Source organism: Myxocyprinus asiaticus, chromosome 14, assembly GCF_019703515.2.
Source record: "Myxocyprinus asiaticus isolate MX2 ecotype Aquarium Trade chromosome 14, UBuf_Myxa_2, whole genome shotgun sequence".
Taxonomy (NCBI): domain Eukaryota; kingdom Metazoa; phylum Chordata; class Actinopteri; order Cypriniformes; family Catostomidae; genus Myxocyprinus; species Myxocyprinus asiaticus.
In genome coordinates this window covers 676500-738277 of record NC_059357.1, presented here as the reverse complement: position 1 = coordinate 738277, position 61778 = coordinate 676500, and the positions used below count along the sequence as shown (strand labels likewise).

The 61778-nt window shown below is 39.5% G+C and overlaps 3 protein-coding genes and 1 non-coding gene across 8 annotated transcripts in view; 3 read left to right on the top strand and 1 right to left on the bottom strand.

The window, feature by feature from the left end:
• Window positions 1–1119: 1119 nt before the first annotated feature.
• Window positions 1120–29111, top strand: LOC127451272 (MICAL-like protein 1). Its single transcript, XM_051715832.1, has 14 exons — window positions 1120–1701; window positions 2085–2133; window positions 13067–13208; window positions 16111–16178; window positions 16274–16392; window positions 16549–16841; window positions 23201–23964; window positions 24911–25027; window positions 25771–25900; window positions 25984–26074; window positions 27879–27952; window positions 28196–28310; window positions 28384–28430; window positions 28548–29111. Exons 1-14 carry the CDS (start codon window positions 1535–1537, stop codon window positions 28643–28645), a joined length of 2274 nt encoding a protein of 757 aa, XP_051571792.1. The 5' UTR covers window positions 1120–1534; the 3' UTR covers window positions 28646–29111.
• Window positions 29112–29151: 40 nt separating this feature from the next.
• On the top strand, window positions 29152–29305 carry LOC127452385 (U12 minor spliceosomal RNA). The gene has a single exon (XR_007899253.1). It is a non-coding gene; the product is annotated as a U12 minor spliceosomal RNA (small nuclear RNA).
• Window positions 29306–30931: 1626 nt separating this feature from the next.
• Window positions 30932–36480, bottom strand: LOC127451281 (nuclear factor 7, ovary-like). Of its 2 annotated transcripts, none has more exons than XM_051715846.1 (6): window positions 35493–36480; window positions 35278–35373; window positions 34947–35180; window positions 34845–34864; window positions 34621–34775; window positions 30932–32398 (listed from the first exon to the last, which is right to left on the bottom strand). In XM_051715846.1, the coding sequence occupies exons 1-6, from the start codon at window positions 35868–35870 to the stop codon at window positions 31890–31892; spliced, it is 1392 nt and encodes a 463-aa protein (XP_051571806.1). In that variant the 5' UTR covers window positions 35871–36480; the 3' UTR covers window positions 30932–31889. The 2 variants fall into 2 exon arrangements, with proteins under 2 accessions (XP_051571806.1, XP_051571807.1); XM_051715847.1 differs by having other exon boundaries at window positions 30933–32398; window positions 34657–34775.
• A 6501-nt stretch (window positions 36481–42981) lies between these two features.
• Window positions 42982–61778, top strand: part of LOC127451274 (protein FAM234B-like) — a 24546-nt gene continuing 5749 nt past the window's right edge. The window contains exons 1-4 of one of the 4 annotated variants that reach the window (XM_051715834.1): window positions 42982–43092; window positions 45568–45984; window positions 46054–46170; window positions 49922–50116. In XM_051715834.1, coding sequence (XP_051571794.1) covers window positions 43056–43092; window positions 45568–45984; window positions 46054–46170; window positions 49922–50116 — 766 coding nt within the window. In that variant the 5' untranslated portion in view covers window positions 42982–43055. Of the gene's footprint in view, window positions 43093–45071; window positions 45441–45567; window positions 45985–46053; window positions 46171–49921; window positions 50117–61778 lie in introns of those variants that run through there. The other 3 variants (XR_007899078.1, XM_051715835.1, XM_051715836.1) reach the window with 3 other exon arrangements.

Below are 61778 nucleotides of genomic sequence, written 5' to 3'. Positions count from 1 at the left end.
AACTAATATATTCTTCCGGTTTAATCCAGGTTTCAGTCAAACAGAGTGCATCCAAACTATGATCTGTAATAATGTCATTTACAATCAGTGCTTTGGTGAAAGAGATCTAATGTGTAGTAGCCCTACCTTTATATGATGTTTATCTTCAATTGTTTTTTTTTGTTTTGTTTTTTTTTTAAAGTTTTTTTTTTAAAGTTTTCCCTTAATCAAATTTTTCTAAATGATTTAATGAGGGTTTTGTGTTTGGTAGTTCAGGGAACAGACACAGTCTCTATGTGATATCTAGGTGATACAGTCTCTGTGTGTTGTAGTTTAAGAAAGAATTAAGCATGCCAAACTCTCGTGTGTCTTTACATACAGTTTCTTTCTGGAAATAAAGCATGATGTCAAATCCAACATCCTCTTTTTCATTAAAAATACCGTGGCTCTCTTTTCTACACCAGTTTTGCTTTGATAAGAATATCCGATATTAGTTCTGGAACATCTGAATAATATACAGTACAGTAAAACATACAGTCTGACATCATCATACAGGCTACATTCACAAAAGAAAGAATCACCAGTCCAGCAGGTGGCGTGTGTGTGTGTGTGTGTGCGTGTGTGCGTGTCTGTGTGTGTGTGTATGTGTGTGTATGTGTGGTGAGTGAGTGGTTATGTGTGTGTGTGTGTGTGTTGAGTGTGTCTGTGTGTGTATGTATGTCTGTGTGTGTTTTTGTGTATGTGTGGTGTGTGAGTGTGTTTGTGTGTATGTATGTCTGTGTGTGTGTGCGTGTGGTGAGTGTTTATGTGTGAGTGTTTATGTGTGTGTGTGTGTGTGTGTGTGTGTGTGTGTTGAGTGAGTGTTTATGTGTGAGTGAGTGTTTATGTGTGTGTATGTGTGGTGAGTGTGTCTGTGTGTGTATGTATGTCTGTGTGTGTTTTTGTGTATGTGTGGTGTGTGAGTGTGTTTGTGTGTATGTATGTATGTCTGTGTGTGTGTGTGTGGTGAGTGAGTGAGTGAGTGTTATGTGTGTGTGTGAATGTGTGTGATGAGTGTGTGTGTGTGTGTGTGTGTGTGTGTGTGTGTGTCTCTCTCTCTCTCTCTCTCTCTCTGTGTGTGTGTGTGTTTCGCGCATGCGTACAGCTGCTCTCTTATGTTTATCGCTTAACCGCAAACTAACGGGAAATTCACCTTTCTAACTCCAAATCGTGAAGTGTTACCTTATATAGATATAGATATGTATATATTTGTGTTTGTGGATTATTTTATGTTTACTTTTACTGGTGTTTATCAGAAGTCTAATCGAATCAGGTGTGGTTTTGAATCAGTGATGTGGACTGTTTTTGGATCAGTGTTTTTCTGAAGAGTTTGTCCGGTTCTTCTGTTCGGACGGGCCCATGATCGCGTTGCTTTGAACATATTACTGACTGAACATTGAACGCAGAAACATGGAGGTCTGAGCTTGTTTTGGGTCCTAATGTTATACCTTTACGTCTGGATCTCTGAAATATGATGTTCATCTCGTTACAAGTTTCCAGTGTTTTATGAGGATTAATGTGTTCTGGAGGTGTTTTGATCATGAGGTCAGTGAAGAGTCTTCTGGACTGGTGTGCTGATGTTTGTGAAGATTATACTGATGTTCACATCACTGATCTGAGTTCTTCATTCACTGATGGACTCGCCTTCTGTGCGATTATACACAAACACAGACCTGATCTCATGTAAGAACAATATTATATTATTCTCATACTAAACACAGTTTTCATCACTACTTATGTGTGTTTATCAACAATGTTAGGATCAATGGATATGGAGAGAAGTACTATGGTATTATTATAGTTTTATTGCACATGTAGCATGGTAATATCGCATTCTTTGACATACTGGAGCTTCATATCAATACCATGAAATATGAATATGGTAATCATTGAAATGATACATCGATACACCGCCACTGTACCGCGGTATCGCCTCAGTTATAGCTGCTGTATCGTAATGAACAACAGCTGGTTCTTACTTTCACTTTCAGTTTATCACAGTGTTTTCTGCATGTATCTACTGTTCTCTCAGATCTCATGTGTTTGTGTCTCTTTCTTCATTACAGAGATTTTCACTCACTGTCCAAACACAATGTCTACGAGAACATCCGTCTGGTGAGTGTTTGAGTTCAGTCAATAACAGATGTTTCACCATCAGACTGTTTCATTTAGTTTTATCTGTATCTCCTGATGATCTTTATGCATGAACATCAAATAAACTCTCAAATGAGCTTTTATTTACAGTGTCCCTATAGAAGACAGGGAGGGAATTTAGTTTCTGAAACCGTTTTGTGTTCCGTCACAATATCTATATGCATCCCATACAATAATTTACCACGATTTTACCATAATCACAGGTGGACTGAACCGCAAAACGGAGCTGCGATATGCAGAAGGGGACAGCAAAACACATTGTCACAACACACCCAACCTAGTCGAAAACTTCACATCAACAGAACTTGTAACAGGTTTGGGGCCTGTGTAGCTCAGTGAGTAAAGACGCTGACTATCACACCTGGAGTCGTGAGTTCGAATCCAGGGTGTGCTGAGTGACTCCAGCCAGGTCTCCTAAGCAACCAAATTGGCCCGGTTGCTAGGGAGGGTGGAGTCACATGGGGTAACCTCCTCGTGGTCGCTATAATGTGGTTCGCTCTCGGTGGGGCGCGTGGCGAGTTGTGCGTGGATGCCGCAGTGGATGGCATGAAGCCTCCACACGTGCTATGTCTCCGCGGTAATGCACTCAACAAGCCACGTGATAAGATGCACAGATTGACAGTCTCAGACACGGAGGCAACTGAGATTCGTCCTCCGCCACCCAGATTGAGGCGAGTCACTACGTCACCACGAGGACTTAGAGCGCATTGGGAATTGGGCATTCCAAATTGGGGAGAAAATAAAACTTGTAACAGGTAGTATTTGGTACTGCCTCTTTAAGAGCAGCACGCTCTTTACTGTTTCCTTTTACGTTGAGTGCTCAGTCTACGTAGTGATCGCAAGCTGTGCACACCGCATGTCTGCGGGGCACAGGAGCTTTTCACATTTCTGTTGCTCTTTTTGAGTTATTTTGTTAAGTAACGCTGTTGACAGTGGAGTGTTTGCTAACTGCAAAAAAATGCCACATGTGGAATGCCAGCCATGTTGTGAGTCTCTGATTAACTGTGATGCAAATAACTGGGCGAGCTATCCCCATTAAAAAGTGTGTTACAAGTGGTGCCTGAACATTTTATCTCTGGCTTTGGATGTATGGGCATATCTGCACGGATGTACAGTGTGTATGAGGCAGCCGGTGTCGGCAACGCTGCTAGCCTCGTGTTGGCAATGTACAATGCTACCCGCTGCTGATTTGCATGTTTGTGAGCCTGGCTACACAGCACAAGCGGACATTTTGTGCTTCAGACACAAGCGATTCATCCAGAAACATGAGAATATTAATTCGGACACCAGAGATTCAGCCAGACACGTGAGATTCATCCAGACACGTGAGAAGTTTCATTCAGATACCAGAGATTCATCCAGGCACGTGAGATTCATCCAGACACGTGAGATGATTCATTCGGACACCAGCGATTCAGCCAGACACGTGAGATTCATCCAGACACATGAGAAGATTCATTCAAACACCAGCAATTCATCCAGACACGTGAGAAGATTCATTCAGACACCAGAGATTCATCCAGGCACGTGAGATTCATCCAGACGCGTGAGAAAATTCATTCAGATACCAGAGATTCATCCAGGCACGTGAGATTCATCCAGACACATGAGATGATTCATTCGGACACCAGCGATTCAGCCAGACACGTGAGATTCATCCAGACTGAAACTGAAATTAAGCCGTTGCTTCATCATTTGAACTGTTTAATGCATTTAATTGCCGCAGAAGTACATATTGAACTGATCTAAAAAAATTTTTTTACGTTTGTAAAAAAAGAAAAGAAAAAAAGCTGTTTCTCTGTTTCTATATTAATACCAAAAAACAACCAAGTACGGGAAACTTTCTGCTTTAAATGTTCGGCATCTGGGTTCACATCTCGAAACTGTCCAAACTGCAGCTTTATCCCACAAGTCAGTGCATTCCCTGCCATTGTAAAGCAAAACTCTCAAGTATCAAATGATGCGTAAAATCCCAGTCAAAATGGCGAGACCTCAACAAATGCCAGCAGGGGCAAGCGGGGCAAAAAACATTTCTGCAGAAGGGAAACTTCAGGGGAGGAAGGACGTTTCACAGAGGCAATTCTCCATACAGAAGATAAATATGCCTCAGCCTTCTCTTGTGCCCACACCTGAGCCACCTGTCCTTGGTCATGTGGAGGATCCAACATCTCCATCATTCTGGAACACACCATTCATCATCAAAGTCAACCTCAGTAGCAAAGCTGTAGACGTAGCACTTGATACATGTGCTTCCCTCTCAGCAGTCTGAACAAATATGATTTTTGAAGTCCTGGAACACTTAGAAAAAGTTAAACATTGGTCATTACCCCCAATTCAACTTGCCAACAGTGCAGCTTGCAGTCCAGCTGGCATTATCTGGCTGAATATTGGATTTCAAGGAAAGTGCTTCTACCACCGATTTGTCATTATTCCTGGTATTTCTTCACCGCTCATCTTGGGGATATATTTTTTTGTTAAGAGCATCAGTTAGCATTCCTAATCCATCCAGGACTGTAACTCTCGGTGAAACAACCCCCTTCCAGGTGAGTTAGTGAGTGAGTGGATGGAGGAGCCAAAGGTTGGAAGCTTAATGTTTCTGGATGTCTAGCCATCTGCTTTGTCTGAGAAAGTCCAGGAGGCATGCCTGAAAAAGGAGAAAAAAGCACAATTACTAGACCTTGTTGAGGACTTTGGAAGCTTGTTCGATGGTCACCTGGGCCACACCTCATCAGCAGAGCATGCGATCAATACTGGCAATGCTCAGCCTATCAATCTCCCACCCTACCGTACTTCCCCTGCCAAAAGATGCTGGAGGAGAACATTATTGAACCATCTTCAGGACCATGGGCTGCCCCAGTCGTGATTGTTAAAAAGCCTGATGGTGAACCCAGGTTTTGTGTCGACTACAAGGGTATCAACTCATACTGAATGTTTTGTACCCTCTACCTCGAGTTGACGTATCCTTGGGCTTCTTAGCTCGTGGAAAATTTCCTTATCACTCTGGATCTAGCTTGAGGGTACTGGCAAATGTCCGTTGGGGAGAATTCAAGACTAAAAACAGCTTTCATATCACATTGTGGCCTCTTTCAGTTCAAAGTTGTTCCTTTTGTGCTCAGCAATACCCTTGTTACATTTCAAAGGGTCATGAACACTGTCATTACTTGGATGACATTGTCATTGCCTCGCCGACATTTGAACAGCACCTGGAAGACCTTCAGGAAGTCCTGTCAAAACTGGAGTCAGCGGGTCTATCTCTGAAGCAGAGCAAATGTCAGTTCTGTTTAAGTGAGCTCATATTCCTTGGCTATCGTTTCACACCAGAGGGTATATCACCAGACCCAGCGAAAGTGAAAGCAGTGACTGAGTTCAAAACACCAAAAGATTTGAAACAAGTCAGAGAATTTCTTGGCTGGGCTATTACAGGCTATTACCGACATTTCATAAAAAATTATTCCCGCAAAGCAGAACCAATTTTCGCTCTCACCAGGAAAGAGATTCCGTTCAGCTGGGATGAGAGTCGTCAAGCTTCCATGGAATATCTTGAAAGAGTGCCTTACGTCTGCACCAATCTTGAGCTTCCCAGACTTCAGCTGCCCATTCTTTATTTACACAGATGCCTGTGACTTAGGTCTTGGGGCTGCCTTAATGCAAAAAGATGGGCTGAGATGTTGTTGTAGCTTTTGTAAGCAGAGCTTTACACAAGGCTGAGAAACCTTACCTGAGATAGAATGCTTAGGAGTGATTTGGGCTCTGGAGTATTTCAGACCTTACATAGAAGGCCTTAATGTGACAGTGACAGACAGACCACAGCAGCCTGAGATGGCTGATGAAACACCCAAACCCCTCAGGATGACTAGCAAGATGGCCTTTGTGCCTGCAGGACTTTGATTTCAGTATCATCCACAAGCCAGGTGTTCAAAACAAAGTCCCAGATGTTCTGTCACGCAGCCCACTTCCAAATGACAACCACATCCTACATCCTACCAGACTATGCCATCATAGGAGGGATGGATCTCTGTCACCTCTCCTCAGTTATGCTAACAGACCTAGCACAGTTGAGACAATTGCAGAGCAATGACCCAGTGGTCAGTGATCTTCTCTGTGACCTTGAGATTAATGATAAGAGAGATGAAAAAGAAGTCATTCAATACGGTCTGCTTTATTTCAAAAACTCTAATATGACTTGTGGCCTGCATCCAATGAAGCAGCTCAAACATTATGCCCCGATAGCCATTCGAGGTACTCTGCTGAAATACTACCATGACCACCCTATGGCTGGCCATCTCAGAGTCACAGAAATGTTGACCAGGCTAAAGCTCAGGTTCTTTTGGCCAAAAATGGTAGCAGATGTCAAAAGATACGTAGTTTCCTGCTCCGTGTGTCAGTTGACAAAGCCGAGCCAAAGAAAACCAGCAGGTCTGATGGTCCCAATCAAACCACGGAAACCTTGGGAATATACAGGAGTGGATTTTGTAGGCCCTCTGCCTCATACACAGAATGGAAAAGAGTACATACTCGTCTTTGTCGACTATTTCTCTAAATGAATCGAAGTAAATGCAGTAAAGACAGTGACAGCACAGGTCGCAGCAAGTAAATTCCTCAGCAAAATCTTTGCCCGCCACGGTGCACCAACTTACCTGTAAGCAACCTCTTCGAACATGTGGTGGCTGCCCTTGGTACGGTGCACTGGCTGACGACGGCATATCACCTACATACAAACGTCATGGAGAGAGTGAACCATACCTTGAAAACTGCCATCCACGCATACATTGGAAACAAACACACTTCATGGGACAGATACATACCCCAGATCTGTTTTGCTCTTCGTACTGCACCTCACGAGAGCACAGGCCTATCTCTGTTGATTATGTTATATGGATGTGAATTAGAGACCCCACATGATATAATCACACTACAAAGTGTTGATGGAATGGATGATCCCAATGTGCCTTACCCAGAGAGCTTGAGAGCTTCCTTGCAAGATGCTCATGATCATGCCAGAGCAGCTCTGGACACCACCCATAGAAAACACTACAACGATCTGAAGCGGCATACAGTTTCTTATGCTATGGATATCTTGGTCTGGGTGAAAACTCACCCCAAATCAAATGCCCTAGCAAACTTCACTGCCAAGCTGGCTCCAGTATACTCAGGACCATACCGTGTCACAAAGAAACTGTCTGATATTAATTACAGACTCTCCAAAGTAGATTAGTTAAGATGCTGGTGTGTTTCATGTAGTAAATCTACAGCCATTTCACTCATGGGATACAGCCTTGTCCAAGAAAATTTTCCATGAAGATGACGATGAGCCACTATCACTGAATGGATATGTCAGTTTTTAGACCGACACAGAAGAATCTGTCCATGCTGACCCTAGGGTTAGTGAAGACCTCTCACATGAACTCTCAAATGAGCACTCAAATGAAAACTTACCTGAACACTTACCTGAACACTTACCTGAACATTCACTTGAAATTTCACCTGACGTTACTGATGTTGTTGCAAACTCCTGTGACATGATACTTGACACTGATACTCATGAACCAGTCTCTACTAACTCTGTCTAGGGTACTGACCATTACACACTAAGACCAAGATGGGTCCCTCGAATTACTTCTGACTGGGCGGTCAATAGTAGGACTAACCCCTACCATATGCAGAAGATTGACTTGAAATAAAGACAACTGACACAGTAATGTTGGTGTTAATTGTTGATGTTTATTAACAAATGTTCAAGAGTTAATTTGTTAAAAAAAAAGAAAAAATGGTATTCCATATTTGCATCATACAGTCGTGTTTTGTTTTGTTAAACTATTGTTTACTGTTTGTGCAATATTTATTCCTCTACCCTAGTAGCTTTTCAACTGTAACATGTACAGTTGAAGTCATAAGTTTACATACACTTAGGTTGAAATCAATAAAACTCATTTTTTTTATCCACTCCTCATATTTAATATTAGCAAACTATAGTTTTGGCAAGTCGTTTAGGACATCTACTTTGTGCATGACATGAGTATCTTTTCCAACAGTTGTTTACAGACAGATTGTTTCACTTTTAATTGACTATATCACAATTCCAGTGGGTCAGAAGTTTACATACACTAAGTTAACTGTGCCTTTAAGCAGCTTGGAATATTTCCAGAAAATGATGTTAAGCCTTTAGGCAATTAGCCAATTAGCTTCTGATAGGAGGTGTACTGAATTGGAGGTGTACCTGTGGATGTATTTTAAGGCCTACCTTCAAACTCAATTCCTCTTCACTTGGGAAAATCAAAAGAACCTTAGAACAAAATTGTGGACATCCACAATCTGGTTCATCCTTGGGAGCAACGTCCAAATGCCTGAAGGTACCACAAACAATAGTACGCAAGTATAAACACCATGGGACCACGTAGCCATCATACCGCTCAGGAAGGAGACGCATTCTGTCTCCTAGAGATGAACGTATTTTGGTGCGAAAAGTGCAAGTCAATCCTAGAACAAGAGCAAAGGACCTTGTGAAAATGCTGGAGGAAACAGGTAGACAAGTATCTATATCCACAGTAAAATGAGACCTATATCAACATAACCTGAAAGGCTGCTCAGCAAGGAAGAAGCCATTGCTCCAAAACTGCCATAAAAAGCCAGACTACAGTTTGCAAGTGCACATGGGGACAAAGATCTTACTTTTTGGAGAAATGTCTTCTGGTCTGATGAAAAACAATTGAACAGTTTGGCCATAATGACCATCGTTATGTTTGGAGGAAAAAGGGTGAGGCTTGCGAGCTGAAGAACACCATCCCAACCGTGAAGCATGGGGGAGACAGCATCATGTTGTGGGGGTGCTTTGCTGCAGGAGGGACTGGTGCACTTCACAAAATAGATGGCATCATGAGGAAGGAAAATGATGTGGATATATTGAAGCAACATCTCAAGACATCAGCCAGGAAGTTAAAGCTCAGTCCAAATGGACAGTGACCCCAAGCATACCTCCAAAGTTGTGGCAAAATGGCTTAAGGACAACAAAGTCAAGGTATTGGAGTGGCCATCACAAAGCCCTGACCTCAATCTGATGGGCAGAACTGAAAAAGCATGTGCAAGCAAGGAGGCCTACAAACCTGACTCAGTTACACCAGTTCTGTCTGGAGGAGTGGGCCAAAATTCCAGCAACTTATTGTGAGAAGCTTGTGGAAGGCTACCCAAAACATTTGACCCAAGTTAAACAATTTAAAGGCAATGCTACCAGATACTAACAAAGTGTATATAAACTTCTGACCCACTGGGAATGTGATGAAAGGAATAAAAGCTGAAATAAATCATTCTCTCTACTATTATTCTGACATTTCACATTCTTAAATAAAGTAGTGATCCTAAGACAGGGAATGTTTTCTACAATTAAATGTGAGGAATTGTGAAAAACTGAGTTTAAATGTATTTGGCTAAAGTGTATGTAAACTTCTGACTTCAACTGTGTGAAAGGTTGTTATGTGTAGGCCTGTTCCTTGGTTGTGTATGGCTGAGGTCAGCCTTTATTTAGCAGGGGGATATCTGTATCAGGTAGGATCTGGTACTGCCTCTTTAAGAGTAGCACACTCTTGACTGTTTCCTTTTCTGTTGAGCACTCAGTCTATGTAGTGATCGCAAGCTGTGCACACCGCGTATCTGCGGGGCACAGGAACTTTTCACATTTCTGTTTCTGTTTGTTATTTTGTTAAGTAATGCTGTTGACTAAATGCAAATAAATGCCACCTGTGGAATGCCAGCCACTTTGTGAGTCTGACTAACTCTGCTGCAAATACTTTGGCGAACCATCCCTATTAAAAAGCATGTTACAAACTGAATTTCTGTGAATTTCCATATTTCTGAACTGCAAATAAACTGACACTACAGTTTGCTATACAGTGAGATGATGTAGAGAATATATTGACTGCTGAAGGTTCAGGACCAGCGCTGATAAAACAAATAATGTAAGTTTAATCTCAGGTTGGAGAAACTTGTGAACTGGACCATTTCTGTGTTAAAAGTCCTGCTGGACCACCATTGAGCCCTTTAATGAAGCAGTAAAAGTGTTTCAGGGAAACTGTGTTTTGTTAGTTTTAGGTTTTTTCAGTTTTAAGGTGCTTTATTGGTGGTTGTGTTTCTGTAGTGTTTTATAGTGAGGATGTGGTTCTGTAGTTTTTTTATAGCGTAGTTGTGTTTCTTCAGTGTTTTATAGTGAGGTTTTGTTTCTGTAACATTTTTTGTAGCGAGGTTGTTTCTGTAGTGTTTTTATAGCGTAGTTGTGTTTCATTAGTGTTTTTATAGCAAGGTTGTGTTTCTGTAGTGTTTTTTAGTGAGGTTTTGTTTCTGTAGTGTTTTTTGTAGCGAGGTTATTTCTGTAGTGTTTTTGTAGCTAGTTGTATTTCTGTAGTGTTTTATAGTGAAGTTGTGTTTCTGTAGTGTTTTTGTAGCTAGTTGTATTTCTGTAGTGTTTTATAGCATGGTTGTGTTTCTGTGTTGTTTTTAAAGTGAGGTTGTGTTTCTGTAGTGTTTTTAAAGCGAGGTTGCGTTTCTGTAGTGTTTTTAAAGCGAGGTTGTGTTTCTGTAGTGTTTTTAAAGTGAGCGTGTGTTTCTATAGTGTTTGAGGTTGTATTTCTGTGTTGTTTTTAAAACGAGGTTGTGTTTCTGTATTGTTTTTAAAACGAGGTTGTGTTTCTGTATTGTTTTTAAAGCGAGGTTATGTTTCTGTATTGTTTTTAAAGCGAGGTTGTGTATTGTTTTTAAAATGAGGTTGTGCTTCTGTATTGTTTGTAAAGTGAGGTTGTGTTTCTGTATTGTTTTTAAAGTGAGGTTGTGCTTCTGTATTATTTTTATAGTGAGGCTGTTCTTCTGTATTGTTTTTAAAGTGAGGTTGTGTATTGTTTTTAAAATGAGGTTGTGCTTCTGTATTGTTTGTAAAGTGAGGTTGTGTTTCTGTATTGTTTTTAAAGTGAGGTTGTGCTTCTGTATTATTTTTATAGTGAGGCTGTTCTTCTGTATTGTTTTTAAAGTGAGGTTGTGTATTGTTTTTAAAATGAGGTTGTGCTTCTGTATTGTTTGTAAAGTGAGGTTGTGTTTCTGTATTGTTTTTAAAGTGAGGTTGTGCTTCTGTATTATTTTTATAGTGAGGCTGTTCTTCTGTATTGTTTTTAAAGTGAGGTTGTGTATTGTTTTTAAAATGAGGTTGTGCTTCTGTATTGTTTGTAAAGTGAGGTTGTGTTTCTGTATTGTTTTTAAAGTGAGGTTGTGCTTCTGTATTATTTTTATAGTGAGGCTGTTCTTCTGTATTGTTTTTAAAGTGAGGTTGTGTATTGTTTTTAAAATGAGGTTGTGCTTCTGTATTGTTTGTAAAGTGAGGTTGTGTTTCTGTATTGTTTTTAAAGTGAGGTTGTGCTTCTGTATTATTTTTATAGTGAGGCTGTTCTTCTGTATTGTTTTTAAAGTGAGGTTGTGTTTCTGTAGTGTTTTTATAGTGAGGTTGTGTTTCTGTAGTGTTTTTATGGTGAGGTTGTGTTTCATAGTGTTTGAGGTTGTGTTTATGTTGTGTTTTATATTGAGGTTGTGTTTCTGTGTTGTTTTTAAAGCAAGGTCGTGTTTCTGTAGCGTTTTTATGGTGAGGTTGTGTTTCATAGTGTTTGAGATTGTGTTTATGTTGTGTTTTATACCGAGGTTGTGTTTCTATATTGTTTTTAAAGCAAGGTCGTGTTTCTGTATTGTTTTTATAGCGAGGTTGTGTTTCTGTATTGTTTTTATGGTGAGGTTGTGTTTAATAGTGTTTGAGGTTGTGTTTCTGTATTGTTTTTAAAGTGAGGCTGTGCTTCTGTATTGTTTTTAAAGTGAGGCTGTGCTTCTGTATTGTTTTTAAAGTGGGGTTGTGTTTCTGTATTGTTTTTAAATCAAGGTTGTGTTTCTTTAGTGTTTTTATAGCGAGGTTCTGTTTCTATAGTGTTTTTATAACGAGTTTGTGTTTTAATAGAGTTTTTATAGCGAGTTTGTGTTTTAATAGAGTTTTTATAGTGAGGTTGTGTTTCTAGTGTTTGAGGTTGTTTCTATAGTATTTTTATAGCAAGGGTGTGTTTCTGTATTGTTTTGAAAGTGAGGTTGTGTTTCTGTAGTATTTTTATAGCAAGGTTGTGTTTCTGTAGTTTTTTTTATAGTGAGTTTGTGTTTCTGTAGTGTTTTTATAGTGAGGTTGTGTTTCTAGAGCAGGGGTTGGCAACCTTTTTGACATGGAGTGCCATTTTTTATTTTCCTTGTCAATGGCTGTGCTGATATTTATCGACCAAATATTGACCAAATTAAAACCATCGGCATATCGTTTTTAAGCATGAAAACGCTGATATAAATAGCTGATGGTTCATTTAGAAATAATTATCAACACACTTTGTAAAAACTCTTTGATTTCAAATGCACAATCCAGAAATAATGATAGCAACAGAATGTAGCTGGGTTGGCACTCCTAAGAACATGTAATATTCCATTTATAATCATTCTCATTCTCACATTGAGGAAAAACCGTCATTACAGACATGACTGTTGTGAGAGTGGCGCTTACCTATAGGCTACGTGATGAGTTAAAACCATCCAAATGCTTTGAAACTGGCAGCAAACTTTGACTTCTGAGACATTGGTATGGTATTCATGAAGGCTGCACAATTGATTGAGTTAAGATTGAAATTGCAATATGGTCTTGCACGATTATGAAAGCTTGAAAGGCTCTGTTTAAAAATAGACTTGCATGCAGGTATGGGGTGTTTGTCCCATCTAGAGTAATCTGCCAGACAGAGTTGACCACAAACCTCACGTAATAATACTATCAAACATTACATCAAATTGCGACATGTCTATTTTGATAAATTTGCTCTTAACTCTCTCTCTCTCTCTTTCTTTTAAGGCGTTTGATGTGGCCGAGTGTAAGTTGGGAATTCCAGCTCTGTTGGATCCGGAGGAGCTGATGTGTGTGGAGGAACCGGATCTTCTGTCCATCATCACTTACATCTCACAACTCTTCTGTGTCTTCAGTAGAAACTCTCACGGTATACAAACACCAGAGAAAGAGAACTGTTGAACATCTAAACGTTAATTACAAACTAAAAACTGAGTGCAAAAACTTGTGCAAAACCTTATACTGAATGAAAACTAAAACTCTCGATAAAATAATTAAAATAACGCAATTATAAAATGGTTTTAAATTATACAAAATTAAAGGAATATTCCGGGTTCAATACAAGTTAAGCTCAATCGACAGCATTTGTGTCATAATATTTATTACCACATAAATTAATTTCAAGCACAAATGTGTGTTCCAGTGAGACACTTACAATGGAAGTCAATGGGGTCAATCTGTAAACATTAAAATACTCACTGTTTCAAAAGTATAGACTCAAGACATGAACAATATGTGTGTTAACATGATTTTACTGTATTAAAATCACTAACTAACCACATCTGTGGAAAGTTATAGACAGTTTTTACAAATTTGTTGCCATAACGATATAATGCCATAAACCATGTAATTCTGGTAATAGATTTAACTTTACATAGAAAACGTTATTAAGTAAGGGATAATGTACAGTCAGCTGGTTGTTATCACAAAATAAACCCCAGCAGGTTCATCAGGACACAGACTTAAAGCGGAGGATGTTTATTTTGCAGTAACAACCGGCTGACTGCTCATTATCAAGCTTATTACATGGCTACTATCCAAATAAATAAATAAACATGAAACATTTGCATTGAAATTGTGTAATTATGTGAGAAGAAATAAATCGCTGAACAGTTGAATTCCATCTCTGGTTTGCGTCAGAGTTCTGATGGTGTTTATTTTGCGAAATCTGATTGCTCATTATCCAGCTTATTACAAGACTAGTTACCAAATAAATAAATAAATAGACATGAAACATTGATTTGAGTTTAAATTATTTTATTACCTTACTTGTAGAGATTGTAAAAGATGACTCGCAAAACCCAGATGAGCGGTTGTTATTCTGAAATATCAGACCGCTAGTCAGCGCCATTGACCAATCAGAATCAAGTATTTCAGAGAGCCTTTTAATAAGTGATTTTATCACACTAAAATCATGTTAAAACTAGTGATGCACCGATACCACTTTTTTTATCAGAAATCTCAGTATCGGCCGATACCGATCCCGATCGATACCAGTGTTGTTTTTGCATAATCAGTTTAGAATATCTTTACATTATTATGTGGAACTAATTGTGAGTACTCTTTAATATGTAAAGAAACACAAACCTCTAATGACACATTATTTCAGTATAAATGTATAGCTTATTAAAGACTTTATTGTTAAATATTCTACTGGATAGTGTAATTCCAGTCTAAGTGTTAAGTGTGCAAATTGTTTTTTTATTTTTTATTTTTGTATCTGGATTTTAAAGGATTCAGATCTCTTTTTTTATTCAGTTTAGCTGTAAGATATCAGTTCACTTTTCATTCAGTTATTTTTTGGAACCCATTCAACTTAAATATTGTTATAATTTGGGGGCCTGTGTATCTCAGCGAGTATTGACGCTGACTATCACCTCTGGAGTCGTGAGTTTGAATCCAGGTCGTGCTGAGTGACTCCAGCCAGGTCTCCTAAGCAACCAAAGTGGCCCGGTTGCTAGGGAGGGTAGAGTCACATGGGGTAACCTCCTCGTGGTTGTGATTAGTGGTTCTCGCTCTCAATGGGGCGTGTGGTAAGTTGTGCGTGGATCGTGGAGAGTAGCATGAGTCTCCACATGCTGTGAGTCTCCGCGGTGTCATGCACAACGAGTCACGTGATAAGATGCGCGGATTGACGGTCTCAGAAGCGGAGGCAACTGAGAATTGTCCTCCACCACCCGGATTGAGGTGAGTAACTGCACCACCACGAGGACCTACTAAGTAGTGGGGATTGGGCATTCCAAATTGGGAGAAAAAGGGGATCAAAAAAATACATATTGTTATAATTTGTAAACAAATAATAATAATAATAAATTATTGTTATATTTACTATTATTATTGACTTTTAGAATTTAAATACAACAGTGATATTTCTCAATCATGCACCTTTACCTTTAAAACCCTCTGGCTTTTATTTTGACATCCTGAACTCTCCAGGAAGTCCTGTATGTGTCTGTTTGTGGGCAAGTTCACAGTAGTTTAATTCGCTTCTTATTCAAATTCTGGTCAAATGCTCCTCCGGTGCCGTTCTAAATGCATATTATAAGTGAACCGAACTATTGAGCATCTACATCTGAGATGTTGTTCGTGAGTTGCGCTCAAATATTGCACATTTATGTGTGTGTGTCAACAGAGCAGCCCCATTCACTAACGCACTGTGTGTGCATTTTATATATTTACTTATTAAACACAGCCTTTTGTGATTCACAGAGCTATCGCACATCTTCAAGTGTCTTTGAATAAAATGCACGAGTCATTTGAACTACTTAAATGGTGTTTTTATGGTTCTTTTATGTCATTTTTGGAGCTTGACAGTAACGAACATGACTAACACACAGTATCAGATTTGGATCGGGCTCGTCGGACCGATACCCGATCCGTCTAAAAGCTTCAGTATCGGAGCCAGATATTGGATCGGTGCATCCCTAATTAAAATGCATATTGTTTACATCTTGTGTCTATACTTTTGAAACAGTGAGTATTTTAATGTTTACAGATTGACCCCATTGACTTCCATTGTAAGTGTCTCACTGGAACACACATTTGTGCTTTTATTAAAGAAAAGGAGGGACAAGTCGAAATTTATTTTTGTGGTGATCAACATTATGACACAAATGCTGTCGATTGAGCTTAACTTGTATTGAACCCGGAATATTCCTTTAATTCAGTGAATTCACTCAGATTATTATTCATGAAGTTATTGAGGTTTATAAGTGTCGTGAGCTGGAACATGAATGTGTTTTTATTGATTGATAATCTGTGGATCTGATCAGACAGTAAGAAGATTCCTGTGAACTCTGAACCCAACCGAACCAGAACACGAGAGCACAGACTCACACAGGTGACAAACATATTGCATTTTTATTTCATTTAAAAGTTCTTAATAAAAAAGAACAAAATAACACAAACTCTAACTGTCTCCTGTCATTGTGTCAGTCATCAGGTGATGTGATCAGATCAGCAGGTAAAAGCATCTGTGTCGTCTGTAACAAACATGTTCATCTCATTCAGAGAGTTCTGGTGAACAACCGACTGTATCATCGCACCTGCTTCAGGTGACATTATATTATATCATTTTATATTTTATTATATTATTTTATAGTATGCTATATTATGTTATATTATATGTATTATATTATTTTAGATTTTATTATATTGTGTTAAATTATATTTTATTATGTTATTTTATTATATTTTATAATATATTTCAGATGTAGTCGGTGTCGTCGCTCTCTTCTACCGAGCTCATACACTGAAGGTTCGACAGGTTCACTGCAGTGCAGTTATCAGTGTTTACCTGCATCTGAACACCACCTGCACACTGACACACTTGTAAATATTGACTCAAAGAGAGATAAGACTGAATCAGATGGAGACGGGACGAGAGGAAGCGGTCTCACCTTATTAGAGACTGATATACAGAAACCCAAACCTGAACCCAGACAGAGGGCGGGGCCTCAGAAACCTCCACGCCCCGCCCCCAGATCAAAGGACCGCCTCCCAGGTTAGAAACACATCTGACAGTTTTGTCCACTTAAAGTACACTAACTTTAAAAATAAACTTTATTAGGGGTGAATTTGTTTGGTGTGATGGACATTACGGCACAACTGTGGGACAGTCGTAATTTTTGACAAATTGATAGAAATTATTTTCTCACAATAAGTAATTGAAATGGTTTCTGTTTATTTCACTCTATGTTTAGATGATCATAGTTTTAAACATGTAATATTGTGTATTTTTAAAATGTATTTTCATAGTTTAATATTGAAAGTCTGGGTCTGGGACAAGACTAAAACAGTCAAATCTATACATAAAAGACATTTTAAAAGTTCCAAAAATAAATGATGATGGCCTGGCAAAAAGTTTCCAAATCAGATTAAAACAATTACCTGGACTATTGGACATCGGCTGATAATTTACATACAGCTGATGATCAGGGCCATTATTTCCTGTCAAAAACTAGCATGAAAATGCAAAACCTGCAAACTATCAGTATCGGCAGATGTTCTTCTAAATAATTTGAAATCACTATTGGCAGATATAAATTATCTTATATCAGTATCAGCAGATGTTCTAAATAATCAGGTACTACTAGTGGCAGATGTTCTTCTAAATAATCGGATATCATTGTTGGCAGATGTTCTAAATAATCAGATATTGCTATTGGCAGATGTTCTTCTAAATAATCGGATATCGCTATTGGCAGATGTTCTTCTAAATAATCGGATATCGCTATTGGCAGATGTTCTTCTAAATAATCGGATATCGCTATTGGCAGATGTTCTTCTAAATAATCGGATATCGCTATTGGCAGATGTTCTAAATAATCGGATATCGCTATTGGCAGATGTTCTTCTAAATAATCGGATATCGCTATTGGCAGATGTTCTAAATAATCGGATATCGCTATTGGCAGATGTTCTTCTAAATAATCGGATATCACTGTTGGCAGATGTTGTAAATTATCGGATATTGGTATTGGCAGATGTTCTTCTAAATAATCGGATATCGCTATTGGCAGATGTTCTAAATAATCGGAAATCGGTATCGGCAGATGTTCTTCTAAATAAACTGATATCACTATTGGCAGATGTTGTAAATTATCGGATATCGTTAGTGGCAGATGTTCTTCTAAATAAGCTGATATCACTATTGGCAGATGTTGTAAATTATCGGATATCGTTAGTGGCAGATGTTCTAAATAATCAGATATCGCTATTGGTAGATGTTCTAAATTATCGGATATCTGTATCGGCAGATGTTCTTCTAAATAATCTGATATTGCTATTGGCAGATGTTCTTCTAAATTATCAGATATTGTTATTGGCAGATGTTCTAAATAATCAGATATCACTACTGGCAGATGTTCTAAATTATTGGATATCAGTATCGGCAGATGTTCTTCTAAATAATCAGATATCACTATTGGCAGATGTTCTAAATTATCGGATATCAGTATCGGCAGATGGTCTAAATTATCGGATATCGGTATCGGCAGATCTCTAAATAATCGTATATCGCTATAAGCAGATGTTGTTTTAAATGATAGGATATCGGTATCAGCAGATGTTCTTCTAAATAATCAGATATCGCTATCAGCAGATGTTGTTTTAAATGATCAGATATCGGTATCGGCAGATGTTCTTCTAAATAATCGGATATCACTATTGGCAGATGTCGTTTTAAATGATCAGATATCGGTATCGGCAGATGTTCTTCTAAATAATCGGATATCGCTATAAGCAGATGTTGTTTTAAATGATAGGATATCGGTATCGGCAGATGTTATTCTAAATAATCAGATATCGCTACCTGCAGATGTTGTTTTAAATTATTGGATATCGTTATTGGCAGATGTTCTTCTAAATAATCGGATATCACTATTAGCAGATGTTGTTTTAAATGATAGGTTATCGGTATCGGCAGATGTTCTTCTAAATAATCGGATATCACTATCAGCAGATGTTGTTTTAAATGATCAGATATTGGTATCGGCAGATGTTCTTCTAAATAATCAGATATCGCTATCAGCAGATGTTGTTTTAAATGATCAGATATTGGTATCGGCAGATGTTCTTCTAAATAATCGGATATCGCTATCAGCAGATGTTGTTTTAAATGATCAGATATTGGTATCGGCAGATGTTCTTCTAAATAATCGGATATCGCTATCAGCAGATGTTGTTTTAAATGATCAGATATTGGTATCGGCAGATGTTCTTCTAAATAATCGGATATCACTATTGGCAGATGTTGTTTTAAATGATAGGATATCGGTATCGGCAGATGTTCTTCTAAATAATCGGATATCGCTTTCAGCAATTGTTGTTCTAAATTAATCGGATATCAGTATCGGCAGATGTTTTAAATAATCGGATATTGCTATTGGCAGATGTTCTTCTAAATGTTTTATTGATGCCATTACTCCTGTAAAGGTCAGGAAGATACTGGCAGGCATAAAGCACCATGGAGAAACGCAACAGCAGTGCAAACCATGAAAAGGAAAAGCAGAATGAATGTGGTGGAAAACAAAACTTGAAGTCCATTGCAATATCTATAGAGACAGCCTTCATGCTTTCAATTTGGAACTAGGTACAGCTAGACAGACATTCTTCTCCCACATTATAAACAGCAACATGAACAACACCCGCACTCTTTTTGCTACTGTAGAAAGACTAACAACCCCCCCAACACAGTTTCTCAGTGAAATGCTCTCTGACAGGAAATACAACAAGTTTTCATCTTTTATCATGAAAAAAAATCAATGACATTAGAATGATGATCAGCTCATCCACATGCTGCGTTGAGGTCAGACATCACCCACCACAAAAACATCATAAATTAGTCACTATGTCTGATTTTGAGGCAATTGATGGCAAAACCTTGGAAGAAATAGTACAGCAGCTTAAAACATTGAACTGCTCTCTTGACACACTACCAACTACATTTTTCAGAAATGTGTTTAACTGTCTGGAAAAAGATCTGTTTGCCCCTTCTGAAAAAGAACAATCTGGATAACGGCATATTAAAGAACTACAGACCAATCTTAAATCTTCCTTTCATCAGCTGAACAAATTCTTAATCTCTAATGGCTTCTTGGACAGTTTCCAATCTGGTTTTCGACCGCATCACAGCACAGAGACGGTGCTCATAAAGATCCTTAATGATATCCGGCTAAACACTGATTCAGGCAAAATATCAGTGCTGGTATTACTAGATCTCAGTGCTGCTTTTGACACTGTTGACCACATCATTCTACTAGACAGACTAGAAAACTTGGTAGTGCTCTCTAGGACGGTCCTCAGCTGGTTCAGGTCATACCTAGATGGGAGGGGTTACTATGTGAACATAGGCAACTATGAATCTGAGTGGACATCCATGACGTGTGGAGTCCCACAAGGCTCAATTCTTGCACCGCTCCTGTTCAACCTGTATATGCTCCCACTAGGCCAAATTATGAAAAAGAACCAAATTGCATTCCATAGCTATGCAGACGACACCCAGATTTACCTAGCCCTATCGCCAAATGACTACAGCCCCATAGACCCTCTGTGCCAGTTCATTAATGAAATTAACAGTTGGATGTGCTAAAACTTCCTTCAGTTATACAACAGCAAGACAGAGGTCATTGTATTTGGCAACAAATGCGAAATTCTCAAGATGAACACATACCTTGACTCCAGGGGTCTAAAGACAAAAAAATCAAGTCAGGAATCTTGGTGTCACTTTGTAGTCAGACCTTACTTTCAGGAGTCACATCACAGCAATAACTAAATCAGCCTACTATCATCTAAAAAATATTGCCACAATTAGATGTTTTGTATCCAGTCAAGACTTAGAGAAACTTGTTCATGCATTCATCACCAGTAGGGTAGACTCCTGCAATGGACTCCACACCGACCTTCCCAAAAAGACCATTAGACACCTGCAGCTCATTCAGAATGCCACTGCGAGGATTCTCACCTGAATCAAAAGATCAGAGCGTAATACTCCAGTCCTCAGATCTTTACACTGGCTTCCAGTTACATTTAGAATTGATTTGAAAGTACTATTACTCGTTTATAAATCGCTCAATGGCCTAGGACCTAAAAACATTGCAGATATGTTTGTTGAATATAAACCTAACAGACCTCTCATCATTAGGATCAAGTCAGTTAGACATACAGAAGGTTCACTCAAAACAAGGTGAGACAGCGTTTAGTTATTATGCCACCCGCAGCTGGCACCAGCTTCCAGAAGAGGTCAGATGTGCCCCAACAGTAGCCACATACAAATCCAGACTGAGAACACATCTGATTAACTGTGTATTCATTTTTTTTTTTTTTACTCTTTAAAGTGTGTGTTAGCTATTTTTGGTTATCTTCTGTTTTATCAGGGAGGGTTAACAACAGTTACGAGTGGTGTCAGCAGTTTAGTATTCTTTTTCTTTTTTATTCATTTTAATAATTTAAACTTTTTTTAATTTTATTTTATTACTTTTTGTTCTTATTTCATGTTCTTAATTGGTTTATAAAATGTATTTTTTCTTGCATTTTTTTAATCATTTTTATGTAAAGCACTTTGAATTGCCATTGTGTATGAAATGTGCTATATAAATAAACTTGTCTTGCCTAAATAATTGGATATCAGTATCGGCAGATGTTGTTCCAAGTAATTGGATAACTAACAATTCCACTTTGCATTGTGCTTTTGAACAATCCTTTTCTGTAGTAAAATCACAGTAACACATGTAGCTTAGTGTATTACAGGTGCATCTCAATAAATTAGAATGTCATGGAAAAGTTCATTTATTTCAGTAATTCAACTCAAATTGTGAAACTCGTGTATTAAATAAATTCAATGCACACAGACTGAAGTAGTTTAAGTCTTTGGTTCTTTTAATTGTGATGATTTTGGCTCACATTTAACAAAAACCCACCAATTCACTATCTCAACAAATTAGAATACATCATAAGACCAATAAAAAAAACAATTTTAGTGAATTGTTGGCCTTCTGGAAAGTATGTTCATTTACTGTATATGTACTCAATACTTGGTAGGGGCTCCTTTTGCTTTAATTACTGCCTCAATTCGGCGTGGCATGGAGGTGATCAGTTTGTGGCACTGCTGAGGTGGTATGGAAGCCCAGGTTTCTTTGACAGTGGCCTTCAGCTCATCTGCATTTTTTGGTCTCTTGTTTCTCATTTTCCTCTTGACAATACCCCATAGATTCTCTATGGGGTTCAGGTCTGGTGAGTTTGCTGGCCAGTCAAGCACACCAACACCATGGTCATTTAACCAACTTTTGGTGCTTTTGGCAGTGTGGGCAGGTGCCAAATCCTGCTGGAAAATGAAATCAGCATCTTTAAAATGCTGGTCAGCAGAAGGAAGCATGAAGTGCTCCAAAATTTCTTGGTAAACGGGTGCAGTGACTTTGGTTTTCAAAAAACACAATGGACCAACACCAGCAGATGACATTGCACCCCAAATCATCACAGACTGTGGAAACTTAACACTGGACTTCAAGCAACTTGGGCTATGAGCTTCTCCACCCTTCCTCCAGACTCTAGGACCTTGGTTTCCAAATGAAATACAAAACTTGCTCTCATCTGAAAAGAGGACTTTGGACCACTGGGCAACAGTCCAGTTCTTCTTCTCCTTAGCCCAGGTAAGACGCCTCTGACGTTGTCTGTGGTTCAGGAGTGGCTTAACAAGAGGAATACGACAACTGTAGCCAAATTCCTTGACATGTCTGTGTGTGGTGGCTCTTGATGCTTTGACCCCAGCCTCAGTCCATTCCTTGTGAAGTTCACCCAAATTCTTGAATCGATTTTGCTTGACAATCCTCATAAGGCTGCGGTTCTCTCGGTTGGTTGCGCATCTTTTTCTTCCACACTTTTTCCTTCCACTCAACTTTCTGTTAACATGCTTGGATACAGCACTCTGTGAACAGCCAGCTTCTTTGGCAATGAATGTTTGTGGCTTACCCTCCTTGTGAAGGGTGTCAATGATTGTCTTCTGGACAACTGTCAGATCAGCAGTCTTCCCCATGATTTTGTAGCCTAGTGAACCAAACTGAGAGACCATTTTGAAGGCTCAGGAAACCTTTGCAGGTGTTTTGAGTTGATTAGCTGATTGGCATGTCACCATATTCTAATTTGTTGAGATAGTGAATTGGTGGGTTTTTGTTAAATGTGAGCCAAAATCATCACAATTAAAAGAACCAAAGACTTAAACTACTTCAGTCTGTGTGCATTGAATTTATTTAATACACGAGTTTCACAATTTGAGTTGAATTACTGAAATAAATGAACTTTTCCACGACATTCTAATTTATTGAGATGCACCTGTATTTATTTATTTTCATTTCTCTCTCTGTTCAGCCTCCTCTCAGACCGTCAAGCGTAAGGAACACCCCTGGATGAAGCTGGTTGAACCGGGACCCTGGCACAAACTCCCGCCCGCTCCGGCCCCCCTCGCGCCCCCTCACTCATGCGCCATCCCTGCCCTCAGTCAAGTGTGGCACCGCCACTGGGCCACGAACTTTAACCCCTTCCTGGAGGAAGGTGAGGAAGACACAGTGGATGATGTGAGACAGACTCAGCCATCCGTCATGGCATCCAGCCAATCGTGGAGCAGCGTTCTCGACGAGTCATGTGACCCGGCTGGTGGTCCTGAGATTACTGGATTAACTTCAGTAACTGCTAAACCTGTTTATCCATTTGATCAGTCCAGAAGAACGGGCACAAACCAACAGAATGATTCGACTAAAGCTGGTACTGCACAGCCAGAAACTGGTTTATATTTAGACTCGTCTGGAGCTGCCGGTGTCGGCGGGTTAGTTAAGACTGTATCAGGTTTATCTGTGAAAGACAGAACAGGTTCTGATTCACCCAAAAAAGACAAAACATCAGATTTAAGCAGCACAGAAAGTGTCTTGAATTCAGCTTTAGAAGAACGTTTTGAAGGACATATTGACAAGAAGCGTCAACTTCCTCATCAGTCTCCCGATTTATCGGCCAATCATAGTCTTTTTCACTCAGATGACATCACACCCTCACATCTCTCAGCCAATGAGGTGGAAGCAGCTCCTCTTCATCAGAAGAAAGAAACACCTTCATCATCATCATCATTCAGTCATGTAAAGGTTTGTACTGAAGTTGCTCTTTAAATAGTTAATAACTTTACACACATGTGGATGCATAAACATAAAATAAGGTTAAAATCATTCAAATAACTCCAAGACTAGTAATACTAGACACCTTAAAACCCAGTTCAAGACTTCATAGTCATGATATTTATAAATGTCTCTTGAACTTTGGCACTTTCATGTCCCAGAGGTTGATTTTTATTCAAACAAACAGATTTCAACTTGTCTTTTATGTGTAGATTTGACTGTCCCAGACCCAGACTTTCAGTATTAAACTATGAAAATACATTATAAAAATGCTAATTGTTACATGTTTAAAACTATGATCATCTAAACAAAGAGTGAAATAAACAGAAACCATTTCAATATTTATTGTGTGAAAATGATTTCTCTCAGTTTGTCATAAATTACTTCAATGGCGTCACTTCCTCCACACCATCAATATTTTTCACACAATTTTGCCCCTAATAGAGGTTTTTTCAATAGTTAGTGTACTTGTTAACCAAGTGTACAAAAGTGTCAGTGAAGAGCATGAAATATGAGACAAAACAAAGACAAATCAAGGGAAATATCACAGAATATTGTGTGTATTTAGGATACATCAAATGTTACCTATAAAATTAATCTTAGCAAGAAAAAGAAGTTAAAAAGGTTCAAAATGTCAGTGTCATTTCCAGCACAGAATTCTATTAAACACAATCCAGAATTTGAGATGGAAATGACACATTAATGTCCTGTGATGCATGAACACACTAATTAAATCAGCTAGTGTGACTGTGAATTAAAGTGTTTGAGGAAGAAACAGAAATCACATGAGCAAAAGGTGTTTCATCGTGAGTTTGTGGGTTGTTGTTCTCTTTTGCTGGTTGCGTGTGACAGTATTTCATCAGATTATTGTTTTCTTGTGTAAACATCATCAGTCTCTGTGTTTTCTCTCTTTCAGAGTCGTAATCAGACCCCTTTCAACAGTAAAACCTCAGACAAACACAAACCCACGAATGGTCCCGTCACGCCACGGGCTGCAGCTCCAGGACACGGTTTTCCCCTCGTCAAGAGGAAGGCGAGTACTCTAAATAGTGTGCGAGAAATGCATGAATCTGAAAGAGAATAATAAGTAAAATAATTTAAAAAACACACATTTTAAGGTAAGGAAATTAGCTAGATGCTACCAAACAGTGTGTGATAAAGGGGTGTGTGATAACAAAATGCAGTTAATGATGTGTGGTGTAGTGCGCTCCATAGAGCGCAACAGTCTGGTGCTGGAAGTAAAAATCCCATTCATTTTCTCCATAGGCGAATTGATTTTCAACGATAACTGATCAATCTTTAAAGACAGTCATATCGTGAGCTCCGAGGTTGTTAATTGATGGAATATACTTCTGTTGAAGCCATCCGTCCATGTTATTCCAGCTTCATTTTTAAACTATCATGTTTAACAGTGGAATTCCTGGTTAAGAACTACACTACCCATAATCCTAAACAGAGATCTACCAATCAGTCACGTCAAACAAGCTCCGCCCACTCACATGATGCAAAAGTCGCTTCCCTACACTCTCAAACTAGTTACTAGTTACTGTATAATTAACAACTTTAAATCAATAGTTTGTAATTTGATTACATCATTCGCAATGCCTCATGGGATTGTAGTCCATTCCCTCATTAAAGACGTTAAGTACATTTGTATCTTTGAAATCAAAGTTTGTGATGTTGTGATTCTCCTCGGAGCTGTTGGTTTAGTTCATGGACTCTTTTATGAAGGATTTGATTAAATCCCTTTGGAGAAATGATGTTTGTGTTGTTCAGGTGCACACAGACGGCCGTGTGTCAGAGGAAGAGGTGTGTGAGGAACAGAGAGAGCTGGAGGAGCGTCTGATGAGACTTGAGAAGAGAGGAGTGGAGCTGGAGCGGGACATGAGGAGCAACACCACAGCTGGTGAGATCACATGAGTCTTACGCTCGTGTCTGTTGAACAGAAACTCTCAGACTTTCACTTGATCATGTGTTTGTGTGTTTCAGGTGCACGTCAGGAGAGTCTGATCGTCGACTGGTTCACTCTCGTTCATGAGAAACACATGTTAGTGCGCAGAGATGCAGAACTCGTGTACATGTGAGGACAACACAAATACAGTGTTTATCTTGTCAACAAAATTACTGATGAAATTGTCTTTTGGCAAAGGGGTTTTGGATTTCATCAACGATAAAAAAGGCGAGATTAAAATGATGCATCATGACGATAATTAAATGATTTTAATAAAAACATACTGATGAGAAATAAGATATTATCAGTGCACATACAGAATTGATCAATATTATGCAATAATTCAGCAAATTGTGGATTTCCTTGTTAAAAAGAGCTGAACAGCAGCCAAATGAACCACTTTGCATTCTGGAATAACCTGGAATTTACTCCAGCCAGGTCTCCTAACAACCAAATTGTCCTGGTTGCTAGGGAGGGTAGAGTCACATGGGGTAACCTCCTCGTGGTTGTGATTAGTGGTTCTCGCTCTCAATGGGGCGTGTGGTAAGTTGTGTGTGGATCGTGGAGAGTAGCATGAGCCTCCACATGCTGTGAGTCTCCGCGGTGTCATGCACAACGAGTCACGTGATAAGATGCACGGATTGACGGTCTCAGAAGCGGAGGCAACTGAGACTTGTCCTCCGCTACCCGGATTGAGGTGAGTAACCGCGCCACCACGAGGACCTACTTAGTAGTGGGAATTTGGCATTCCAAACTGGGAGAAAAGGGGATAAAATTAAAAAAGAAAAAAGAAAATATCATTGTTGCTTACCCATTTGATCCAACAGCAGTCAAACCATCACTCCCTCAGTAGCTGTATTAGAAACTTCATCGCAGCTGTGGTAACTCACTTTTTAAAACTAATTCCAGGGTAATATAATACAAAGTATGTTATAAATTTACACTGAATAATTAAAAAATTGCAAATATAAAAAAGTTTACTAGATTTGCGCTAATTAAGGCAGAAACGTGTCGTCACAGTCTGTGAAAAGGGTCCATTACACCACAAAAGGCTGAGATTTAATTAAATAAATAATCTGCATGTGCTTCCAGCCAGGTCTCCTAAGCAACCAAATTGGCCCGGTTGCTAGGGAGGGTAGAGTCACATGGGGTAACCTCCTCGTGGTCGCTATAATGTGGTTCTCACTCTCGGTGGGGCGTGTGGTGAGTTGTGCGTGGATGCCGCGGAGAATAGCGTGAAGCCTCCACATGCGCTATGTCTCCGTGGTAACGCGCTCAACAAGCCACGTGATAAGATGCGCGGATTGACGGTCTCAGACGCGGAGGCAACTGGGATTTGTCCTCCACCACCCGTATTGAGGAAGAGTCACTACGCCACCACGAGGACTTAAAGCGCACAGGGAATTGGGCATTCCAAACTGGGGAGAAAAAAATAATAATAATCTGCATGTGCTGCGAGTGTAACGGGAGGCAGCTGGTACATGATAGCTGTGTGGTATGTGTAAACATCACTCCTCTGGCCTCAAGAGGTGCACTAGCGACTGACACTAGAGTCTGTAACCTTTAGCCTCCTCGTTAGTGTGCGTTCCTCTTATGCGGGAGACCCCGGTTTGAATCTCGCTCTGAGCGGTTCGAGCAGGAACGGCTACACATGCTTCAAATTTAAAATTCTATTTTCATTTATTTAAAGTTTTAATTCATTCATTTGTTGAGACACCTTTCAATGCCGATTACCAAATTCCAAAAAATAAAATTCCAATAACCACAATATACATCATCTCTCGTGTGTTTTTTGCTTAGATATTACAACCGTTGGGCAGATAAAATGTCCTGGAAAATTGTGCCTTGAAAAGAGTGGGAACCCTGTAAAACTATGACAAAAATGAACACCGCACAAACACACAAAACAAGAATAATATGTGTGTATGTTCAGGGTGAAGCAGCAGCGTCTCGAGGAGCAGCAGTGTGATGTTGAGTTTGAACTCAGACGTCTTCTCAATAAACCAGGTGACTATAAACAATATTCACCTTTTCAGAATAAATCATGTTTTTATGTGTGAAAATGTTTGTATTGTTTGATCTGATACCATCAGAAATAAATAAGGGTGTAGAATGAACTGTATCTGAGAGACCAAATCTTGAAATGAATGGATTTAAATGATTATAATTGTGTATAATTTGTGTCTGAGTCAACAGAGGAAAAGTCTGTCTTGTTGTGTTGATGTTTGTGTAAATTACGATGTTCTTCAGAGCGTGAGTGGAGCTCAGACGACAGACGACGAGAACAACAGCTCATGTCAAACCTGCTGTCAATCATCCAACAGAGAAATGACATCATCAGCAGCCTTGAGCAGGACAGACAGAGGTCAGAGGTCAGCTGATAACAATACAGATGTGTTTATATTGATGAATATTTGATGAATGTTGTTGTTTATCAGGGAAGAAGAGGAGGACACGATACTGACAGCTGTGATCCAGACGAGAGGTGACAACACATCTGAAAAACTTCATTTAATAGTCGTTTAAATGAAGTAAATACGGTAAATACGGAGATAGAAGTTATTGTATTACTGTACTTATTATCTTTTTAATCTCTCTCTAGATTTCCACACACAGACTGAAAAACAGCCGGAGAAATGCAACAGGAAGTTTAAACCTCTTCGTATTTTCAAGTCAATCGGTCGTAAGAAAAACAGCTGAAAGAGAAGAAGACTTCTAAGAGTCAAACTGTTAATAATGTTTATTTATAAGGATAAACTGAACTATTTCTTTCAGATTTAATACATATCCACCATGTTCACATTTATCAGTTCAAGATGTTTAGATGATTTCTAACGCTTGAATTTAGGTACGATTCTTATTTATTGTTAGTGATTTTAGAGAGACAATAAATTCTGGGAACCTTTGTGCAACCATGCTGCAACGTTTCATCAATAATCAGTGGACAAGCCATGTTTTGTTTTAATCTGTTGTTAGCACAGTGACGTCACATGCTGTCCCACAATGCACTGCTTGTACTCCTCATTCACGTGATAAAACGCATTTTTCAGTCGTTTTAAATGTATTTGACATGTTGTTTATTGATTATAATGATTATAGTAAGTGTGAATATCATGTATTTAATGAAATAAACGCTCGTGTCGGGGTCACCGTCACTGTACACTCATGCATGTGTACTGTAGTATGTACTCGATCACTCACTGCGCATGCCTTAAACTGATGAGTAAGGAAAATAACGACGCGGGGTGACGCCCGTGTCCTCGCTCAAACTCGCGAGAGGAATTTTTGAACGGGTACAGGTCCGTCTGTCAGGTGACTCACCTACTTCGTGAGATGCCGCGCGGAACCAGGATCTGCCCCGAGAAACCCTCAGATAAGTTAAAGAAAATATATAGAAACAAAGCTCATAAAGTTATTAGTTCAATATTCCGGTTTTATAACAAAATTACATCAATCTCACTTGAGTAATCTTATAATAACATTTCAAGATTTATTAATATCATTTTGTTCAACATTAAACAATTTAATGAATATTAATATGAAATGTAAATGCATAAATCTTAATAGATTAAACACTTTTCAGTGTGGAAATTCATTTTGAAAAGCTGCCAATTTTATACCATAATTTAATTCTTTACTAACCCAACCACAGTTTTACTAAATTAACCAGAGCTAAACTATTGTTATTGTGCTACAATTATTACTGTAAAGTTCCTATAATACATCTATAATACATCTATAATACACTGTGTACACAAAATAGTTACACTCAGGAGCTTCAGGACAAAAATATCCCCATTGAAACCCATTAAAACTGCAATATTTGATCCCAGTGTCATTAAAGCATAAAATCATGAATTCTATGATATTATGCTTTCATTCCGGAGCCCTGGCTTCAACATTTACATTATTAATATTTTCCACCAGATGGCGCCATTTTCCTCATGTTTAGCCTATGGAGCAAATACATGCTTTTCCCCTATTCTCTGTTTGCTGTATTATAGAGCACTGTAGGACAACTGAATAAATGATGCAGATAAAATTGTGTGTGTGTGTTGGTATTGATGTTAGAGAGTGTGTGTGTGTGTGTGTGTGTGTGTGTTGCTATGGATGTCAGAGAGTGTTTGTGTGTGTAAAGAACAACAGTGGCATTAAGTAAACAAACTGGCATTTAAAGGGTTAAAATCCTGAAAATGAATGAATATTTGGTAGTTATGATCAGGACTGATGTTGATTAAGTGGAAAATAATATTAATATATAATATTATTATGGCAGTTTTTTGATGTGGACTTTTTTGTCCTCTAAGGACCTCTGAGTAACATCTTTAAATTGACTCACAATATACTCATTTTTCTTTTCGCTGTTCTCTCTAGTATCATTTACAGAGAAGAAATTGATGCGATTTGAAGTTATTTTCATTCTAGTCTCTCTACAAATCCGCTGAAATGAATCTGGTTACCATGGCGATGATGTCATGCACTCTTTGTCATCCTGTCAGCACAAGTAGAAATGCACCAATAAAAATGAGTTTAATAACGAGCTGAAAGAAACTGATTCATTCAGTTTTTTAGGTCATGTAACTTTCTCAAACTGGAATGTTATGCGCCTAAACTCACCAACTAAGTGTAACAAAATATTGAACCATTTGATGATCTTAATACTACATGAAACACACCTTTTACCTGCAGACCACAACAGAATGAGGAAAAATAGGGTAGGACAGCTGTACCATTTCAATTTAGCATACTGTATAAATCTAGAGGTACAGAGATTCTACTTCATAAAGCTCTTCCATTTCAAGTATAAAAACATTCATTATTTTTAATAAAAGTGTTCAATTCCCCTAAAATACATTTACTCACATAAAATGTACATTTTCTTACTTAACTCATATGTGTTACAGAAAAAAACAGGCATTCCCCTTTAAATGAAGGTAAACCTCATGATTTTAACATGTGAAAATGATTTTTTTACTTGAGATTTCTTTAAAAATATGTAAAAAAAAAAAAAGGATTTCTTCCAGTGTAAAAACAAATAATAATTTTACAGAGAAAATATAATATAATTAAACATTAATTTCTCATTTTTTAATAAAGGTGTTAAATTCCCCTAAAAATACATTTATTCACAGCAAATTGAACATTTTCAGCAAATATTTCTCATTGACAACAAATTTTATTTATAAAGTTGTTTTGAACTTTTCTTAATTTGACGCTATATTTGCGACACAAGATATTATAACAGGAAGTTTCCTTAACATGTATAAAAAAGTAAAAAATGACAGTCAAATATTGTATTTATTTTAGATGTAAAATTATGATTTCACTGTATAATTAATGTTAAAAATGTATATTATATCTAACAAGAGAATACATGTAGTTTTACACTAAACTATTGTTAAAATTACGGTGAAAAACAATAATTGGGCGTTCCCAGAATTCCCTGCGTGACCCTTCACATCTCATTATATTCTATGGAAATAGAGATGTTTCTTCTTATTCTTTAATATCAGTTATGTACTTTGGGGAGTTCTGTGTTATATTTGGATGTTTATTGCATTATTTTAGTATCACATGTGTTACTCTGATGGTGTTTTGTGTTCGTGTCTCTACATGTGTATTAATTATTTCTCCTGGATGATTCACTCTTGATGAACTTTAAGTCATCATGTGACCTTCTGTTGTTATTTAACAATACAGATCAAAACAAAACAAACAAACAGACTGGATGGGGAGAGTAAATGTTGAAATGAAGTGTTTTTACAGTATGATCAAATTGAACAGATTTCTATGAACTATGAAAGAGCTGGTTAAGAAGTCGTGTGGGATGGTAATACTCAATCTTATTTGATTAAATGTTAGTTGTTTAGTCTATGTTGGGTTATGATTTATATATTTAATATGAAATATCTCAAAGAAAAAAACATTCAGATATTTTCTGTTGTTACAAACATTTTACTGGTAAAATCCTCAGAGGGGATGTGACATCATAACTCCTGAAAAATGGCAAGAGTGTGTGTGTAAATGTGTGTGTGAATGTGTGTAGATGTGTGTTAGTTACAGGATCAGAGAATGACACTTTTCCTCCGTCATAATCCAGATGAACTCTCACACGCTCAAGATTATGTGTGACAAGAAACACAGTGGGACACCATGAGAGATATCCAAGATTATACTCCACACTCCAGACATCAGTGTTAAAGAAAACATATCCCTTCCTCTGGTTTGATGCTGTAGTTACTCCAAGAATCCAGTTTTTATTGTGTTTAACCTTCACATCCCAGCAGTGTGTTCCTGAGTTAAAACCCTCTGAACCCAGAACACACGAATCATATTTAAATCTCTCTGGATTATCAGGTAATGTTTGTCTGTTCTCGCTGAATCTCACACTGGTCAGATCATCAGACAGGATCAGATTTGGATGTGCAGTGTTTGGATCCAGAATCACAGGAGCTGATGAGAGAAAACAATCAACAGATGCTTTTATTCTCATGTTCATATAATCATCAAGAGTGAATCATATACAGATTATTATGAATTATGAACACGTGTCATATTGATGAAACACTATCAGATATTTTCTGTGATTATCGTCAGTGTTGTTTTTAGTTACACATTATTATCAGAAACATTGAATCACATCAATACAAGAATTAAATACAGTATGTGCTGTAGAAATTGGAAATGTGTGTCCCATGTCAAAAGAAAGTGATATATTGGGATACTAAAATAATAAATGAAATAGAAATGTTATATGCTGTAAATACACTGTACAACAGTAACTTTAAATATTCAGTATGATGATCATGTTAATTTCAGCAGGTCTTGTTGATCTCTGTATCATTTATAAGTGTGTATAGTGTCCTGTATTGAAGGGGTGTGTTTACTTCTGTCTCTTCGGTCTATTGATGAGTTGAACACATTCACTAACAATATAATCAAAAGGTAATCAAAGTCTTTTTAATCATGTGCATTTATTCAGGTTATAATTCTGAATGTTACAGGTCATGTGTGTATTTGACCTCTGAGGGGTGACTGAGAGTCTGATGAATGTCAGGAATAATGCAGAAACAGTGTTTACTCATTTATCCCGACTCCCAGAGAATGAATATGCATGTGAGTTATAATTAAACCATCAATCATATAATGATTAAATTAAGCACAAATTCTACTGTGTTTCAGTTTTAGGTCATTAATATACCACATGTATTTACTGACACAAATGCATTCTTATCATATTCAGTGTTGGGTGTAATTGGATTACAAAGTAATTAGTTACTTTTCGAGTAGTGTAATTTATTACATTTTAAATTCTTGTAATCAGATTACAGTTACTGACTTTAAATAAAAGTAATTACTTTTAAGTACATTTCTTGGGTTACAAATATTTCTAAAAATATTATTTATGTGTAAAACAGTTAAAATGTGAATTCATATGTTCATATGTGCGTCTGTTCACGTTTCTGTGACAGTTGAAGTGTGCAACAATGAACAAGGAGAAAATAGACAATATTTTGAATTTGTTGAACGGAAAAACAACGTTTGTGAGACGTTTGGTTTTTGTTTTGTTCTGTCTAATGATGTCATTGCAGAGATTGATTGGAGTTTTAAGAGTCATGTGACTGAACAGGGTTGATGCAGAATTATAAAAATCGTCTTAAGACCATTTTTAACACCTGAGCAAATAAAAAGAATATTGTATGTCCACACAGAACAAACCAACACAATCTTAAAATTGGTCTTATGGGTCAATTTGACCCTTTTGAATTTTTAACACTGATTTACATAAACTTTAATTTAAGTTTTCAGCCTGAAACTTCATGACATCTTCCACAGAGGTGATCTGAACCTGGCAATGTCATATTTGTTAAATTTCATGTACTTATGCACAAAGCTAAAAAAAAAAAAAAGTACTGACGTTGTCCTTAAGGGTCAAATTGACCTTTTTTGTGTTGAATAAAAAGCTTTTAATACAAGTTCTGTTTGCTCGATCTCTCTACTTTTGGTCTTAGATCATTCCACTTGATGGCAGCAAACACCAGAAATGTTTTTTTTTTTTTCTAGCACTTTCTATCATAACATTCAGATCTGAAAAACAGGGGGCGCCCCAACGTGGTTTGTGACTCCGCCCATAGACATCCAGTCTTTTTTGGAAGCCCCGCCCTTTCCACATATTTTGTGAAATATCTCGGCTTCTGAATGGACTACAAATGTAATCTTGGTGTCATTTGAAAGCTAATAAATAAGGTTTGCAATGATGAATAACATTGTATCATAAATATTCAGGAACATATTTAAATGATTATAATAGTGTTTGGGTTTGGTTTATAATATTTGTTTTGCTGAACTGCATTTTTTCTGAACATGAGACATAACAGTGGATTATTTAAACACAAGCTGAGAGACGAGTAAAAATAGACTCATTTTGTAGAACACATCTTAAGGTAAGAGCTGATATAGAGTTTGTGGATATTTGGGGTTTACAGAAGCAGTGATCAGAGCAGACATGAGATTTATTTACTTTTTTATTCACAATTTCACTTTGAAACTCTTGATGATTATTTGAACAAAATAATCCAATAACTAATCATTTAAATTGTAATTTATTCTGCTTTTTTATAGGTGTTTATTTGTTTGTTCGTGTGTGTGTGTGTGTAAATATTAAAATCTCACACATAAAGTGTAATAGCAGAGATGTTTGGTGGACTCATTCTTGTGGACAATGTCTTGCATCTTCTTCCAGACTCTGAATGTCAGGTTGCCCAAGTAATGTGGCACATTAATGAAAGCTCCAGAAGTCATCTGTGGATCCGGCTGTGAGCTCTGGACTCTGGAAGAACATTCAGGAGTCAGTACTGCAGTGACTTTGACTTCACAACCATAGAGAGGAGACACTTACCTTTCCATTGTCACAAAGTTCTGCAAAAGACAAAAAAACACTTGATGATCTCCTCAAATGATCAATAAGAGCAGAAATCAATGATGAGAGTTTGACTGTCACCTTTAGAAATGAGACATTGTCATTGGCTTTCATCATTTCCTCCATGTCTTTGATTGTGTGTGAAAGAGCTGAGATGTGTGTGTTCATCTCCTCAAGCTTCTTCTTCATCATCTGACTCTTCTGCTCCTCTTCCTCTCTCAGTTCAGTGATTGTAGCTTCTTCTTCATCTCGGAGAAACTCATGAAACTTCTTAAACTCCTCTTTAATCTGACGCTCTGTGTGCTCAGCTTGAGTCTGAAATCACATCAAATTCACTTCAATCAGCTCTGCATTCACACACATCACATCATTTATCACCAAATGTGTTTGATTGTTGATTCTGTATCCTCACCTTGATGTGTTTAACTGATTTATCAAACTCTCCTTTAATGTTTTCTGTGTGTTTGAGTTTCTCTTGTAAAGACTCCAGTGCTGTATTGAGTTCCTCCTGCAATTTAACAAAGTGAAAATACTGTAATATGTTCCTGTATGTAATACATAGTATGATGAATATTGTTTAAAGCTATTTGTTTTTCCTTAATATGACTCAAGATAAATTTGTCATACCTTGTAAGATGAAACAACTTCACAGATGGGGAGAAATTTGTGATTGGTATGTTTTTGTGAATCTCTGCACACTAAACACACCGGCTGTTTATCGTGCAGACAGAAGAGTTTGAGTTTCTCACTGTGTAAACTGCAGATCTCCGTCTCATTTCTCTCCTTCACAAATAACTCACATAAGTTCTTTAGTGAAAGACTAACAGGAGGTTCTTCTGTTGAAGATCTTCTCCTGCAGACAGGACACTCCTGAGTTCTCTTGGTTTTCCAGAACTGTTGAAGACACTCTTTACACACACTGTGACTACACGACAGAACAACAGGATTCTTGTAGGTTTCAGAGCACACGGGACAAGAAAGTTCTTCCACATATAGTGAATCCATTTTCACTGTTTATAAAAGCTCCAATGATCTGAACTTTACTTTCACTTTCTGAATGTTGCTTTCAATAATGAATAATCATCAGAATCACCAAAGATCTGCTGTCGACTCTAAAACAAACTTCACAGAAATCTTTTTTGAAAGTCTTTCCCTTCGTTCTTCACTGATCACTGAGTCCAAAAATAAAGAAAATAATCAGTATGAGAGTAAAGTGAGAAATAATAAGACAGTCACTTCCTGGTAAGTGTTTCATGAGGGTGGAGTTTCTGATCATCTGTGGGTGAAACAAAACACTTTCAAAATGAACATAGAGTAAAGCTCGGGATCAGACACTCAATTAAAACTGTAACGTTGCTGCTGGTGCTGGCAATGATGTAAACGAAGAGAAGATGATGGTGTAAAGAACCCAAGTGCAAATATATTAATAAACGTGAGAACCCTAACTACAAACATGAAGCAAACATAAACATGAACTTGACATAAACTTGACATGAACAGCATACCAAACATATAATACCTAACAAAGGACAATGGAAAACATGAGGGTTTAAATACATGGACATGGGAGAACACCTGACAAAGATAACCAATAAACAGACAGAACAGATAACAAGATAATCAACCAATAAACCAATGAAAACAAGACACATAAACATGGAGGGAAACATGAATCACATGACTAGGGACACATGACATGAAACAGGAAATAAACTTTCAAAATAAAAGACATGAAATACATGAACACACATTAAACATTACATAAACATATTAGCAGAAAGAATGAATTGAAATTATAAATATATATTTACAATAAATATTGATGTCCTACAAAACCTGGTCGAAATAAAGTATTAAAGCAGCACATTTGTGTGGCAGGCTTCAGAGTCTGTGTTTTCTTGGTGAAACAATTGGTGAACTTGGGGTCAACAGCAGTTATATACAGTTTATCGTAGGGTTTTATGTATATGCACCTCTCTGTAAACCAATGAACTGTAGAGTTTTGCTATTAAAGTACATTCTGCAGTACATTCATCTAGGATTAGAACACAAATGATTTGTATTACATGCAAACACTGTAATCTGTCTTTACACACTGAAGTGAGTGTTCGGTGGGTTTAATTTGGGAAATGCCCTCCCTTGTGGATCTGATTGAAATTAAGGTTGTAGTCTAACACCAGCAAAGGCACCGACGGACTATTCTTTTTCATTCCCTGTTGTGTATATTATAATCTCTGTCATTATACAGTTATATCACTTTATCAAATAGATTTAACAGGCAGATCAGTAGAGTTACCTAACCGACTCTATGGCAGGATCACTCAGAAACAAGATCTCAGCTGTCCGAGAGGAGCTGGCTTCTTCTGTCAGCACTCTATGAGCCACGCAAACTGGATCAGCGAATATAGTCTTTTGTGATGAATTCATGAAAGACTTGCAAAACAATGTCACAACACTCGGAAAAGAGGGATCGCTTCTGAGAGCTAAATGTGATGACCTGGAAAGCAAAGCGAGATGTAAAGAAATTCGAGTGTTGCCGTTATTGAGGGAATTGAGAGCACTCAACCGACTCAGTTTGTTGCACAGATGCTTCAAGATATCCTTAAACTCAACATGGAACCTGTTGTCGATCGGGTTCACCGGGCGAGCCCCCACAATTATTCGTGGTCAGGTTGGAGTACTACAGTGATAGTGTAAACATTCTATGAAAGGCAAGTGGTCTGGAAATTTCATTCACCTATAGTGGCACCCTTCAGGAAACTTTTGCTTCTTTCAGCAGGGTGAGGCATCTTTTTAGGGATAATTCAGCATTCAAGGCTTACAATTTCTTCTATCCAGGCCAGCTATGGATTATCAGAATCAGAATGAGCTCTATTGCCAGGTGTGCTCATGTACACAAGAAACTGTTTTTGGTGATAGGAAAAACAAGTGCACACAAAACATTACAGTGAGACGCAGAATATAAAACAAGGTAAGAGTTTAAATAGACATACAAAAAATAGGATATATAACATAGAATGGTGTATGGACATGGGCAAGTGGTAATATATGTGCAAGGTAGGAGTATGTACAGTTACTGAATTAAATATGAGTGAATTTACATATGTACATGAGATATTTATTTACATTATTGCACTATGGGAGTCCTGATGCAGTTTAATTGTTCATGTGATAAGTGGCCTGAGGGTAAAAACTGTTCTTGTGTCTGGATGTCCTGGCGCTGATTGCTCTGTAGCACCGGCCAGAGGGCAACAGTTCAAAGAGGGAGTGGGCAGGGTGTGTGGGGTCCAGAGTGATTCTACCTGCACGTTTCCTCACTCTGGAGACGTACAGGTCTTGGAGGGTGGGCAGGGGGCAACCAATGGTCCTCTCAGCAGTCCTGACTGTCCGTTGTAGTTTCCTTTTTTCTGATTCGTACCTGAACCAAACCAGACAGTTATTGAAGTGCAGAGGACAGACTCAATGACGGCCAAGAAGAACTGTGTCAGCAGCACCTGTGGCAGGTTGAATTTCCTCAGCTGGTGAAGGAAGTACAACCTCTGCTGAGGCTTTTTCACAATGGAGTCTATGTGGGTCTCCCACTTCAGGTCCTGAGAGATGGTAGTGCCCAGAAACATGAATGACTCCACTGCTGCCACAGTGCTGTTTAGAATGATGAGGGGGAGTGCGGGGGGATTTCTCCTGAAGTCCACAATCATCTCTACTGTTTTGAGCATGTTCTTGCTGTCAATCTGCATAAAAATGTTCTGCACGGAGGGAGGACAGTATTACAATATTGTTATGGCAGAGGCTATTTGAACTAAGTGTAAATAACAACAAAAAAGCATCTTCTTTGCACTAAGTGCAAAAAGTTTTAATTGCTATTTACATCCTGGTGAAAAACGGTAGTGGCAGATGCTATTTGCACACTTAATTAAATACTAACATACAGTGCAGTATTGGGGTATCACTGCAGCAGTGGAGGAAAGAGTACTGATTTTTATTACTTAAGTAAAAGTACTGCTACTGAAGAAATAATTCACTTGAGTACAAGTAGAAGTACTGAGAAATATTATGACTCAAGTAATTACGTTACAAGTTATTTATGAAAATTATATATAGTATATACGCTTCCATTTTTAGAACACAAAGACATTTTTGTTCTTGAAAGAAATTGATGATTCACTAAGGATGCCTTAAATTGATCAAAAATACTCAAAATCATTAATTGCTAAATATTATTATGGTTTGAAATAATTTTGCATATTTTTTTTCTTTACCCGTGATGGCAAACATATACTGTGTCACCTGTTCCTTACAAAAGCATTCTAAAGTGCTAATTTGGTACTTAAGAAAATGTTCTTATTATTAGAACAATTGAAAATGGTTGCGCTACTATTGCGGAAATCACAATACAGTGGGGTTTTTCCCCATTTGCAGAGGTATTGATATCTTACAAGTTGTTTTACACTTCCAAGTAACATTTTAGTTTTAAAAATAGGCAAATAGAAACACATTTCTCCTGAAATTCTATTTTCTCCTAAAGTCTATTGATTTACAGAGATGAAGGCTATTCCATGCATTACTGTTTTGAAAAAAATTATGGAGCAAACTGTTATCAACTTCTACAACTGAATAAAATAAGACAAAAATAAACATTTCACACAGTGTTTAGTGAGGGATATGATTGACTCAAACACTAATAATGGTTGTTCTGTATATGTATTATTGTATTACAGTAGTAATAATAAAGTCTTAATTATCATAATGGTTATTTAACATATTGAGATATTATTATTCAGTAAATTGTAGCATTTGGTTACATTATGTTTTGTGATTTCTCATACCTTCTTTATATAACATCCATCCCTTACACACTTTTGGCCTCTAGCGGGTGAGACAGGGCAGGGTAATACAGTACAGCACCATGAGCGAGCTCATTACCCTCTAGCAGGGGTGTAGATTCCAGGGGGGATGGGGGGGAGGTAACCCCCACCAACAATCAAAACAAGCAAGTACAACCCCCCCAATATTTATACAATGATCAGTGGAAACGTAAATTTTTCACACTGTAACCCCCCCAATGTTCAAGCCAAATCTACGCCCTTACCCGCTAGGACAGTTTATTTTGAACAAGAGGGGCGAATGGTTACAGAATTTAACGCTGGAGTACAATACTGAACTGATGCGGATTGATAGAAGCGGAGAACCCGTCTGTGCGTATGATGGTGTGAGGAACCGGACGGAGGGAAAACAGTCATGTTCAGTGGTCAAAAGAAGATTGCAATGTATGTAATTGTAACTATATCAGATATTATTAATAAAACACGGGAACTCGTTGCGTGGCCATTTTTTGCCTCCATATTTTGAATTTCGGGGATATTTTTGTCAATTTCTGTGGCATTTTTGCCCCGAGTCCCTGTTAATTTCCAACACTATTGGCATTGTATCTTTTTAAGGTATATAAAAAGTTTGTTTTAGACTTATAGTAGCAAGTAAATAAGATATCCCCACATATATGTCAAACTACATTGTGTTCATGTTTGACACAGTTAAAACATTGACAAATGAAGTTTGATCAGTGGTTAAACGTGTTCAGACGGTTCCCTCATACCTGAATGAACGGCTCTTTATATGCAGAAAATCACAGTATTACAGTTCTTGTATAGTGACGGGGCAGAAAGTGTTGGAGAAGCGAGAGAAGAGAGGACACCGGCAGCAGTTTATGAGAGCTGCTCTATCTCCTTTTTCTTGTTTGTTTTCTCCTTCTCTCATGATATCCAGACACTTTACCATTTTTCTCGAAAAACAATAATTGGGCGTTCCCAGAATTCCCTGCGTGACCCTTCACATCTCATTATATTCTATGGAAATAGAGATGTTTCTTCTTATTCTTTAATATCAGTTATGTACTTTGGGGAGTTCTGTGTTATATTTGGATGTTTATTGCATTATTTTAGTATCACATGTGTTACTCTGATGGTGTTTTGTGTTCGTGTCTCTACATGTGTATTACAGTTTTTCTGGATTGCTTAAACACATTTCTTGAAATTATTCCTCCTTTTCTCGAAACTCTAAACACAAATCCATAACTTCTCACCCAATTCCACAAACTTCCTATTTTCAGGTGAAAATGAAGCTCTCCACTCGAAACCATTTAATCTTGCTGAAAAACAAAACTTTGCATGACATGACACACAAGCCCTCAAAAACACACACACTACAACATAGTCTTACACACTGGTGGGATAAATTCAAAACAATACTACAATAACCGGTAATAAGTTATGTTGCTTGTGGTTCTCCCCCTCAAAAACCTTTTCACATGATGAACACAAAAGACACAACAGAAGTATACATTTGCACATGTTTTATTCCTTAATGTACTGTACAGTGCAATACACCAAACAACAACAAATGATCCTGCCCCAGCATCCCGTCTTTGGTGTGGGACAGGCCAGAGAATCTCGTCAACATCACCGGCTATATTGGCCCTTGTCAGGCAGCGGGGGTAAAATCCTCTTGCATGCCCGATCCACCCCTGGCACGCATCAACTGAAATGTCTAGGCAGGCTTCTTCCATGGCCTAGAGGAGGTGAACACGGATGTGAGGTTCTCGGTCATACACTTTCCACCACCATGCCGAAAAAACTCCTCTATTGGGTTATAAAAGGAAGAGTATGCAGGCAGAAAGATGTTGGAAAACCTCGGGTTATTGGTAAACCAGTCACGAACCAGAGCAGCGCGATGGAAGCTGATGTTATCCCAAACAACAATGTAGCGAGGCTGCTCTGGTTGTGCTGGCTCCCTCTGGTCAAGCTGGAACACACACTCTCTTAGACCATCAAGGAAACCAAGGAGGAGCATAGTGTTATAGGGTCCAAGAATGGCACAGCAGTGGAGTACCCCTCGTTGGCTGATGGACATGCACATAGTGACGTTCCCTCCTCGCTGGCCAGGGACATTCACAATAGCCTGTTGGCCAATTATGTTCCTCCTCCTCCTCCTCCTCTCCCTACTCCTCCTCCACCTCCTCCTCCTCCTCCTCCTCCTCCACCTCCTCCTCTCCCTACTCCTACTCTTCCTCTTCCTTCACCTCTTCCTCCACTCCCTACTGCTCTTCCTCCTCCTCCTCCTCTCCGGTGTCCTCGACCTCTTCCTTCGTGTCTCTCTGGATCCATTGTTCCAAAACTGAATGAACTGACTCAGGACCTTTTATCTATCTATTGAAGGTTCTGATTGGTGTGTGATCAATTTTGACTCTCAGTGTTTCCACCTGGGTGATTGTGTGCTAACTGAGCTCAAGCTGTGCTGACTTGAGTGAACAATACTGAATGCTAGTGCTTTCTAAATGACCACATGGTGTAAAGGTTTGTGTGTAGAGTTTTGCAGTGACAGTTCAACAAATCTGACTCATGTGTCAAAACAGGGGAATAGTGTTTATAGTTTAGGGAAATGGGTGTGCTTTTTGATAAATGGAGTTATGGTTTTGAAATGTTAGTTCAAAAGCCTGATTATAGTGTTTAAACAATCAAGAAAAACTGTCAAATCAATGGGAGAAATTGGAATGCCGAACGGCAGCCAATGGTCAACAGATGTATTAAAGAAGTCCCGCCTTACAGATGAAAGAGCCAATCACCTTTCAGATACAGACATCGCCTGTCAATCAACTCTAGAATGCACATGCGCATTAGCTATACAAGCCAGGGGGATAATAATAGCTTTTTGGCATAATCTGGAGTAAAAAAATCACGATTTATGATTCCATTGTTGTCAGATTTTACTGCTGATTTGAAATATGTTCTTTGATCGTAATCTTGACCAACTATTTATGAGATTTCGGTCTTTCTCCATTCATGTAGATATGAGCTGTACTGACATGACTGGAAATAACCTCCCAAGAGCGTTCCAGACATGCCTGACAGTCACGTTTGATGAAAATGTTCATATTTTCGATCTGTCTAATCTACTAGATGCATATTCTTGTATTATTATTATTATTATTATTACTATTATTATAATACCCCTGAATATACATTCTGTTGTCTGTTTTTTTGGATGCTTTTTGAAGTTGAAATTGTAAAATATTTCAGAAAGACCCTAATGGAGAAGACTGTATTTCCCATGATGCATCTGTTCAGAGCGGCGTTTGACGCGCATCGGAGTGTAGCGGTAGCAGCAGCACGCGCGTCTCTGTTATCATCGCGTGCAATGGCTGCAGCTCTCTCTCGCGCGCTTAAATTGCCGGGTGAGTCAAAATATTAATCGCAAATAAACGATGAAATTATTTATAGCGATAAAACGGTTGAGATGTGACCGCAGTGACGGACACGTTTTGTTTAGTGACGTCAGTGATGATTCATTCTTATTATGACGTTATAACGATATGATGCATTTAAACTCTGCACGAATAATGAAAATACGCGAAGATCGGAGTGTTTGATAATAATAATTAGACGTTTAAACTGGATCAAACGAGCATGTGCAGACGCGACGCGTCAAAACTAGAACGCTCTGGTTATAAACGACGCTCTCTCTGTACACTGCAGGAATAAATAGATTATAAATAACACAAAATTCAGTAATAAATAATAATCAGAATTGACTAGTTAAACACACTGTGCTGGGATTGAGTTCCCTAACAACACTATACCATGTTAATATCATGTTTTATAGATACTCACCATGTTAATATCATGTTTTATAGATACTTACCATGTTAATATCATGTTTTATAGATACTTACCATGTTAATATCATGTTTTATAGTTACTTATGTTAATATCATGTTTTATAGTTACTTATGTTAATATCATGTTTTATAGATACTTACCATGTTAATATCATGTTTTATAGATACTCACCATGTTAATATCATGTTTTATAGATACTTACCATGTTAATATCATGTTTTATAGATACTTACCATGTTAATATCACGTTTTATAGTTACTTATGTTAATATCACGTTTTATAGATACTCACCATGTTAATATCATGTTTTATAGTTACTTATGTTAATATCACGTTTTATAGATACTTATGTTAATATCATGTTTTATAGATACTTATGTTAATATCACGTTTTATAGATACTCACCATGTTAATATCATGTTTTATAGATACTTACCATGTTAATATCATGTTTTATAGATATTTACCATGTTAATATCATGTTTTATAGATACCATGTTAATAGATACTTACCATGTTAATATCATGTTTTATAGTTACTTATGTTAATATCATGTTTTATAGATACTTACCATGTTAATATCATGTTTTATAGATACTTACCATGTTAATATCACGTTTTATAGTTACTTATGTTAATATCACGTTTTATAGATACTCACCATGTTAATATCATGTTTTATAGTTACTTATGTTAATATCATGTTTTATAGATACTTACCATGTTAATATCATGTTTTATAGTTACTTATGTTAATATCATGTTTTATAGATACTTACCATGTTAATATCATGTTTTATAGATACTTACCATGTTAATATCATGTTTTATAGTTACTTATGTTAATATCACGTTTTATAGATACTCACCATGTTAATATCATGTTTTATAGTTACTTATGTTAATATCATGTTTTATAGATACTTACCATGTTAATATCATGTTTTATAGTTACTTTTGTTAATATCATGTTTTATAGATACTTACCATGTTAATATCATGTTTTATAGATACTTACCATGTTAATATCATGTTTTATTGATATTTACCATGTTAATATCATGTTTTATAGATACTTACCATGTTAATATCATGTTTTATAGTTACTTATGTTAATATCATGTTTTATAGATACTTACCATGTTAATATCATGTTTTATAGATACTTACCATGTTAATATCATGTTTTATTGATACTCACCATGTTAATATCATGTTTTATAGATACTTATGTTAATATCATGTTTTATAGATACTTACCATGTTAATATCATGTTTTATAGATACTTATGTTAATATCACGTTTTATAGATACTTATGTTAATATCATGTTTTATAGATACTTATGTTAATATCACGTTTTATAGATACTCACCATGTTAATATCATGTTTTATAGATACTTACCATGTTAATATCATGTTTTATAGATATTTACCATGTTAATATCATGTTTTATAGTTACTTATGTTAATATCATGTTAATAGATACTTACCATGTTAATATCATGTTTTATAGTTACTTATGTTAATATCATGTTTTATAGATACTTACCATGTTAATATCATGTTTTATTGATATTTACCATGTTAATATCATGTTTTATAGATACTCACCATGTTAATATCATGTTTTATAGATACTTATGTTAATATCACGTTTTATAGATATTTACCATGTTGATATCATGTTTTATTGATACTTATGTTAATATCGTGGTATCTTTTGAAGCTTTGGAGTGCCATGTAAATACTATTGTATATGAATATAGTAATCACTCAGTTCCATTGAAAAACTTTATGTATTTGCAAGGGACGTCTCTTTAATAATTTTCTCAAACAGGTACACTGAAAAAAGGAGCGATTTCTTCCTGGAGTGACCCTTAAAATGAGTTTTATTGGTGAATGTATTTCGATTCAGACGTGCTATATGTCATTTCTGCCCCATACACAAAGACTTGATTAGTCTGAGTTTGTTGATGTTTACTAGGTGTTTTCAGTAGTCTGTGTTTATGTGTGTTTGAGTAGGTAAGAAGTGTTCAGATCTGGGCGAGTATGATCCTCTGACGCAGGCGGACAGTGAAGATGAAACCGAAGATGATGATCTGGTTCTCAATTATCCTCATAATGGTCTGAGTCCGGCGGTCCCGGAGCTGAGGGGACGTGTGAGGGATGAGGAGGAGTTTGATGAAGCTGACGACGAGTTGAGAGTTCAGAGAGAGGGGGCGGGGCATGAGACAGGGGGGGCAGGGTTAGGGCGTGGTCAGGCCGGAGACTCTGAGGAGAAGGTGATGCGTGTGCGAGGGGTGGTGCGGAATGCTGTGTTTCTCCTGCCGTTGACCTGTGCTGCCGTGTTGGTGCTGCTGTGTGCGTTTCTCATTCCCTGCCCACAGGGGATGTTACACAACTCACTGCAGTGGGAGGCAGAGCTCGGAGACGTGGGCGGTGAGTGACTCTCAAACACATAAACAATCTCAATGATCGACGAATGTCTAAATGTGTTCTTGCTCTCAGGTGTGACATCACCTCCTGTTGCATTGTGGGATGTTGACGGAGATGGACTGGACGACGTTTTGATTGGTGTTATGAACATCGCCAACAACAGTCAGCCAATGAGCTCTCAGAGTAAAGGTGAGCGCACCACCAGGAACACGAGTCTAGTTTTATAGAATAATAACACATCTAGTTTAATGTCAAAGACATTTGAAGGAAAAGACACAAACTTTAACATTGGCGTGAAAAAGCGTTGTCTGAAAGTTTAAACAAGTTTTAAAAGTTTGAAGTTTATACAGACATTACAGTTCTTAGCATGTCTAGCATGTTTTAACACTTAGCTAGGTGTTGTTAGCATGTTGTAGCACTTAGCTAGGTGTTGCTAGCATGTATTACCACTTGGGGGCAGTGGTAGCTCAGCGGTTAAGGCTCTGGGTTACTGATCAGAAGGTTGGGGGTTCAAGCCCCAGCACTGCCAAGATGCCACTGTTGGGCCCTTGAGCAAGGCCCTTGACCCTATCTGCTCCAGGGGCGCCATATCATGGCTGACCCTGCACTCTGACCCCAGCCTAGCTGGGATATGTGAAAAAGAAGAATTTCACTGTATATGTGCAAAATGTATAATGTGTGATAAATAAAGAAAATTATTATAATTATTAATTAATTATTAGCACTTAACTAGGTGTTGTTAACATGTTTTATCATGTTGCTAGCATGTTTAACACTTAGCTAGGTGTTGCTAGCATGCATTAGCACTTAGCTAGGCATTGCTAGCATGTATTAGCACTTAGCTAGGTGTTGTTAGCATGTTTTATCATGTTGATAGCATGTTTTAACACTTAGCTAGACGTTGCTAGCATGTATTAACACTTAGCTAAGTGTTGTTAGCATGTTTATCATGTTGCTAGCATGTTTTAGCACTTAGCTAGGTGTTGCTAGCATGTTTTTTCATGTTGCTAGCATGTTTTAGCACTTAGCTAGGTGTTGCTAGCATGTATTAGTACTTAGCTAGGCATTGCTAGCATGTATTAGCACTTAGCTAGGTGTTGTTAACATGTTTTATCATGTTGCTAGCATGTTTAAGCACTTAGCTAGGTGTTGTTAGCATGTTTTATCATGTTGCTAGCATGTTTTAGCATGCCACTAGCATGTTGCTAGCATGTTTTAGCATGCCACTAGCATGTTTCTAGCATGTTTTATCATGTTGCTAGCATGTTTAAGCACTTAGCTAGGTGTTGTTAGCATGTTTTATCATGTTGCTAGCATGTTTTAGCACTTAGCTAGGTGTTGTTAGCATGTTTTATCATGTTGATAGCATGTTTTAACACTTAGCTAGGCGTTGCTAGCATGTATTAACACTTATCTAAGTGTTGTTAGCATGTTTATCATGTTGGTAGCATGTTTTAGCACTTAGCTAGGTGTTGCTAGCATGTTTTTTCATGTTGCTAGCATGTTTTAGCACTTAGCTAGGTGTTGCTAGCATGTATTAGCACTTAATTAGGTGTTGTTAGCATGTTTTATCATGTTGCTAGCATGTTTTAGCACTTAGCTAGGTGTTGCTAGCATGTTTTATCATGTTGCTAGTATGTTTTAGCACTTAGCTAGGTGTTGTTAGCATGTTTTTCATGTTGCTAGCATGTTTTAGCACTTAGCTAGGTGTTGCTAGCATGTATTAGCACTTAATTAGGTGTTGTTAGCATGTTTTATCATGTTGCTAGCATGTTTTAGCATGCCACTAGCATGTTGCTAGCATGTTTTATCATGTTGCTAGCATGTTTTAGCATGCCACTAGCATGTTGCTAGCATGTTTTATCATGTTGCTAGCATGTTTAAGCACTTAGCTAGGTGTTGTTAGCATGTTTTATCATGTTGCTAGCATGTTTTAGCACTTAGCTAGGTGTTGTTAGCATGTTTTATCATGTTGATAGCATGTTTTAACACTTAGCTAGTCGTTGCTAGCATGTATTAACACTTAGCTAAGTGTTGTTAGCATGTTTTATCATGTTGCTAGCATGTTTTAGCACTTAGCTAGGTGTTGTTAGCATGTTTTTTCATGTTGCTAGCATGTTTTAGCACTTAGCTAGGTGTTGCGATCATGTATTAGCACTTATCTAGGCATTGCTAGCATGTTTTAGCTCTTAGCTAGGTGTTATTAACATGTTTTATCATGTTGCTAGCTTGTTTTAACACTTAGCTAGGTGTTGTTAGCATGTTTTAACACTTAGCTAGGTATTGTTAGCATGTTTTAGCATGTTGTTAGCATGTTTTAGCATGCCAATAGCATGTTGCTAGCATGTTTTAACATGTTGCTAGCATGTATTAGCACTTAGCTACATGTTGTAAACATGTTTTATCATGTTGCTAGCATGTTTTAGCACTTAGCTAGGTGTTGCTAGCATGTTTTAGCACTTAGCTAGGTGTTGTTATCATGTTTTATCATGTTGCTAGCATGTTTTAGCACTTAGCTAGGTGTTGCTAGCATGTTTTATCATGTTACTAGCATGTATTAGCACTTAGCTAGGCATTGCTAGCATATATTAGCACTTAGATAGGCATTTGTATCATGTTTTAGCACTTAGCTAGGCATTGTTAGCATGTTTTAGCACTTAGCTAGGCATTGTTAGCATGTATTAGTACTTAGCTAGGCATTGTTAGCATGTTTTATCATGCCACTAGCATGTTGCTAGCATGTTTTAACATGTTGCTATCATGTATTAGCACTTAGCTAGGCATTGCTAGCATGTTTTAGCTCTTAGCTAGGTGTTGTTAACATGTTTTATCATGTTGCTAGCATGTTGTAACACTTAGCTAGGTGGTGTTAGCATGTTTTTTCATATTGCTAGCATGTTGTAGCACTTAGCTAGATGTTGTTAGCATGTTTTATCATGTTGCTAGCATGTTTTAGAACTTAGCTAGACATTGCTAACATGTTTTAGCACTTAGCTAGATATTGTTAGCATGTTGCTAGCATGTTTTAGCATGCCACTAGCATGTTGCTAGCATGTTTCAACATGTTGTTATCATGTATTAGCACTTAGCTAGGCATTGCTAGCATGTTTTAGCTCTTAGCTAGGTGTTGTTAACATGTTTTATCATGTTGCTAGCATGTTTTAACACTTAGCTAGGTGTTGTTAACATGTTTTATCATGTTGCTAGCATGTTTTAACACTTAGCTAGGTGTTGTTAGCATGTTTTATCATGTTGCTAGCATGTTTTAGCTCTTAGCTAGGTGTTGTTAACATGTTTTATCATGTTGCTAGCATGTTTTAACACTTAGCTAGGTGTTGTTAGCATGTTTTATTATGTTGCTAGCGTGTTTTAGCACTTAGCTAGGTATTGGTAGTGTACTAGCATTTAGCTATGTGTTGTTAACATGTTTTATCATGTTGCTAGCATGTTTTAACACTTAGCTAAGCATTGCTAGCATGTTTTAGCACTTAGCTAGGTATTGTTAGCATGTTTTAGCATGTTGTTAGCATGTTTTAGCATGCCAGAAGCATGTTGCTAGCATGTTTTAACATGTTGCTAGCATGTATTAGCACTTAGCTAAGCATTGCTAGCATGTTTTAGCACTTAGCTACGTGTTGTAAACATGTTTTATCATGTTGCTAGCATGTTTTAGCACTTAGCTAGGTGTTGCTAGCATGTTTTAGCACTTAGCTAGGTGTTGCTAGCATGTTTTATCACGTTACTAGCATGTTTTAGCACTTAGCTAGGTGTTGTTAGCATGTTTTAGCATGCCGCTAGCATGTTTTATTATGTTCAACTGGACCGCACGTTGGCCAAGTGCTTGCATCTGTGTTAACGTACTTCCGTAGTGTACATTTTGGCCTTTATATGCAAAATAGAAACTTCCATGACTCTTCTGACCATGTGTGTTTGTGTGTAGAGTACAGTGTGTTGGCAGTGAGTGGCATCAGTGGGCATGTGTTGTGGAGGCGGATGCTCAGAGAGCCACTCATCTCACTGCAGTGTGGACTACAGACAGGAAGTGCTGATCCTCACAACAGGAAACAGTCACTGGAGACGTCTGCTTGTATTCTGATCAGCTCCAGTCACATCATCAGCATCAACGCCTCCACAGGTCAAACACACACTCTAATTTAGTGCTTTATTATCATGTCGTAACATATACAGTCTGTATGTGCAGTGAATGAGCGGCGCTCTGTTGTTCACACTCGCGGCTCATGATTCGCTTCTGTTTTCAGCGCTGTATATTAAACTACTGTGAAGTCGCTAACAGACTGAAACTCAAAGTTCTGCCTGGAGTGTCGCGCCAAAATAAAAGCCAGAGGGCTTTAAGTATTAAGAAATTATGACTGAAATTGTATTATTGTATAATATAACTACAGTATATTATTATAATTATTAACAAAAATAACAAAAATAATATTCGTTTATTATGTATTACAATAATATTTAAATTGATTAAGTAATGTGATATCACAACTAAAGTGAACACAAAAGTGATCCACTAAATAATCCACATACAATGTGAAAAAAGTGTCAATAGAACTGAATTAAATTGTGCTGCTGAATTATCCAGTCCAGTAGTTAACAATTAAGGTTTTATTTATAGGCTAATTCTTTTAATTATTTTCTGTCTACTCTATTTTATAATGAAATGTGTAGTTAAACAAAAAGTGGTTTCAGTGCATTCGTAATAAAAAACAACATTTAGAATTAAATTATTCCAAAGTCTAATTTAAAATAATTTTTATTTTGGTGCATTACATCTTAATACCAGGTGTAAACAGGGTTTATACACAGAAAAAAAAAATAGTAAGATTTACTTAATTTTTATTTCGCAAGTTTTTGCACACTTTTTTTCTAAGTAAATTTTAATGCTATAAAATAAAACTTCATGCCATAATATTGATTAAAGTGAGTGAGTAAATTTAACTTGAACATTTCAGTTGATACATTAACTATTACCAACAAATCTAATGTACGTTGTACTTAAACATTAAAGAATCATTTTATTTGAACATTTCACATACTGAATTTACCTTTTTGACACGTTTAATCACTTACCACATGACAAGTGGAATCTTTCCACAGGGAAGTTTAATGCATGCTTTTAATCTATTGGACAACATCATCTTGCATTATTGGCAGTTGATCAAAATCAACAATAAAAACAGTGGAAATAAACTTGCAAACAGTGAAACCATACAAGCTAATTAATTATTCAATCCTGGTGCAAGCTGAGAACACCAGCTTTGAAAAGATAAGTAAAGGGAGTCACGTAGTGCCATGCGAGGGTGAATGCTGCGCACTTTGCTAGTTTTAATACTTTTTGTGTCATAAACCGGTGAGATTTGATACACACTGATTCTTAACTGTTCTAGGGAGACAATATGTCAAAGAATTCAAAATCCTGGAGACATTAAAAGACACTTGCATGCTCAAGCTGACGCACCCGAGCAGCAGGCCGCAAGCCCGGGACTCATTTTGGCCAGTGAGGTGAAAGAGATCCAGCGTCAACTGTCGAACATGTCGGCAATTCTGACGAAGGTCATTGCTAACTTGGAGGATCTTGCTGTAATACGTCGATCGATCACTGCCATGGAAACGAAATTCACTGAGTTGGTTACAAGAGTGTCGAATGTTGAGAAATGGATCGATTATCTGGAGTCATCGGAGAGGGAATTAGCTGCTAACCCGCTAGCGAAGGTGGATTTGGAGCGCATATGGGAAAAGTTGGAAGACCTTGAGAATCGTAACCGGCGAAACAACATCCAAATTGTTGGAATTTCTGAGGCCTGGTGAAATGGTGATATGGTGAAATTCCTAGATGAGCTCTTCCCGAGTCTGCTCGACATAACAGGCCATAAGCTGGAAATCGAGCGAGCTCACAGAGTTCCAGCTCAGAGATCCGTGGAGGGAGACAGACCCCGATCAATTCTGCCCAAATTTCTGAGATCATCCGATAAAGATCTTGTGTTACGCAAGGAGTAAAGGAAGGCTTTCTTGGAAGAACCACAACATTTTCTTGTTCCCAGACTTTGCGAATTTGACAAGAGAGAAATGTGATCGATTCAAGGAATGCAAGAAACTCTTACATCAATGGAAGATCGCTTTTTTATACTGATATTCCCGGCCAAACTGAGAATAGATACTAAGGATGGCCACAAAACATTCACTTGCCCACAGCAAGCAACGTTGGTGCTGTCATGCGCGGTTTAATGCACACGTTTTCTTTTTTCTGTTTTTTTTTTTTTGTTTTGTTTAGTTTTGTTCAGGGGGAAGTTCAGGGTTTGATTGTTGCACCAATGTGGAATGCGGTCTTTATAATTTTTTGACACACAATCTATTTTTCTACTATATCAAAATGTCAGATGTTAGTATGAGTGGATTGTCTCTCTCCACATGGAATGTGAATGGATTGTGGCACCCCATAAAAGAAGGAAGGTTATTTCTTTTCTTAAACATAAGAAATATGATATAGTGTTCCTTAAAGAAATCTTTCCCTGCAGGAAGCTGAAAAATTTGGGAAGATATGGGGTGGACATGTTTTCTTTAATGTTGGCTCAAGTAAGAGCAGGGGAGTCATTATATTGATTAATAAACATTTACAATTCAAATTTCTCAAACAGATTAAAGATAAATTAGGAAGAGTCATTATTGTTTCAGCAGAAATTCAGGGGCAAAGGTTGATTTTGGCTAATATTTACGCACCTAACGTTGATGATCAGGGCTTTTTTATAGATCTTGAAGGGATGTTGCAAACCGCTGGCACCCCTCATGATATAATATTGTGAGGAGACTTTAATCTTTTGATGGACTCAGTCTTTGATCATAGTGAAGCAAAAGTGTGGAAGCCCCCTAGAGCAACATTGATGCTTCACAGTATGTGTAAAAAATCTTGGTCTTTTGGATATTTGGAGACTTTTGAACCCATCTGGTAGGGACTATCGTCATGGTTACTGGTGTAACCTCCGTTCCCTGATGGAGGGAACGAGACGTTGGTGTCGATGTAGTGACACTAGGGGTCACTCTTGGGAGCCCGAGACACCTCTGGTCTTTGATAAAAGGCCAATGAAAATTGGCGAGTGGTATTTGCATGCCACTCCCCCGAACATACAGGTATAAAAGGAGCTGGTATGCAACCACTCATTCAGGTTTTACGCTGAGGAGCCGATATAAGGTCCGGCCATTTCAGCGGGTAGTTCAGCGTTGTGGCAGGAGGGACCAACGTCTCGTTCCCTCCATCAGGGAATGGAGGTTACACCAGTAACCATGACGTTCCCTATCTGTCACTCACTCGACATTGATGTCGATGTAGTGACACTAGGGGTCCCTATACAAAACGCCACAAGGCTGAACTGTGTTACGTGAACTGGCGGTGTGTGGTGGGCAGACTTGCTGTGTGCCTCATAGCCAGCACACCAGGTCGACACGTAACCTCCCCCAACACAGTTATGAGTGTCGAACGGCCATTTTTGGGGACAAGTCGACTACCCAGAGATAGAGACAAGCTTAACCCAGTCGTGGCCTCTTTCCCCTTCTCTTTTTCCACTCCCTAAAAGAGAAGGGGGATTATCCGACTGGGCCGCCAGGTCTAGTCGGTGGGTGTCCCTCCCAAGGGGAGGACACTGTGGAGACCACACCTCGCCCCAAGAGAGGGGGGGATATTTAAGTGGAAGAATACATCACATGGTCTTTCCAACCATGTGGAGAGCCTTCAAGGTAGATCCTACCCAATGGGGGAGGAGTTACTACAACATGGAGACTGGGGCAGAGGGGCTCTGCCCAAGGAAGACGCAGTTTGCCAGCAGGGAAATGAATTAGCGGAAGATATAGATCGCATGGGGTTAGCCTTACAGGGAACCACCACATGCGGAGCACCTACCCCAGAACCGGGCTCTTAGTTAGCGGATGTACTGGGCCGGCAGCGAGTCTCTCCGAAAACTCGACTGCCACAGGGCTCGGAGGAAGTCAACCAGGGAACAACTTTTGTGAACACTACTGGGAATTAACAGCGCACATCTTCAGCTCAAAAGGAGGTGGAAGGCGCTATGTGCAAGCGATACACCCGTCCGGCTATCCCGGGCTTATCCGCTTGTGTTGCGTGCCACTACCTGGGACGAAACCGGTTCCACCCGGAGGTTGTAGAACCTTGCAAAGGTGTTGGGTGTTGCCCAGCCCGCTGCTTTGCAAATGTCTGTTAGAGAGGCACCTCTAGCCAGGGCCCAAGAAGCCGCTACACCATGGGTAGAATGGGCTCGTAGCCCTACCGGGGGTGGCATGTTTTGGGCGAGATATGCCATAGTTATGGCGTCAATGAGCCAGTGGGTGATCCTCTGCTTGGAGACAGCGCTTCCTTTCCGCTGTGCGCCAACGCAGACAAAGAGCTGCTCAGAGACTCTAAAGCTCTGCGTGCGATCCAAATAGATGCGTAAAGCGCGCACCGGACACAGCAATGACAGGGCTAGGTCTGCCTCCTGGGGCAGCCCTTGCAGGTTCAACACCTGGTCCCTAAAAGGAGTGGTGGGAACCTTGGGCACATAGCCCGGTCGGGGTCTCAGGATCACGTGAGAATAGCCCGGACCGAACTCCAGGCACGTTTCGCTGACAGAGAACGCTTGCAGGTCACCTACCCTCTTGATGGAAGTGAGCGCAGTCAGGAGGGCAGTCTTCAAGGAGAGTGCCTTAAGCTCGGCTGACTGCAAAGCTCAAAGGGGGCTCTCTGTAGACCCTGAAAAACTACAGAGGTCCGATGAGGGAACGAGGCGCGACCTGGAGGGATTCAGCCTCCTGGCGCCTTTTAGGAACCTGATGATCAGATCATGCTTCCCTAAGGACTTACCGTCAACTGCGTCGTGGTGTGCTGCTATGGCAGCAACGTACACCTTCAAGATGGAAGGGGACAGCCTCCCTTCCAACCTCTCTTGCAGGAAGGAAAGCACTGATCTGACTGCGCATCTCTGGGCGTCTTCCCGACGGGAAGAACACCACTTAACGAACAGACGGCACTTAAAAGGCATACAGGCGCCTCATAGAGGGAGCCCTAGCCTGAGTGGATGTGTCTACCATCGCAGGTGGGAGACAGCTTAGGTCTTCCGCGTCCCGTCCAGGGGCCAGACATGGAGATTCCAGAGGTCTGGGTGCGGGTGCCGGATGGTGCCCCTTCCCTGAGAAAGAAGGTCCTTCCTCAGGGGAATTTGCCCGGGGGGAGCTGTCGCGAGGAGCGTGAGGTCCGAGCACCACGTCTGGGTGGGCCAATAGGGTGCTTACCAGGACGACCTTCTCCTCATCCTCCCTGACCTTGCACAGGGTCTGTGCAAGCAGGCTCACTGGGGGAAAACGCATATTTGCGAATGCCAGGGGACCAGCTGTGTGCCAGCGCGTCTATGCCGAGGAAGGCCTCAGTCAGGATGTACCAGAGCGGGCAGTGGGGAGGATTCTTGGGAGGCGAACAGGTGCACCTGTGCCTGTCGAATCGACTCCAAATCAGCTGGACCACCTGAAGGTGGAGTCTCCACTCTCCCTTGAGGGTAACCTGTTGTGACGGCGCGTCCACCGAAGTATTGAGGTTGCCCGGGATGCGAGTGGCTTGCAGCGACTTGAGGTGCTGCTGACTCCGTTGGAGGAGACGGCGGGCGAGTTGTGACATACAGCGGGAGCACAGACTGCCTTGGCGGTTGACATATGCTACCGCTGCCGTGCTGTCTGTCCGAACTAGCACGTGCTTGCCCTGGATCAACAGCCAGAACCTCCGCAGGGCGAGCAGAATTGCCAGTAACTCGAGGCAGTTGATGTGCCAACGCAGCCGCAGACCCGTCCAGAGGCCAGCGGCTGCGTGCCCGTTGCCAACAGCGCCCCAGCCCGTTTTGGAGGCGTCTGTTGTGACCACGACGCGCCTGGAGACCAGTTCTAGGGGAACACCTGCTCGTAGAAACGAGAGGTCGGTCCAAGGGCTGAAAAGACGGTGACAGACCGACGTAATGGCCACGCGGTGTGTCCTGTGGCGCTATGCCCATCTCGGGACTCGAGTCTGGAGCCAGTGCTGAAGCGGCCTCATATGCATCAACCCGAGTGGGGTGGCCACCGCCGAGGATGCCATATGCCCCAGGAGCCTCTGAAAAAGTTTCAGTGGAACCGCTGTTTTCTGTTTGAACGCCTTCAAACAGGCCAGCACCAACTAGGAGCGCTCATTAGTAAGGTGCACCGTCAAGGAGACTGAGTCCAACTCCAAACCGAGAAAAGAGATGCTCTGAACCGGGAGGAGCTTCCTCTTTTCCCAGTTTACCCAAAGTCCTAGTCGGCTGAGGTGTGAGAGCACCAGGTCCCTGTGTGCGCATAACATGTCTCGAGAGTGAGCTAAGATTAGCCTGTCGTCGAGATAGTTGAGAATGCGAATGCCCACCTCCCTTAACGGGGCAAGGGCAGCCTCTGCGATCTTTGTAAAGACGCGAGGAGATAGGGACAGGCCGAAAGGGAGGTCTTGTACTGATATGCCTGACCCTCGAACGCGAACCGCAGGAAGGGTCTGTGTCGAGGAAGGATCGAGACATGAAAGTACGCATCCTTCGGGTCTACCGCCGCAAACCAATCTTGATGCCGGATGCTCGCTAGAATGCGTCTTTGCGTCAGCATCTTGAACGGGAGTCTGTGTAAAGCCCGGTTCAGTACTCGCAGGTCCAAGACTGGCCGCAACCCACTGCCTTTTTTCGGTACAGTGAATTAGGGGCTGTAAAACCCTTTCTTCATCTCGGCTGGAGGGACAGGTTCTATCGCGTCCTTCCGTAGGAGGGTAGCGATCTCCGCGCAAGGTAGCAGCGTTTTCATCTTTCACCACGGTGAAGTGGACACCGCTGAACCTGGGCGGATGCCCGGCGAAGTGAATCGCGCAGCCGAGTCGGACGGTCCGGACCAGCCCTCGTGACGGACTGGAAGGCGCAAGCCATGCGTCCAAGTTCTGCGCAAGGGGGACCAAAGGGACAATGTCATCAGATGTACCGGCAGGTGGGGCCTCGCGGCGGGGTGGAGCTCGAGGTGCCACACCACGTCGTGGCCGTGCTGAGTCCGAGGACATCGAAGCATTTACCTGGCTCCTTGTGACCACCCCGGAACAGCCTGTGACGGGGGAGGAAGAGGCCTGTCCTCGTGACCCGTGGAAACTGTCACATCGGGGGCGGATTTGTGCCACAGCTGCTCACCTCACGCTCCTCGCGACAGCTCCCCCCGGGCAAATTCCCCTGAGGAAGGACCTTCTTTCTCAGGGAAGGGGCACCATCCGGCACCCGCACCCAGACCTCTGGAATCTCCATGTCTGGCCCCTGGACAGGACGCGGAAGACCGCTGCTGGAGCGCCAACCTGCCAAATGGAGTGGTGGACGGTGGTCGTGATGCCAGCCGTACACACTGGATACGTGACCCAGGGAACAAGGAAACCACTCTGCTGAGCTCTTGAGTACTGCAGCCACTTGGGCATTCGCAATTAAATGCAAAAGGTAACAAAAAGATGAAGATCTGCTTACCAGCTCTAGAGCAGCGGGTTTCGTTGTCCCTGGGTCGCCCGTCTCAAGGGCGCTTTGAAGCCTTTCACGGGTTCTGGGCAGCCGCGAGACGGGTGGCGTCTGCTTCCTGCGGTGGGCTCCACGCCGGGGCCAGGCCGAAGGGGCGGGCTGCGGTGGAGCCGGTGCAGTCACCGCAGGGGGACGCCCTTGGCGATGAGTAGATGGGGTGCAGGATCTTGAGCCGCGCCGGGGCAGGATATGCTGGCTAGCATCCATCTACTTCTCTACTATCGAGAACTCGGCGTGAGACGAGCCGGCGGACTCACCCGGAGACGAGCATGCTGGGGAATGGGACCCGGCGGAGGCGGTCCCATTGGGATCCCCAAATCGCCCCCAGTGCTAGCCGCGCTGGCCTCAAACCCGTGGGTAAAAGGACCGAGGCGGGAGCCTCTGGGGTGGCTCGCTTTCTTACAAAGGCGAGCCGCGACCGCAACGTTGCCATGGACATATTCTCGCAATTAGAACATGACCATCCACGAACGCTGTCTCCGCGTGAGCAGTGCCCAGACACGAAAGACAGTGATCGTGACCGTTAGAAGGCGAGAGATAACAAGCACAACCAGGAATAACACACAATCAGAAAAGCATCTTTAAAAAGACGCATCTTTAAAAAGACGTTCCATGTGTGCGCTCTTTTAGAGAAATGTATACTCTTTTAGAGGGGAAAAATGCTCTTTCAGAAAATATACTCTCTAGTTTTTCTGCCGAAGCACCCAGGGGCGTTCTCTGCAGTGCACCAGTGCAGAGGAGGGAGAAGCCGCTGAAATGCGCCGTCAGATCCAGCAGAGGTTAATGAACAATAGTATTCAGCTCAGTGAGCATGTCCATTCGGCTCCGAAGAGAAAATCTGAATGAGTGGTTGCATACCAGCTCCTTTTATACCTGTATGTTCAGGGGAGTGGCATGCAAATACCACTTGCCAATTTTCATTGGCCTTTTATGAAAGACCAGAGGTGTCTCGGGCTCCCAAGAGTGACCCCTAGTGTCACTACATCGACACCAACGTCGAGTGAGTGACAGATAGGGAAACATTTTTTCATCAGTCCATAAGATTTATTGTAGAATAATTTTTTTTATATATTTCTAAATCCCTCATTGAATCTGTTGTTGATTGTTCAGTTGGAAATATCTCAGATCATGCCCTGGTGAGTTTAAGCAGGTGTTGCCACATATAGAGAAAAATAAATCTTATAGTTGGCGCCTTAATGTGTCCCTTTTGCAAAATCCTGATTTCCAACAAATGTTAAAGACTGAAATCAATGTTTATATGGAGACCAACTGGTCCTCAGTATCCTCTGTGGGCGTGGCTTGAGAGGCACTTAAGGCGGTTCTTAGGGGTCGGATCATACAGTATGCCTCATTCATTAAAAAATCCAAAGCACGAGAACTTGTGGAGTTGGAAGGGACTATTAACTGTGCAGAGGCAGAGCTGAAGCGCCGTATGTCGTCTGATGGTCTCAGAGAATTGACCCGATTGAAATACAGATATAATACTATTTTGTCGTGGAAAGTGGAGTTTTGGTTGTTCAGGGCAAGACAGTCATACTTTGAGTCGGGGGACAAAGCATGAAAACTTTTGGCTAGATATATAAAGCAGAGAGAGTCTTTTTCTACCATTCTCTCAGTGAAATCTGCTGGTGGTGAAATATTTACCTCGGCCATTGATATTAATAATGCTTTTAAAGAATTCTATCTTGATCTCTATAGGTTCACGTCTTCATCTACTGATGAAGATATTAGAAACTTTGTGGAACCATTAGAACTTCCTAAACTGAAGACTGAACAAAAAAACTCTCTTGATTCTGAGATAACCTTGGAGGAACTTGATGAGGTAATTAAGGCCTTACCTACAGGCAAGACTCCGGGGACAGATGGTTTTGCTGCTGAATTTATTTTAGATCTTATGCTACAGAACTGGCCCCACTTTTGCTAGAGGTTTAATCAAATAAAATAAAATAAAATCACTTTTATTGATTTGATTTGATTTGATTAAATCTCTAGCAACCTCTACCATTTATACTGAATCATTAAAGAATGGGAAGCTTCCACCAACCATGACACAAGCCCGGATCAGTCTGATTCTTAAAAAGGACAAAGATCCAAGTGAGTGTAAGAGTTACCGTCCAATTTCCCTGATCCAACTAGACGTTAAACTTTTGTCAAAAATTCTGGCTAATCGATTAAGTAAAGTTATGACATCTCTTATACATATAGATCAGGTGGGATTTATTCGGGGCCGCAGCTCTTCTGATAATATTAGGCATCTCATCAATATCATGTGGTCAGTGGCGAATGATCAATCTCCGGTCGCTGCCATCTCACTTGACGCCGAAAAGGTGTTTGATATGGTAGAATGGGGATATCTTTTTAAGATTTTGGAAATGTACGGGTTCGGGAATACTTTTATTGGATGGATTAAGTTATTTTATAGACACCCTGTAGCAGCGGTACATAAAAATGGATTAATTTCAGATTATTTTACTCTGGATAGGGGCACCTGGCAGGGTTGCCCTCTTTCCCCATTATTGTTCTGTCTTGCCCTGGAACCATTAGCAGCCGCGATAAGAAAGGAGGACGATTTTCCAGGGGTGATGGCGGGAGGTGTGGTGCATAAGCTTCTGCTTTACATACATGATATTTTATTATTCATCTCCGACCCCACTAGATCTATGCCTTGCCTCCACAGAATTATTAATTCCTTTTCTAAATTCTCAGGATACAGAGTTAATTGGTCTAAATCCGAAGCTTTGTCTCTGACAGCGTACTGTCCAGTAACGGCTTTTCAGCCGGGCGCCTTCCAGTGGCCCAAACAGGGAATTAAGAATTTGGGAATTTTATTCCCATCAAATTTGTGTGATTTAATTAGAGTTAATTTTGACCCTTTAATAAAAAGATTTTCGAGCGATGTGGGCAGATGGGCTTCATTACATTTATCTATGTTTGGGAAGGTTAATATTATTAAAATTAATTGTATTCCAAAATTCAACTACCTGCTACAATCTCTCCCTATAGGTGTCCCCCTCTCTTATTTTAAGCAATTTGATAGCATAGCGAAGTCCTTCATTTGGAATGGTAAACATACTAGATTAAATTTCAATAAATTACAAAGGCCGATTGACAAAGGTGAGCTAGGCCTACCCAAGATTTTGTTTTATTATTATGCATTCGGTCTCAGACATTTGGCTTATTGGTCGCTTCCACCTGAGAGAGCCCCTCCCTGGTTTTGTATTGAACAGGAAGTTCTTGCCCCTATTTCACCATTACAAAGCCTTTCTATCAAACTAACCGGAGAAGTTAAGTTACCCCGTTATCTCACATTTAAATGTTGCCTCAAGCATATAGCTGAACCCTAAACTATGCATTAATAAGTCCCCTTTTTGTTGGTCTGAGTGGATTGTGAGGGGGGGTTAATACACTCGGTGATCTTTATGAGAGTGGTGTGATGAGATCCTTTGAAAATTTGGTTCAATATTTTGGGATCCCCAGATCTCAGTTCTTTAGGTATTTACAGCTGTGCCACCTGCTCTGTACTATTTTTGGGAGTAGTATACACCCCCCTAAATCAGCAGATACTCTAGGAGTGGTGATTTCTGCTTTTGGAAAGGGTCATTAGGCATCAGTGTATTACTCCTTATTAATTCAGAGTCTGGGGGATGGAGTCTCTACCACTCTCAAGAGATTATGGCAGAAAGATTTAAACCTAGAATTGGAGGAGAGAGAATGGGCTAGGATTTTAAAAAACATAAAAACTGCATCGAGAGATGCAAGGGTGCGCCTTATACAATTCAAGATTTTACATCGGTTCTATTGGACCCCCTCTAAATTGTATAGGCTTGGTCTTAAAGATGGCGATGCCAATCAGAGGAAGGAGACATGGCCCATGTTTTTTGGTGGTGTGCTGAGATTCAGAAATTTTGGTTGAAGGTACAGAGTGTTCTGTGTGACGTGTTGGGCATTCGGATTTCGTTTTGCCCCAGACTCTCTGTTTTGGGTGATGGGGCGGTCATCGACGTAGGTAATACATACATAAACAATTGGGTCCTCACCAGTGCGATGATAGGCAGACAGATTGTTTTAAGGGGTTGGAAGTTGGTGGGAGCACCCTCAATTCGGGAGTGGTGCGAAGAGATGGGAAGGGTGGCAGCCTTCGAAGAGGTATCATGTAGAAGGCTGGGAAATGGGATTCTTTTATTGGGAAATGGGGTAGATATTTGATGTTTT

Excerpts from the sequence above, each read along its gene's own strand:
- LOC127451272 (XM_051715832.1), top strand. The coding sequence starts at position 1,535 with ATGTGTTCTGGAGGTGTTTTGATCATGAGGTCAGTGAAGAGTCTTCTG. Across the intron at positions 13,209-16,110 it reads CTTCAGTAGAAACTCTCACG|ACAGTAAGAAGATTCCTGTG; the intron begins GTATACAAACAC and ends GGATCTGATCAG. Across the intron at positions 27,953-28,195 it reads ACGTCTTCTCAATAAACCAG|AGCGTGAGTGGAGCTCAGAC; the intron begins GTGACTATAAAC and ends GATGTTCTTCAG.
- LOC127451281 (XM_051715846.1), bottom strand. The coding sequence starts at position 35,870 with ATGGATTCACTATATGTGGAAGAACTTTCTTGTCCCGTGTGCTCTGAA. Across the intron at positions 35,374-35,492 it reads AAGTTGTTTCATCTTACAAG|GAGGAACTCAATACAGCACT; the intron begins GTATGACAAATT and ends GTTAAATTGCAG. Across the intron at positions 34,865-34,946 it reads ACAATGTCTCATTTCTAAAG|AACTTTGTGACAATGGAAAG; the intron begins GTGACAGTCAAA and ends TGTCTTTTGCAG.